General features: G+C 39.9%; 1 protein-coding gene and 1 pseudogene across 1 annotated transcript; one reads left to right on the top strand and one right to left on the bottom strand.

Moving 5' to 3' along the window:
• Positions 1–16,722: 16,722 nt before the first annotated feature.
• Positions 16,723–51,598, bottom strand: LOC131829103 (zinc finger protein 33B-like). The gene is given in 11 exon segments (XM_059170502.1): positions 16,723–19,940; positions 19,942–20,353; positions 20,355–20,721; positions 20,724–21,269; positions 21,272–21,588; positions 21,887–22,159; positions 22,161–22,296; positions 32,712–32,805; positions 33,066–33,215; positions 50,216–50,261; positions 51,490–51,598. Coding segments are annotated over 10 exon segments (2,493 nt in total). The 5' UTR covers positions 50,231–50,261; positions 51,490–51,598; the 3' UTR covers positions 16,723–19,757.
• On the top strand, positions 41,256–41,976 carry LOC131830024 (PRELI domain containing protein 3B-like; annotated as a pseudogene).
• Positions 51,599–72,089: the final 20,491 nt, after the last annotated feature.

Raw genomic sequence — 72,089 nt, 5'->3', positions numbered from 1 at the left:
TTTTGTGTGGACACTAGTTTTAAGCTCTTTTGGGTAAATATAAAGGAGTACAATTACTGATTTTATAATGAGAGTGTGTTTAGTTCTGTGAGAAACTGCCAAGCTGTCTCACACAGTGTCTCCCATTTTGCATTCTGACCCAACAGTGAATGAGAGTTCGGTTGTCCCACATCCTTGCTAGCATTTGGTATTACTAGTGCTTTGGATTTTTTATATTCTACGTGATATGTAATAGTACCTTGTTTAAATTTGCATTTTCCTAATGACATACAATGTTGAGCATCTTTTCAGATCCTTTTTTTTTAAAGATTCTATTTATTTATTAACAGCAAAAGCACACGGAGAGGTAGCAGCCGGCAGTGGGAGAGGGAAAAGCAGGCTTCTCCCTGGGCAGGGGGCCCAGTGTGGGGTTCAATCCCAGGACCTGAGCCAAAGGCAGATGCTTAACCGACTGGACCTCCCAGCCACTGCTCTTTTCACATTTTTAAATTAGGTTTGATTTCTTATTGCTACTAAGACATCCTTATATTATATTTTTCGTTTTAAGTCCTTTACCATGGATGTGTTTTGCAGATATTTTCTCTACTCTGTGACTGGTCTTTTCATTCTCTTAACAGTGTCTTTTACAGAGAAGTTTAATTTTAACAAAGTCCCTCTCATCAGTTTTTCTTTCGTAGATCATGCTTTTGGTTTTATATCTGAAAAATCATTGCCAAATCCAAGGATGTCTACATTTTTTCTTATGTCATCTTTAAGAAGTTTTGCATTTTACATTTAGGTTTTGTGAAAGGTGTGAAAAGTTTGTTTTTATTCTTTTCTTTTCTTTTCTTTTTTTTCTTATCGATGTCCCATTGTTTTTTCTTATCGATGTCCCATTGTGGTTTTGTGGTTCCATTTGTTGAGACTGTCCTTGCCATTGAGTTGCCTTTGCCTGTGTGTGTGGATGTTTTTCTGGGCTCTCCACTCTGTTCCAAACACCTGTCTCTTGCCAACCACCTTCTGTCTTAATCACTATAGCTTTAATAGTAAGTCTTGAGATTGGGTGGTGGCAATCCTCAATTTCCTTTTTTTTTCCCCCCTTTAATATTTTGTTGACTACTCTGGGACTCTTGGTTTTCCAGTTTTCCATCCAGATTTTACAGTCAACATGTTGGTATCCACAAAACAACTTCCTGGCATTTTGATTGGGATTGCTTTGAGTCTGTCGATCAGTTTGGGAAGAACTGACCTCTTAACAGTATTGAGTGTTCTTACCCAAGATTATGGACTTTCCACTTCACATCTTACCTTGCTTGTTATCTTTCATCAGAATTTTATACTTTTTCTCATATAGATCTTGTGCATATTTCGTTAGATCTGCCCCTAAGTATTAATTTTTTTTTGTCTGCTAATGTAAGTGGTCTTGTGTTTTTAACTTCAAATTCCACTTGTACATTGCTGGTATATACGAAAGCAATTGACTTTTTAAATTTTTTTTATTTAAATTCAATTTCGGGGGGCACAAGATGGCAGGGGAGTAGGAGGAGGCACCTTTTCAGCCGGTACCCCAAAGTGAGCTGATTACCTACCAAAGAACTCCGATCACCCATGAAATCAGCCTGAGATCAGAATTATACACGTCTGGATCTCTACAGGGGCAGAAGACGCCAGTAGGCAGGTAAAGCGGAATGGGAACAGCAGACTGATATCGGAAGATAAACAAAAGGGGGAGGGAGCCACCAGAGGCGACCAGTTGGAAAGTAATACCCCAATACGAGCGAGAGTGCCCTGCGTCTGGGGACCAACATTAACTTGGAGACTGGTTGAAAGCACTCCAAAAGAGCAAAGGATCATGGGGGGGGGGGGGGAATTGTGGGAATCAGGGTGGCTAGGGAGAGGGGCTTAAGTCCCCGGTCCCAGTACAGCCTCCCCGGCACTGAGGCAGAAAGAGTGCGGCGGAGAAACCAGCTCTTGGTCCCTAAGCCACCAGCGTGCCCGAGAATGCGTGGGTTCTAGCTCCTGTGAGGGGATTGGAGCCACGCCAGTGGGCAGAACGCACAAGCCCTACCACAAAGCTTGAGATATGCACGCTTGTCCCTCCTGCTCCCCAGAGTTACAAAGGCCCGGCCGGCACTCTTTGACCCGCGCCATTGTTTCAAAGCCTAAGCCACGCACCCCAAACTCTCCCCTGACAGAGGTGTGCAAAAGCCCAGCCTGATGCTTACGAACCAGCGCCCCGTTCTCAGTGCCCGAGACGCGCGCCGCCTCTGAAAGAGGTGTGCGCAAGCCGGGCACTCCCAGCCCAGGCCAGAAGCAAAATCTCAGTGTGCAATCGCTACTTGGAACCTCTCTGGCAGTCGGGAGCTCCCAGACAGCAGCCACTGCCTTGGCTTTGGGTACAAGCAAAAGATCCTGCGCCTCCAGGGTCTGCAACTTGAAACCTGCTCTGCCAGCGGCCAAGGGGGAACTTATTTAGGCTCTGCACCCAGACTGAGACTTCTCTCTGAGAGGGAGATCAGGATGCGGTTTGTTTTCCTCTAAAACTACAAAAACCATCAAAGGTGGTCAAGGGGAGAGGAAAAAAAAAGTGAACAAGCATAAAAACCGCCAGAGAACAAAAGCCTGAAAAAAACCAGTTTCCTGAGAGCCCACCCCCTTGAGGGGGGCAGGAGGACTTAACTCAGGAAACATCATTGACTGACAACCCATGTGACAGGCCCCTCCCCCAGAAAACAAACCAAGAAAGAAAAAAAAAAGACTACAAGAGAACAACCACTACTTCATAGGAAAACTTGTATTGTTCACTTGTTCCCACTATTCCGGTTATTTTTTTTTCACACATAGGTAAATTACATAGGTAATTTTTTTAACCTATTTACCATCACAGCGAGTTGTACAGTACATCAAATTCCATAATACCTTTCTAACCTGAACTTTTTGATACATACACCTATGTTTTTCTTTTGCATTTTTATTTTTTGAATTCCTTTTTTTAAATTTTAGTTTAGTTTAGTCTAGATTATTCCTTTTATTTTTATCCTCTAATATTCATATAGAGTTAAACTTCAAAGTAATCCCCTTTCCCCAATCAATACTACCCCTATAGGTAAACCAATTTTTAATACCCTTTATCTTAGGAAAGTTGAGTCCTTTTACAAAGATATCAAGATACATCCAGGATACATCTCGCACACACTGAGAATTTATAAGAACTCTCCAATCTTCTTCCACCAGTGTTTCTGTGTTTTTTGTGTTTGTCCTCATAGCATATAAATTTTGCACTTGTGGTACTTTTTGATGAGGTTCTTTCTTTATTTGCATATGTATATATTTTTTTCTCTTGTCATATACTTGTATCAGTCTTTTTATCTCTTTTTGTTTGTCTACTTCATAAATCTTACCTTGGGGTCCATCTGGGCTGAACATTCTTTTTCATCTTCCCTTTCTTTCCTGTCTCTCTCTCTTTTTTTTCTTCTTTTCTTTTTTTTCTTTTTCTTTTTCTTTTCTTTTGTCTCTCGTTTGGGTGGGGAATCCTGATTGCTCAGAAGTGTTCCAGGGTGCACCTTGACTGCACCACAGTTGATACATCCAGCTACATCTGTTCAGTCATCTCCCACCAAAAGGACTAGGAGGAGGAATGCCCAACAGAAGAAAAATACAGAGGATGGACCTTCTGCAACAGAGCTAACGGCTATCAACATAGACAATATGTTGGAAAGGGAATTCAGGCTAACAATTATCCAGGCAATAGCTAGGTTGGAGAAAGCCATGGATGACCAAACAGAATTAATTAGGGCCGAACTGAAAGTGACCAGACAGGAGGTTCACAATGTTAGGGCGGAGCTTAAAGCTATCAGGGAGTAGGTTCACAATGCCCTCAATGAGTTCCAATCTAATCTAAACTCTCTCAAAGCTAGGGTAACTGAGACAGAAGATAGAATTAGTGATCTGGAAGACAAACAGATAGAGAGAAAGGATCAGGAGGAAGCCTGGAACAAACAGCTTAGAAACCACGAAAACAGAATCAGGGAAATAAATGATGCCATGAAGCGTTCCAAAGTCAGAATTATTGGAATCCCTGAAGGGGAGGAGAAATAAAGAAGTCTAGAAGATATAGTGGAACAAGTCCTTCATGAAAATTTTCCCAATCTCACGAATGGAACCAGCGTTCATGTACAAGAGGCTGAACGGTCTCCACTCAAGATTCTACATTCCAAAAAAACATCACAAAACCTGATAGTCAAATTGAGGAATTATAATTGTAGGTATAATCTCTTGAAAGCCGCCAGGGCAAAGAGGGTCCTTACTTAAAGAGGGAAGCCCATCAGAATAATGTCAGACCTGTCCACAAAGACCTGGCAAGCCAGAAGAGGCTGGCAAGATATATTCAGGGCACTAAATGAGAAGAGCATGCAGCCAAGAATACTTTATCCAGCAAGACTGACATTCAAAATGAATGGAGAGATAAAGAGTTTTCAAGACCGGCAAGGCTTAAAAGACTATGCAACCACCAAGCCGACACTGCAGGAAATATTCAGGGGGGCTCTATAAAAGAGAAAAAAAATCCCAAGAATAGCATTGAACAGAAATATAGAGACAGTCAAGAGAAATAAAGACTTCAAAGGTAACTCGATGTCAAAAAAAATGTATCTATCAATAATCACTCTCAATGTGAATGGCCTAAATGCACCCATAAAACGGCACAGGATTGCAGATTGGATAAAACGACAGGACCCATCCATATGTTGTCTACAAAAGACCCATTTTGAACCTAAAGATACACGCAGACTGAAAGTGAAGGGATGGAGAAGCATCTTTCATGCCAATGGGCCTCAAAAGAAGGCTGGGGTAATGATTCTCATATCAGATAAATTAGACTTCAAACTAAAGACTGTAGTCAGAGATACAGAAGGACACTACATAATCCTTAAAGGGGCTATCCACCAAGATGATCTAACAATTGTAAATATCTATGCTACCAATATGGGAGCAGCCATATTACTTAAGAAAACTGTTAATTAAGATAAAGAGTCATATTGATATGAATACACTAATTGTAGGAGATCTTAACATGCCTCTCTCAGAATTAGATTATCGAAGCAGAAAATTAATAAAGAAACAAGCATTGAATGACACATTAGACCAGATGGACCTCATAGATATATACAGAACATTCCACCCTAAAACAACAGAATACTCATTCTTCTCAAGTGCACACGGAACTTTCTCCAGAATAGACCACATACTGGGTCACAAATCAGGATTCAACCGATACCAAAAGACTGAGATTATTCCCTGCATATTCTCAGATCACAATTCTTTGAAAATGGAGCTCAATCACAAGGAAAAGTTCAGAAGGAACTCAAACACCTGGAAGCTAAAGACCACCTTGCTTAAGAATGCTTGGATCAACCAGGAGATCAAAGAAGAACTGAAACAATTCATGGAAACCAATGAGAATGAAGACACTTCAGTCCAAAACCTATGGGATACAGCAAAGGCGGTCCTAAGGGAAAAATACATAGCCATCCAAGCATCCCTCAAAAAAATTAAAAAATCCACTACACATCAGCTGTCTCTACACCTTAAAGAACTGGAGAATCAACAACAAATCAAACCAACTCCACACATAAGAAGGGAAATCATCAAGATTAGAGCTGAGATCGATGAGGTAGAAACCAGAGATACAGTAGAATGTATCAATGAAACTAGAAGCTGGTTTTTTGAAAGAATCAATAAGATCGATAAACCATTGGCCACACTAATCCAAAAGAAAAGAGAGAAAGCCCAAATTCATAAAATAATGAATGAAAAGGGAGAGATCACAACTAACACCAAGGAAGTAGAAACAATCATCAGAAGTTATTATCAACAGTTATATGCAAATAAGCTCAGCAACCTAGATGAAATGGATGCATTCCTGGAAAAATATAAACTACTAAAATTGAACCAGGAAGAAATCGACAACCTGAATAGACTGATATCTAATAACGAGGTTGAAGCAGTGATCAAAAACCTCCCAAAAAACAAGAGCCCAGGACCTGACGGATTCCCTAGGGAATTCTACCAAACCTTCAAAGAAGAAATAACACCTATTCTCCTGAACTGTTTCAAAAAATTGAAGAAGAAGGAAAACTTCCAGACCCTTTCTATGAAGCTAGCATTACCCTGATCCCCAAACCAGGCAAAGACCCTACCAAAAAGTAGAATTTTAAACCAATATCACTGATGAATATGGATTCTAAGATTCTCAACAAGACCCAAGCCAACAGGATCCAACAGCACATTAAAAAGATTATCCACCATGATCAGGTGGGATTCATCCCTGGGCTACAAGGATGGTTCAACATTCGCAAATCAATCAATGTGATACAACAAATTAATATGAGAAGAGACAAGAACCGCATGGTCCTCTCAATTGATGCAGAAAAAGCACTGACAAAACCCAGCATCCGTTCCTGATTAAAACAATTCAAAGTATAGGGATAGAGGGAACATTCCTGAACCTCATCAAATCTATCTATGAAAGACCCACAGCAAATATCATCCTCAATGGGGAAAAGCTTGCAGCCTTCCAATTGAGATCAGGAACAAGACAAGGATGCCCACTTTCACCACTCTTGTTAAACATAGTATTAGAAGTCCTAGCAACAGCAATCAGACAACAAAGAGAAATAAAAGGTATCCAAATTGGCAATGAAGAAGTCAAACTCTCTCTCATCGCAGATGACTTGATTCTTTATATGGAAAACCCAAAAGACTCGACCCCCAAGCTACTAGAACTCATACAGCAATTCAGCAACGTGGCAGGATATAATGTCAATGTGCAGAAATCAGTGGATTTCTTATACACTAACAATGAAAATACAGAAAGGGAAATTAGAGAATCGATTCCATTTACTATAGCATCAAGAACCATAAGATACTTGGGAATAAACCAAACCAAAGAGGTAAAGGATCTGTACTTGAGGAACTACAGAACGCTCATGAAAGAAATTGAAAAAGACACAAAAAGATGGAAGACCATTCCATGCTCTTGGATCGGAAGAATAAACATTGTTAAAATGTCTATACCGCCTAGAGCAATCTATACTTTTAATGCCATTCCGATCAAAATTCCACCGGTATTCTTCCAAGAGCTGGAGGAAATAATGCTAAAATTTGTATGGAATCAGAAGAGACCCCGAATCGCTAAGGAAATGTTGAAAACCAAAAATAAAGCTGGGGGCATCATGTTACCTGATTTCAAGCTTTATTACAAAGCTGTGATCATCAAGACAGCATGGTACTGGTATAAAAACAGACACATAGACCAGTGGAACAGAGTAGAGAGCCCAGATATGGACCCTCAACTCTATGGTCAATTAATCTTCAACAAAACAGGAAAAAATATACAGTTGAAAAAAGACAGTCTCTTCAATAAATGGTGCTGGGAAAACTGGACAGCTATATGTAGAAGAATGAAACTCGACCATTCTCTTACACCGTACACAAAGATAAACTCAAAATGGATAAAAGACCTCAATGTGAGACAGGAATCCATCAGAATCCTAGAGGAGAACATAGGCAGTAATCTCTTCTATATCAGCTACAGCAACTTCTTTCAAGATATGTCTCCAAAGGCAAAGAAAACAAAAGCAAAAATAAACTTTTGGGACTTCATCAAAATCAAAAGCTTCTGCACAGCAAAGGAAACAGTCAAAAAAACAAACTGGCAACCCACGGAATGAGAGAAGATATTTGCAAATGACAGTACAGACGAAAGGTTGATATCCAGGATCTATAATGAACTCCTCAAACTCAACACACACGAAACAGGGAAACATATCAAAAAATGGGCAGAAGATATGAACAGACACTTCTCCAATCAAGACATACAAATGGCCCATTCATGCTTTGGTGAGTGCTGTGAAGTGTGTAAACCTGGTGATTCACAGACCTGTACCCCTGGGGATAAAAATATATGTTTATAAAAAATAAAAAATTATATATAAAAAAACAAACAAAAAACAAAACAAAACAAAACAAACAAACAAACAAAAAAAGACATACAAATGGCTATCAGATGTTCATCATCATTAGCCCTCAGGGAGATTCAAATTAAAACCACATTGAGATATCACCTCACACCAGTTAGAATGGCCAAAATTAACAAAAGAGGAAACAAAATGTGTTGGAGAGGATGTGGAGAAAGGGGAACCCTCCTTACACTGTTGATGGGAATGCAAGTTGGTGCAGCCTCTTTGGAGAACAGTGTGGAGATTCCTCAAGAAATTAAAAATAGAGCTTCCCTATGACCCTGCAATTGCACTCCTAGGTATTTACCCCAAGGATACAGATGTTGTGAAAAGAAGGACCATCTGTACCCCAATGTTTATAGCAGCAATGGCCATGGTCGCCAAACTATGGAAAGAACCAAGATGCCCTTCAATGGACGAATGGATAAGGAAAATGTGGTCCATATACACTATGGAGTATTGTGCCTCCATCAGAAAGGATGAATACCCAACTTTTGTAGCAACATCGACGGGACTGGAAGAGACTATGCTGAGTGAAATAAGTCAAGCAGAGAGAGTCAATTATCATATGGTTTCACTTATTTGTGGAGCATAACAAATATCATGGAGGACAAGGGGTGTTAGAGAGGAGAAGGGAGTTGAGGAAAATTGGAAGGGGAGGTGAATCACGAGAGACTATGGACTCTGAAAAACAATCTGAGGGGTTGAAGTGGCGGGGGTGGGAGGTTGGGGTACCAGGTGGTGGGTATTATAGAGTGCACAGATTGCATGGAGCACTGGGTGTGGTGAAAAAACAATGAATACTGTTTTTCTGAAAATAAGTAAATTGAAAAAATTTTAAAAAAATAAATTAAAAAAAATAAAATACAATGAGAGATGTTTCTTGATTTTTAGAGGAATATTAAACCTCGTCCTTTATATTTTTATTTGTCCTCACAGCACTCTTACCACTCAAAGTTAATATTGTACTATGATATTGTACTAAGGGCCTAGACAGGGCAATTAGGCAATAAAATAGAAGAAAAGTGATCCACAGCGGAAATAAAGTGGTAAAACTATCTCTGTCTGCAGATGATGCGACCTTATTATTTAGAAATTTCTTAGGAACCTGACAAAAACATTATAATAAATGATCACAATAAATTTGTAGGGTACATCGGGGCGCCTGGGTGGCTCAGCGGGTTAAAGCCTCTGCCTTCAGCTCAGGTCATGGTCTTGAAAGACCCTCGATCCGCACCCAAGAAGCAGACACCAAGCCTCCACTGGATGCAAGTTGCAAGAGGTTTATTGGTTACACAGGTGCCTGCGGACGCATCAGCCTTTGTGGGCTGAGCGCGCGGGGCTAGGTTGGGGAGCAGATTATATAGGGCAGGGTTGGGGTGGCAGGAAGCGAGCTTACAGAAGCAGATGCTTGGTTATAGGAATCTGATTGGTAAATTTAAATCAAGCATTGTCAGGCACTGGGTTTAAGGCAAGGACACAACGGTTTGTTCTGGTGGGCCTTGGCTCAGCACTCTGGAAAGTCGCAGGTACACTCTATTCCTCATTTGTCTTTTCTCTTGACAGACCGGGTGATCACAGACAATAGACATCCTGGTATGTGTTGCCATCCGGCTATGGGGACGATCAAGCCTTCAGCAAGGGGAGAAGGGGTCTGTGGGGACATCAGGTTACTTAAACAAGCCTTTAGCAAGGGGAGAGGGGTCTTTCAGTCTCAGGGTCCTGGGATAGAGCCCCGCATAGGGCTCTCTGCTCAGCGGGGAGCCCGCTTCCTCCTCTCTCTCTGCCTGTCTCTCTGCCTACTTGTGATCTGTCTGTCAAATAAATAAATAAAATCTTTAAAAAAAATTTGTAGGGTACATGTTCAATAAATTAATATCAAATGAATTTGCATATGTTAGCATTGAGCAATCCAAAAACAAAGTTTTCAGTAATGAATTTAACAGAAAGAGTGTAAGACTTTTTTCCAACTCTACCCTGGATAGTTGTATAATGTTAGATGGAGGAAGTATGACTTTTTTATTGTCCTTATTTGGAGATTAAATATGGAATATGGTATTAGAAACTAAGATCTGGGCACTGCATGTACATACTGCTTCTAAAACATTGGTGCACTTATATCCTTAGCTGACAGAGAAAAAGATATATTTTGTGTATAATGCATTTAATAATGCACTGTGTATATAAACATAAAAGCATATATGCAAGCATATGTATCTATATTCAGTTAAATATGAGTTCACATTGATTTTTCCAACTCTCAGCCATTACTACATGGATCACTCTAGCGTCCTTTTCTTGCCCATTTGTAACGTCTCAATGCAACAGTGTAAACCTAGCTCTTCCCATCTGCTACACATTTACTTAACTGTTCCATCCCAGTATAAATGTATAGCAGTACCATAATTGTTAACCTGTAACCCATGGAAAACAACATTATCAACTAGGGTAAAATGCTTATGTGCAGTTCTTTGTCTTGAGGCTTATAGTCTCCACACATTTCCATAGTTACTTAAATCAGCACACGTCACCCTCCACCTCCTTCAATGAGGTGGTTCCATAATTAGTTTACAATCCATCCTGGCATCCTTGGAACCCCTCAATGGCTTTTTAAATCTGCCTACATTAAGTTTCCTTATTTATACTGTAAAGTCCTACAGGTCTGAACAAATGCATAAAGTCATGCATCTACCATAATGGTATCCTACAGAATAATAGCTTCACCACTGAAAAAAATTCCTGTGAATCATCTGTTCAGCCCTCTCAACCTCCCCTTTACGCCTTCTAAATGTTAGTCTCTATAACTCTGGTTCTTCCAATGTCATATAAAAATGCCTGGGTGGGTTAAGCCTCTGCCTTTGGCTCAGGTCATGGTCTCGGGGTGCTGAGATTGAGCCCCACAATCAGGTTCTCTTCTCAGTAGGGAGCCTGCTTCCCACCCCCCCCCCATGACTGCCTCTCTGCCTGTGATTGCTCTCTCTGTCAAATAAATAAATATAATCTTTAAAAAAATAAAAATAAAAATCAATCATACATCAAATAGCTATTTCAGACTGGCTTCCTTAACTAATATGCATTTAAAATTGCTTCATGACTTTTAGTGGCTTAACATACCATATTTTTAAATCACTAAATAGTATTTCACTGTATGTATATGCCAGTTTTTTTATCCTCTCTTCTACTGAAGGGTATCTTGGTTGCTTTCAATTTGGGACATTATGAATAAAGTTGGTATAAGTATTCATATGCAGGCTTTTGTGTAAATGTTAAGTTTTCAAATAAGTTGAGTAATTACCTAGGAGTGCAGTGCTTGGATTACACCAGACTATGTTTAACTTTGTAAAAACCTGCTAAAGTTTGCAAATATTTTTAACCTCCATTTATAGTAAGAAATACACTTTAATTCATAATCCAATATAAACACAAATATTCATTTGACATTTATCCATTAAATATTTACAATGTGCCATAACCTAGGCACAGTATTTAGAGTACTAACTAAAATAGAGAAAACTCCCAGTTTTGATGGTATTTACATTCTAGTGAGGGAATATAAAGAAAATAAGCAAGACATTTCGTATGCTAAATAAATACCTCTGTAAAAAGTTACAGTAGGAAAGGGAAAAGTTTACAGAAAAGGAAAAACTATGGAGACAAGATAAAACTACAAATCGACACTTCCCTTGTCACCCGGTGTGAAGCTATTTAGCAGCAAATGCTTTATTCCCCCTTTATGGTTATTAGTAAATACCATCATAAACTGTTTGCTTTCTGCTGAGAAGGCCATCAATACACCTTCAGTGTCCTACCTCAGGGGCTTATCGACTCTTCAGCCCTATATCACAGTCTAGTCTACAGACAGCCGGATTGTCTTTATCTTCCACCCAATATCTTGCTGATTCATTATACTGGTGATATAATGCTGGTTGAACCTACTGTGCTAGGGAAGTAATAAATACTCAAGACACATTGGTAAGACACTTGTCTGCTTCAGGGTGGGATCTAATCCCACAGAAAGGCAGGGGAATGCCACCATGGTAAAATTTCTACGGGTCCAGTGTTGTAGTGCATGCCAAAGTATTCCTTCTAAGGTAAAGAATGAGTTGCTCCTCCTACCAATAGGAAAGAGGTACAACCATTATCGGGCCACCTTGGATTTTGAAGACAGTATACACCACATTTGGGCCTGCTATTCCAAGCCATTTACTAAGTGAACAGAGAAGCTACCAATTTTGAGTAGAGTCCAGAACAGGAGACTGTTGTGCAACAGATCCGAGCTGCCAAGCAAACTGCTGTGCCATTTGGGCTGTATTAACCAGGAGATCTAACATTGCTTGAAGTATTGGTAGTGGAGGGTCATGCTTAGAGTTTTTGGCAGGCAATTATATGTGAATCACAGTGCATACCCTTAGGATTCTTTAAGCAAAGCCATGCATCCTCTGTAAACAACTATGCTTTTGAGAAACAGCTTTTGGCATACCTGGTGGGCCACAGTGTTAAGACTGAACACTTAACCCCAGGCTACCAAGTTACCATGTATCCTGAACTGCCCTTCAAGAACTAGGTGTTGTATGATCCACCAAGCCATACAACTGAGTACTCAAGCTGCCCTTCATCATTTAATGAAACAGCATATACAAGATTAGTCTCCAGCAGGTTCTGAAAACTCAAGTATGCCCATGACCTCTACTAACTCCTATATTCTACCCTCTTACTGTCTTCAGTTCACAGCTATAGTCTCATGAGAAGTTTACAACCAGCTGACTGAGAAAGAAAAAGCTCAGGCTCTATGTACTGAGTGCCCAGTATATGACCAACAACTGATGCTCCAGTGGTGTATACAGCAGGGCTGAAGAAGGTAGTTTCTCATGCCAGAAGATCACAGGCAATTAATGGCGATGATGGATGGTCTACAAACTCTAGGAGGCATGAGAGGACATTACTAAGGTCTCTAGAGGGAAGGAAGGGCATTGACAGGAGTGTCTGTTGATTTCAATCTGGATTGATTCTAGAGTCTATTTTTGGAGAAGGTCCTATACAAGTTGAGTCAATTTGAAAGTAACAGCATTAGTGAATTAAGTGAACCTTGTAAGTGGAGAACAAGTCACTTGCAAAACCCCAAAACGACTAAATGATGTATGTGCATTAACATTCTGTGTGCAAAGAACACACAACAGGGAGAATAGTCAATAGCTATTTCTTGATAGTGCCAGGGATGGAGCAGCCCTTGGTTTACCAATACTGAGCCAGATCTTTGCAAATATGTATGGGGAAATGAATTATTCACTTTTGTGATTCTTTTGTATGTGTATGTTGACAATGAATGTGTGAAATAGCTCCTCAGAAGAGGATATCATCAGTATAATGTCATACCTGTGCTCCTAAAGAAATGTGGATGCAGTTAAGATACTGCCTGCAAAGACCATGTGCAGAGGCAGAGGTGCTGAGATATCCCACTGGTAGCCTGAGAAAGGTGTACTGTGCCCCTTCGGAGGTGAAGGCAAATTGTGGCTGAGGCTGTTGAAGAGGGCACTGAACAGAATATAGTACCCAAATCTGTGAGAACAAAATCTGTAGTGGTGGCTATTGGGATAGAAGGAGTAATTTCAGTAAAGTGGTGTTGGGTCCTGAACAGATAGGCCATAGCACCGAGGTTACCACTGTGACGTACCATCAGCATTTCCAGGTTTAAGAAGAGACTATGCTGGACTATTAAATGGAGAAGCAGTAGTGATAATCACTTCTCTGAACAGGACTTTACAATGATTTCAACTAAAGGTGTATGGTACATGAGGGGTCCCCTTTTGTCAAACTGGTTGTTTAAGTGCCCAAAGTTTATATTCACTGGATCAGAACCTACTGTGGGATGGTGCTTTAAGTCAAAGGGTGCTATACCATGGAGAACTTTGGCTACAGTTCTGTTGGTTAAGGTAAAATGAACCTATTTATCCTGAATGTCTCAGATTGTTCAGGTTGTTAAAACAAAGTATCAGAGACCAGGTGGCTTATAAACAACAGAAATTTATTTCTCACAGTTCCGCAGGCTGGGAAGTCCAAGACCAAGGCGCCCTGCAGTATCGGGGTCTGGTGGGGGCCTGCTTCCTGGTTCACAGACAACTGTCTTTCTGGGTTGTCCTCACACAGGCAAAAAGCCAAGGGAGTTCTCTGGAGTCTTATTAGGGCACTACTCCCACTCATGAGAGTTCCATTCTCATAACCAAACCTTATCCAGATACCATCACACTGGGGTTTAGATTTCAACAAGTGAATTTTAAGGAAAACACCAATATTTAGTCTATGGAAATTCTATTTTATATTCAGTAACTCCTCCAAGATTTTAAGTAGTAACATGATTAAATTGAGTGGAATGCCCAGATATAGCCGTAATCTGAGCCCTGTTTTAAGGCCATGGAAATTTGCCAATGGTGCATTTCAGCAGATATTTAAGTCAATTCAGAAAGTAAATAGTAGAGGTACAAAAGCCAATCAATGCCCTTTTGTCTTTGTTGTACAAATTATTTAAGTATGTTCCCCCAGTTGGGCCAATCTGTGGACCTTCATTTCCATCATTTTATGGTCTCCTCTTCCTGTATCCAAGTCCCTCCCCCTTCCTCAATCTTTCTTTTTTTTCCCCCTAAGATTTATTTGACACAGAGAGAGATCACAAGTAGGCAGAGAGGCAGGCAGAGGTGGGGGGGGTGGGGAAGCAGGCCCCCTGCTGAGCAGAGAGCCTGATGCGGGGCTTGATCCCAGGACCATGGGATCATGACCTGTGCAGAAGGCAGAGGCTTTAACCCACTGAGCCACCCAGGCGCCCCCTCATTCTTTCTTGCTGCATCTTTCCTTTTTGTTGTCACTAGACAGACCTCAGGGTTTTTTTCTTTACTCTGATCAAATTTACAAATTTCCTTCCCCAGAGATCCTCCAGGCAGGATCTTCAGGGCCATGGGCCTGCTCCATGGTAATAGTTGCTTCTTACAGATTAAAGATCCTGGGCTTAAGTCACATTCGAATAATCCCCTTTGCTGAGGCACAGAGTGTGTCTTTTCCCCCCCTAAACAAGAGGATGAGAATTTCTTTCCAACACAGGCACAGGGAGAAGACTGGAGCAGCAGGAGTGTGCTTAGCCCATTACTCAGTGGTTGATGGATCATCTTCTGTATGGTTGTCTCTTTTTTTCTACCATGCCCATCATCTTCTCTCTCTCCTTTCTCTCTGTACAAATTCCCTCCGAATATTTTGGACTTCTAGCCATGTAAAGTCACAAGTTTCTGTTTTTGTCACCTGTAGCATGGACCTGGGTGGTCAGAAAGGAAAGCACCAGAGCCCAGCAGTCGACCTCTTTGGCAGTTGTTGCTTCCTCCTGGGAATGCCAGTCAATCTCCAGGGGGTCAGGGTTCACAAACAGTAAGGTCATTTGTCTATAGCCCCGGTCAAAGCCATTAAGCTCCATAATTCCAAGATTAGACCCTTGGGGTAGTGATAAAACAGCAGTGCTGAGCAGAACTTAGGTTCACTGGCTAAAGGTTTTGCATCAGAAGAGCATTTGAGCTACTTTCTCTGGCGATTTGGAAGGGATCTCTTTTCTTATCACCAACTGAGCCACAGGATACCATAAATGTGCACCTCAACACCATCGGGCATCAGATGTGTGCACAACGGCAGCAAGGGAAGGAGTAGCAGAGGAAAGAGGGAAGTGGAGGCTCCTGCCCTTACCTGAGCAACAGCTTCTTAGACAACTGGAATGCCACGGTCATCCTACCGGAGCTGATTGTCTTACCTTTCCAAAATTTCACAAAGGACAGCTGCATGTCATCCCAGCAGTACACAGTAACAAACCATGCTATGCATGCATACCCTGAGCCATCAAGGATAGTCACCAGACTGTGCAGTAACCACAGAGTTCTAGCCAGATCTTTGGTAGGTGGGGTGCAAATGCAGTTAGGGAATAGTGTTGTCACTGCCTTTACAGGAAGGAGCTTCACAGCCACACTGAACCCAAAGAGAAGTCACCTGGGGTATGGCCAATTAACAATTCTCTCTTAGGGACAAGAGCTTTTTAGGGTGGGAAGACACAGTGATACCCCAAAAAGGTGGCACTACAGTGTCGGTCAAAAGGCAGGACTGGAAGCAACTAGCAGCTCTGTCCCAAGGGGCCTTTGTCATATCACAGAACCAGTCAGTCAGTCAAGAACAATTAGTTAATGATAACTAGATGAATTACATCTTAGATGGTGACATTCATCTTGGATGGACCATCCTGTTCATTATGATAAGTGTATTAACTGCCTCCTATTCACTCGGTTGGTGGTGGGATTCCATCTTGGTTTCAGATGCAAAAGAGTCCATTATACTAGGCCTTAATTTCAGGCCACAGTTACTATAATTTAAAATATTCCAAAGACTATAAAAACATCTCAAATGTTCATTAATGTTGATTATATTTTCAGTGCAGAAATCTATGACAAAAACCGTAATATAGAAACAAGATGTTATGAAGAGAGGTAAGAAATTTATGATACTTCCAATAAAGATAATACGACTTTCAAGAGCAGAAAAGCTATAACTGAAAATGGGTTTAGCGGCTGTCAATATGCAATTTCTGAGAATGCATTCTGCTTCCCACCATGGGAAAACTGGTACTGAATAATGTGAATTCTTAATTTTTTAAGTATAGAAGAAAGCAGCTTCACAGATTCATCTACACTACTATATGCAGGCAGGGTTGTTTAATACACTTTATTTTTTAGAGTAGTTTTAGAGTTACAAAAAATTGAGCAGAAAGTACAGAGTTCCTATGTACACCCTTCACTTCTACCCACTGCTACAGTCCCGTATTTGAATTTTGTATTAGTGTGGTACATTTGTTACAACTGGTGAGCCAATATTGATACATTATTACTAACTAAAGTCCACAGTTTACCTCACGGTTTACCCTTTGTGTTTTATACTTTATGGGCATTGACAAGTAAATGACATGTGTCTACTATTATAATATCCTACAGCATTGTTTCACTGTCTTAAAAATCCTCTAAAATCCACCTATTCAAACTTCCCTGCCTTGCCGCGAAACCCTGGCTATCACTCATCTTTTTATTGTCTCCATAAGCTTCTGCTGTTATCAGAATGCACTATAGATGGAAACCAAAGTGTAAAGTCTTTTCAGATTGGCTTTCATTTAGCAACATGTAAGTGAGTTTCCTCCATGTCTTCTATTCCTGAGAGTTCATTTCTTTTTACCACTCACTCAATCACTGTACCTTATAACCTTGTTATAATTGCTTACCAGTGTCAAGGTATTCTATTGTTGACTCCTTGGAATTTTCTACCTACAGAATCATGTCATGTGTGAATATAGACAGTTTTATTATCTCTTCCTTCCAAATCCAAGTTTATTTTCTTTATAATACTATGTTAGCAAAGACTTCCAGAAGGAGGCTGAAAAAGAGTGGTCAAAGGGGCCCCCTTCCTCCTTACATTACCGGAAAAGCATCTATTCTCACCATTAAGTACAATGTTAGCTATAGGGCTGTTGAAGACATGTTTTACTGAGTTAAAGAAATTCCCTGTATTCCTAGTATGCTGAGATTTCTTATTGTGAATGTGGGTTAAGATTTTGTGAAATGCTTTTCTGAACCTATTGGTATGATCATATGGTAATTTCTTCTTTTGCCTGTTGATGTGATGGGTTACCTGAACTGATTATCAAATGTTGAACCAGGACTGCATACCTGAAATAAACCCCACTCGGTCATGGTGTGAAAATGTATACTGTTGGATTCAATTTGCTAATGACTTGTTGAGGATTTCTGCATCTATGTTCCAAGACATAGACTTCTATCTGCAGTTTCCTTTTCTTGTAATGTCTACCTCGTTTTGCTACTACAGCAATGCTGGCTTCAAAGAATGAGTTAAAAAGTAGTTCTGCTTTTACTTTTTGTAAGAGATTGTAGAGAAATGGTATCACTTCTTCCTGAAGTGTTTGGTAGAATTCACTAATGAACACATTTGGGCCTGACACTGATTTGGAAGATCAAGTATTAACTCAATTTCTTTAACAGCTATATGCCTAGTTAGATCTTTTGGTGAGTTTTGGCAGATTGTGTCCTTCAAGGAACTGGTCTATTTAATTTTATCTAGGTTATGAAATTTGTGGACAGAGAGCAGTCCATAGTATTATTATCCTTTTAATGTCCATGGAATCAGTTGTTACGGCTTTCCCTCATTCTCTTCTCAGCACCTTGTATCTTCTCTTTTTCTTATTTAATTTAGCAAAGATGTTTATCAGTTTCATTAACCTTTTCAAATAACTAACTTTTGGTTCTACTGATTTCTGCTCGAAGAAAGTTTATGCTGGATTTAATCAGCTCCTTTTCCTAGTTTCCTAAGATGTAAGCTTAGACTCTTTGTGCAAGTTAAGACCATTTGTTTCTGTAACCTGGTTTGTGTAATCTCACTGATGGTGTAATTTATTATACCACCTTTATACCCTGTCAGTCAATAAATGCCTCACTCCAGCCCCACCCGCTCCAGTCTCAACCCACCTTCTCACAGAGCCAAAAATCTCCAACGGCTCAGATCTGTCTCTGGCTACACTGGCCTCTGCCTTAGAGGGCAGCTACTTGCAGAGGGTTTGTATAAAATTTGGGCTGAGGACTAGAGGACTCACATATGTATACTCAAGGTACTCCTGGTTTGGCATGAACCATGAGTGAATGGGGAAAATGAGACTAGGAACTAGATATCCCTCTACACTAAATACATTCTACTTGCCACTTCGCTATTTTGATTTATACATTCTAAAGTGTTACAAATGAGCTCTGTGGGCCTCCTTTTACAAACTGCTCAGCCCTTACACACATGAGCGATGTGCCTGATATGGTAACAACTGCCAAATTAGGAGTGGCTGTTCTGTGTTCACAACTAGATTAAGTTTCATGATGCATATGAAGCACATATAGTTTATATAAGGTACCGTATGTGGAAATGCAAATCCTGCACACTTGAGGGATGCTTCACATAAGGATTTAAGGCTGTGGCCCTAATTACTCAGTTTATTTCTGCTTTTAAAAAGCTTCATAGTCACATGATTGCCAGAATGAGGGCTGCAGTACGATTAACACGAGGGAACTTCTCGTGATGAAATCATGATTCCCTTGTAATTCTAATGCAACAGAAACTCCAGATTCCTTTTCGATTTTGTAAGCTGTGTTGATGGTTACTCAAACTATTAAGTGATAAAATTTCACAGAACTACACGTACACGCAAACTGCATGTAAAAACTGAAGTGAGAATAAGGACTGTATGTGACTTAGTACTGTGGTACCATCAACTCCCTCTGCTTGACAATATACAATGGTTGTGGAAATCAGCCACAGAGGAAGCCTGCTGGAGGGCACGTGAGAATTCTATGTACGACTGCAACTTCTTGTGATTCTATTTTTTCATTTTATTTATTAGTTAGTTAGTTAGTTTTTAAAGCTTTACATGGCACAATATACTTCTATAAATTACAATTTCTTATGTTTCCCAAAGATAAATATGGCATCAAAACCCAAAACTCAACTTCTAATGTTGTGTTACTTCTAAAAATAATCTTCAAGCTATATACCCCCAAATTGAAAGGTTTCTCTTTAATATAAATTCTGACATAACCTAGTTTGTATTTTTGCTAAAAAAGCAAACAAAGATACTTTTACAAAATAAAAAAATCTGTCACACTTTATACCAGTATTTTCTTGGTAACATTCAATGGAATGTTACTTAACAAGACTGTCCTGCATTTGTCGCAGTCTACTTTGGAGTAAAATAAGGCCAGTTTGTGTGGAAGAAGGTTCCCGAACATTCAGGATGTCAACAGAGCTTCTGCCGGTGTGAATTCTTGTGTAATGGCTGCTGAAGTGCAGCTCGACACTCCTAACATCCACTTCAATTGTAAGATTTTTCTCCTGTGTGTGTTCTCTGATGTACAATGAGGTTTGACTTCTGAGAGAAGGTTTTTTCACATGTGTTACATTCATAAGGCTTCTCCACTGTGTGTGATCTCTGATGTTTAGCAAGGTCTGACTTACGGTAAAAAATTTTCCCACATTCATTACACTGACAAGATCTCTCTCCTGGGTGAGCTCTGTGAGGTACTGTGAGGGATGATTTGTGACTGAAGGATTTCCCACATTCATTACATTCATAGGGTTTCTCCCCTGTGTGTTTTCTGTGATGTAAAATAAGTCCTGACTTCACACAGAACGATTCCCCACATTCATTACATTTATAGGGCTTTTCTTCTGTATGAGTTCTCTGGTGGACAATTAAGGTGGACTTATGATAGAAAGCCTTTCCATATTCATTAAACTCAAGGTTTCTCACCTATCTGAATTCTCTGGTGCTGTGTGAGCTGAGACTTCTGACAGAAGGTTTTCGCACATTTGTTACATTCGTAGGGCTTCTCCCCTGTGTGTGTTCTATTATGTTTAGTTAGGTATGATTTACTATAGAAGATTTTCCCACATTCATGACATTCAAAGTGTTTCTCCCCTGTATGTGTCCTATAATGTTGAGAGAGGGTAGACTTATGGCTGAAGAATTTCCCACATTCAGGACATGCAAAAGGCTTCTCCCCTGTGTGAGTTCTCTGATGTACTGTGAGGTCAGACTTCAAGCAGGTTTTCCCACATTCAAATCATTCATAAGGTTTCAACCCTGTATGAATTATCTGATGCCGGTGAGAACTGACTTGTAGTAGAATGTTTTCCCACATGCATTACATTCATAGGGTTTATCCCCTATGTGAGTTCTTGGATGTTGTCTAAGGTGTGACTTCTGACAGAAAGATTTCCCACAGTCAGGACATTTGAAGGGTTTTTCACCTGTATGAGTTCTCTGATGTATTGTAAGGTGTGAATCCATACAGAAGGAATTCCCGCATTCATAGCATTCATAGGCTTTCAGTCCTGTGTGTGTTCTCTGGTGTTTAGTGAGGTCTGACTTCTGATAAAAAGTTTTCCCACATGCATTACACTGATAGGGTTTCTCACCTGGATGTGTTCTCTGGTGTAATGTGAGGGATGACTTGTGGCTGAAGGCTTTCCCACATTCACTGCACACATAAGGCTTCTCTCCTGTGTGTGAGCTCTGATGTTTAGTGAGGTTTGACTTCTCCCAAAAAGTTTTTCCACATTCATTACACTGAAAGCGTTTCTTTCCTGTGTGTATCCTCTGATGTCAAATGAGGTGGGATTTCTCCCAAAACGCTTTCCCACATTCATTACAAAGTGTTTTTCTCCTTTATGAGGTTTCTGAAGTTGTGAAAGGCATAAATTCCTCCCGAAATCATTCCCACTTTGATTACATTCATAGTATTTCATATGTGCCCCATGATGTTTCAAAAGGGTAGACTTTATACATAAGGATTTTCCACAATCACTAAATCCACAGTGATTTTCCTCTGAGGAATTTATCCGATGGACTAAGAAGGAGTTATCAAAGAAGGTTCTCCCATATTCATTACACTCACAATCATTACCTTCTGCAATCTCTCTCTTGTACGTACTAAATATTGCCTTTTCAAGGAAGGTTTCTTGATAAATATTGCCCTCGACCCGCAAGGACGACAAGAAGCCTGGTTCAGTATTAATGCTTCATTCCCCTTTATTTCGTCAACTTCCTTAGCTTATATGCGGCAGGGTGACCAATAAGGGGCCAAGCAATAGGGAGAGCCAATGAGAGTCTTGTTACTATGCTGATTAGATTTGAAACAGCCAATGACTATATCCCCCTTTAGGCAGGCTTCACCAGAAAGTTCGTTGTTTACTTGCAGTGCATCTTGCTGGCAGTGAGCCAAGCGCCATCTTGTAATGGCGGGGACTTTCCCTCCGACAGGTAAATATTATAATCAAAATTTTGCTCTAACATTTGAATCTTCTCAGGATGAATAGGGTCCTCATCATGACTCAACATTTTCCCATTTTTAAAAAATTCACTCTTCTCTCTAGTATGAGTTTTCTCACGTTTAATACAGAGTAGCAATTTTCCACAGGCATTAAATTCATCAGTCTTTTTTCCTAAACAGTTTTTCTTATTGATAAACAATTCTGAAATACAGCTGAAATTCACTCCATGTGAGTCCCACTGACAGAGGGTTCTTCTGGAAGGAAGACTTTGTGTCCAAGTTAAGTGGTTTTTCTACTACATTACCTTGTTCTTTAGTTAGTGTTTTATTATTGATGAATGCAACTTCCCACACATGTTTAGGCTGGTTTTGGTGGCTTCTTTCTTTCTTGTGATCAGTTTTCCAGATTTCTAAAAATAAGAAAAATTAACCTTACATTGAAATATTAACACATTTTTTATGGAATGCAATATATATACAAATGCCCTATATTATAGCTGACTTGGATTTCTTTTTTAGTCTCCAGAGAAGAAAATAATTTTAAGCACATTTTTTTTCTATTCTTGAGTTTAATATGAACCACAGAAATAAAAACAAGAAACAAAAGCCTGGCACAGTACAAAAAGGGAGCAGAAACTGCCTATTACAACGTGAACATCTGCATTCCAATGTCTAAAAAATAACAGCACCTGTTAAAATCTGAATGTCTCCATCTCCCCTCTAAACAAATGTATGGATCAATATAAGGAGAGCAAATAAAATTACCTCCAACAACCCATGCCTTTGGAATAACTAGGAGATACAAAGTACTACTAAATTCAAATCACCACTAAGGAAAGAAACATTTAAATACAGAAGAAACTGATAATGAGCCCACATCCTTTGAAAGAGTCAGCTACATACTGTAGCAACCACACATAAAGAAGAGACAGGGAACTCAGAGATGATTAAATGTAAACAGAATCATTCCCAGAAAGGGGAAGTCTCACTATGAGTGGGGCAATACTGAGATGACATCTCAGTTCTGATACATGACAATTCAGACCACTGGGAACTCCAAGAGTATATGGGAACTAAGGACACAAGGCTTAGTGATCTAGGTGAGGAATAATATTGTAAAAAGGACAATGTGACCTTGGAATAGACTTAAATTACAAGGAGCCAGATATGAACTGAATTTCCCCTCTCCCAAATTCATATGCTGCAGCCCTAATTCCCAAGGTGACTGTATCTGGAGACAGTGCCTTTAAGAGGCAATTAAGGTTGAATTAGGTCATCAGCGTGTTGGGCTAATCTGATAGGAGCAGCACCCTTATTAGAAGTTGAAGAGGCACCAACTTCCTTGCTCCCACCATGTGCACACACAAAAAAGTGATGTGAGGCTACAGCAAGAAGGTGCTGTCTGCAAGCTGAAGAGATAGGGCTCACCAGAAACCAACCCTGCTGGCACCTTCACCTTGGCTTTACAAACTCCAGAAGTGTGAGAAAACAAATTTCTGTTATTTAAGTCACCCAGTCTGTGGTGTTTTGTTGTAGTAGTCCAGGCAGACTGACAGAGAGCCCAGAGAGAAAAGAGACTTCACTGGAATTTTAATAAATAGCATTGAAAAAGGCTCAGTGATGACAGAGCAGAAAAATATTACAATAAAACTAAAGAAAGAAGAAATGGATCACAAGGAAGACCCCGGCTAAAGAAGGTAGTCTGCAAAATAAGTAAAAATTTTAAAATAAAATTATATGCATATATGTAGGATTATAGTTTCTATAGAGGAAAAACCCTAGAAAAGAGAAAATTAAACCCAAAAGAAGTAAGAGAAGTAAGGAATAAACCCAAACACAGTAAGAGAAGTAAGGAATAAAGATCATATGGAAAATAATGAAAACAATGAAATACTATACACATACTTCATTTCCAATATAAAAATTTCCTATATGTTGATTTCCTACAAATTCTGTTTTCATGAACATTCAGCTTAAAATAGTTTCTAATTTACCCTTCAAATTCTTCTCTGAACCATCAAGTTATGTAAAAGTGTGCCATTAAGTTTCTAACTATTTAGGAATTTCTGTTATTGATTTTTAATTCGGCTAGATCTAACTCTACTCTGGTAAGAAAAAGTATTTTATATGACTTGACTCCTTTTAAATTAATTGAGATTTGTTTTAGATCTTAGAATGCGATCTACCTTGGTTTACGTTCATGTGTTCCTGAAAAGAATGTGTATTCCACTGGTTTATTTGTGTGTAGGGGTGGGGGATATTTTATAAATGTCAATTAAGTCAATTTGGTTACTCAGTGTTCTTCTATTTATCAGGAGAGAGATATTGAAACAGACTGTAACTGTGCGTCTTTTTCTCACTCAAGTTCCATCAGGTTTTCCTTTCTAACACTTTGAAAAGCTTATCTGTCATCCTAGTAACACTAGGCGCCCCCAAGGCAGAGGCCTCTGACAAGAGTCATTAGAGATGTACACTGTGGATGGGAAGGACTTTACATAATCCAACCCAGTCATTAAACAAATAAATAAGCAAGGAAAAATAACAACAGACCCTTTCAGAGAAAGAAGGAATCAGTATAAGGCTAGGTACAAAATATCTAAAATATCCCTTTTGTCCAAACAAAAAAAAAAAAAAAAAAGGAAAGAAAAAGAAAAAGAAGAAGGAAAGAAAGAAAGAAAGAAAGCTTTGTCTTATGATTCATAAGACAAAGAGGAAAATTTCACATATATGGGGGAAGGAGCAGGCAACTAACTGCCCATGAAAGAGTCCAGATATCAGACTTAGCACTTCTCAAAGCAGCTTTTACAAACACACCCAAAAGGCAACCATGTTCAAGGAAGGAAAGGAAGGTAATGATGGCACCCTCATCACATAGAGAACATCAAAAAACTGAAAAGAATGAAACAAAAATTCTCAATTTGAAAATTATAATATCTGCATTGTAAATTCGTTAGACAAGAATTATAAATTCGTTGATTCAAGCTTATAGAAGATGAATTAGTAAACTTGAAGATACACAATAGATATCATTTACACAAAAGAAATAATAATGAATAAAACCAAAGAAAGCCTCAAACAAATGAAAGACAGTGCTACCTGCACCAACATATTCATAATGGGAATATCAAAAGAACAGAAGGAAGAGTGAGAAGAGAAAAATCATTCAACAGAATGATGGCAAAACCCTGGAAACTTAAGATAAAAATAATATGCAAATTCAAGAAGATAAACTCCACGTGAGATAAACAGAAATCCATGCCAAGATGCATCACAGTAAAAATACTAAAAAAGAATCACAAAAAAGAAAATTTAAGTATCAAGAGAAATACAACTCATCACATATAAGGAACTCCAGTGAGACTGATACCTGACATTTCTGTGTGTTATTTTTTAAATTTTCCTTTGGGATGTCTTTCATTCATGCTTTACTTACATGTGTCTTGTTTAATTCTGAAATGTTTAGGTATTTTTCTATTGCCTTTTTTTTTTAACCTGACAAATAATTTTATTTGATGTTGTGCTTAATTCTGAACATTAAAAGAAAAATGTTAACTTCTATGCCCACTGAGAGATGAACACTTATAAACAAATTAGTTCAAACACAAAATAGATATATTCAATCATTGCCTCCCTGCAATAAAATTTTTATAATATCTAATATATGTTTCTATTTTTTACATCTTTACTTAGAAATTATATCACTGTTATATATGTATACATATAATTATAGTACATAAAACTCACAAATTATCATTTTATATATATACATACATTATATATACATACACATATATGTAATGTTATTATCTAGAAGCAAACTTCTTAGGAGACGTAGGTTACAAAAACGAACTGACCTGTTGAGTAAAGGACAGGCAGGGCCAAGTAGGGAGAGATAGGTAGGGGTCTATGGAATCGGGCTTACAGAAATCCCAAAACTGTGGAGGTGTAAGGAAACCAGAGATAAGGGAACACACCAGACCCCTTGGCCCTAGCTGAGGGCGAAACCTGTCTGAAGTTGGGAGTGGGGCTGGGGGGGTGTCTTTTTTTTTTTTTTTTTAATGACAGTCACCTGTGACCAACAAAGAATAAACAGACCCTAAAAAAAAGTAGCCATGGGGCGCCTGGGTGGCTCAGTGGGTTAAGCCGCTGCCTTCGGCTCAGGTCATGATCTCAGGGTCCTGGGATCGAGTCCCGCATCGGGCTCTCTGCTCAGCGGGGAGCCTGCTTCCTCCTCTCTCTCTCTGCCTGCCTCTCTGCCTACTTGTGATCTCCCTCTGTCAAATAAATAAATAAAATCTTTAAAAAAAAAAAAACAAAAAAACAAAAAAACAAAACAAAAAAAAAAGTAGCCATTAAAGATGTTATCACCAGTCCTTACTCAAACCAAGACATCACAAGAATGTTAAGGCCACAAGCTCCCTGGTCAGTTCTAAATAAAAGACCGTCCCCTGGGGATAAAAATATATGTTTTTTTTTTAATTACATTTATTTATTTTCAGCATAACAGTATTCATTATTTTTGCACCACACCCAGTGCTCCATGCAATCTGTGCCCTCTATAATACCCACCACCTGGTACCCCAACCTCCCACCCCCCCACCACTTCATTCCCCTCAGATTGTTTTTCAGAGTCCATAGTCTCTCATGGTTCACCTCCCCTTCCAATTTCCCCCATCTCCCTTCTCCTCTCCAACTCCCCATGTCCTCCATGATATTTGTTATGCTCCACAAGTAAGTGAAACCATATGATAATTGACTCTCTCTGCTTGACTTATTTCACTCAGCATAATCTTTTCCAGTAACATCCATGTTGCTACAAAAGTTGGATATTCATCCTTTCTGATGGAGGCATAATACTCCATAGTGTATATGCACCACATCTTCCTTATCCATTCATCTGTTGAAGGGCAGAAAGATTCCCTTCTTTTTTATTTCTTTATATAAACATATATTTTTATCCCCAGGGGTACAGGTTTGTGAATCACCAGGTTTACACACTTCACAGCACTCACCAAAGCACATACCCTCCCCAGTGTCCATAATCCCACCCCCTTCTCCCAAATCCCCTCCCCCCAGCAACGCTCAGTTTGTTTTGTGAGATTAAGAGTCACTTATGGTTTGTCTCCCTCCCATCCCATCTTGTTTCATTTATTCTTCTCCTACCCACTTAAGCCCCTATGTTGCATCACCACTTCCTCATATCAGGGAGATCATATGATAGTTGTCTTTCTCCGCTTGACTTATTTCGCTAAGCATGATACGCTCTAGTTCCATCCATGTTGTCGCAAATGGCAAGATTTCATTTCTTTTGATGGCTGCATAGTATTCCATTGTGTATATATACCACATCCTCTTGATCCATTCATCTTTTGATGGACATCTAGGTTCTTTCCATAGTTTGGCTATTGTGGACATTGCTGCTATAAACATTCGGGTGCACGTGCCCCTTTGGATCACCCCGTTTGTATCTTTAGGGTAAATACCCAATAGTGCAATTGCTGGGTCATAGGGCAGTTCTATTTTCAACATTTTGAGGAACCTCCATGCTGTTTTCCAGAGTGGCTGCACCGCTTGCATTCCCACCAACAGTGTAGGAGGGTTCCCCTTTCTCCGCATCCTCACCAGCATCTGTCATTTCCTGACTTGTTGATTTCAGCCATTCTGACTGGTGTGAGGTGATATCTCATTGTGATTTTGATTTGTATTTCCCTGATGCCGAGTGATATGGAGCACTTTTTCATGTGTCTGTTGGCCATCTGGATGTCTTCTTTGCAGAAATGTCTGCTCATGTCCTCTGCCCATTTCTTGATTGGATTATTTGTTCTTTGGGTGTTGAGTTTGCTAAGTTCTTTATAGATTCTGGACACTAGTCCTTTATCTGATATGTCGTTTGCAAATATCTTCTCCCATTCTGTCAGTTGTCTTTTGATTTTGTTAACTGTTTCCTTTGCTGTGCAAAAGCTTTTGATCTTGATGAAATCCCAGTAGTTCATTTTTTCCCTTGCTTCCCTTGCCTTTGGCGTTGTTCCTAGGAAGATGTTGCTGCGGCTGAGGTCGAAGAGGTTGCTGCCTGTGTTCTCCTCAAGGATTTTGATGGATTCCTTTCACACATTGAGGTCCTTGATCCATTTTGAGTCTATTTTTGTGTGTGGTGTAAGGAAATGGTCCAATTTCATTTTTCTGCATGTGGCTGTCCAATTTTCCCAGCAAAGAGAGAGTCTTTTGCCTTTTTTTAAGATTTTATTTATTTATTTCACAGATACAGATCACAAGTAGGCAGAGAGAGAGAGGAAGGGAAGCATACTCCCCGCTGTAGAGAGAGCCTGACTCCGGGCTCAATCCCAGGACCCTGAGATCATGCCCTGAGCCGAAGGCAGAGGCTTTAACCCACTGAGCCACCCGGGTGCCCTCTACTGCCTTTCTATTATTGATTTGCAGTTTGATTTCCTTATGCTACGAGAACATAGCACAATTTTGGTTCTGCTAAATTTACTAAGGTTTGTTTATGGCATAGGATATGTTGCATCTTACTGAGTGCTCCACAGGCACTTGAGAAGAATGCATATCCTGCTGCTTCTAGGTACTATCTACAAATGTTCATTCAATCCCTCTGGTTAATGGTACCATTCAGTTCTTCTACATCTGCCATTAATTTATATCTGCTGTCTGAAAGTTCTACCAATTGCTGAGAGTAAGGTGCTGAATTCCCCAAATAAAATTGAAAATTTGTTTATTTCTCCTTTCAGCTCAATCAGTTTTGATGTGTGTACTATGAGGTTCTTTCTGTTGTTTGGTGGGGTCACATTTTGGATCACAGTCTTTTTCATTGGAATACTGCTTTTTCTCCAATAATTTCCTTTGCTCTCAAGACTAATTTATCTAATATTAATGGAGTCAGTCTTGTTTTTTTTTTTCATTAATGTTTGCATAGTGTATTTTCCTCTTTCTCATTTTTTAAGAGATTTTATGTATTAATTTAACAGGGAGAGACAAAAAGAGAGGGAACCTAAGCAGGAGGAGTGAAAGAGGGAGAAGCAGACTTCCCGACAAGCAGGGAGCCTGATGCAGGGTTGGATCCCAGGATCCTGGGATTATGACCTGAAGGCAGACGCTTAATGACTGAGCCACCCAGGTACCCCAGTGTATCTTTTTCTATTTCCCATCAAACTCACTATGTTGTATTTGAAATGAATTTCTTTGTAGATAACATATTTCTTCCTTTTGTTTTTTGTTTTATCCAGTCTGCCAGTCTATACCTGAATTGGTGTGTTTTTTAAATTTTTTTAAAGATTTTATTTACTTATTTGAGAGAGAGCATGAGAGAGGAGAAGTTCAGTGGGAAAGGTAGACTCCCCATGGAGCCTGGAACCCAATGTGGGACTCCATCCCGGTACTGCGGGATCACGACCTGAGCCAAAAGCAGTTGCTTAACCAATTGAGCTGCTCAGGTGCCCTGAATTGGTGTGTTTAGATCATTTACATTTACAGTAGACACTGCTATATCAATGTTTAAGTCTGTTGTTTTATTTTTCTATTGTTTTCTCAGTTTCTCATTCATCTGTTCCTAATTTATTTTCTTCCTGGTTACTTGAACATCTTCTTAAAAGATTCCGTCTTCATTTACTTACAGTATTTCTAGGTAAAATGTACATATATAATTTATTACAGTCTTCCTGGATCAACATTTTACCACTTCAAGGAAATATAACACTTTAATTCCAATTAAATTCCTGTATTCTATCTTGTAAATACATCATATCCTCCACACGCAGAGCATCAAATCATGATATTCTAAATTTTCTATCAACAATCAAATATGATTTCATAAACTCCTTAGATGGGAACTCTATTATATTTACCCTTATTTTTTGCCACTTCCAATGTTCTTTCTTTTTTGAAGCTCCACGGTTTCTTGTGTTATTTCCTTTCTATTTAAAGAACTTCCTCTAGCCATTTTTAAAAGATAAGTTTGCTAACAACATTTTCTTTTTTTTTTTTCCATTGTAGGATACCTTCAGTTATCCTTTCATGAATGTATTTTCACAAGCCACAGTTCTGTTTTGTTTGAAAGTTCTTTTCTTTCAGTACTTGGAAAAAAAAATGGATTATTGCCTTCTAGCCTCCATGGTTTCAGATGATGAATTCACTATCATTTCCAAAAATTACTCTCATAATTTTTTTCTCTTTTGGTTTCAGAAATTTAATCATGACATGCCATTGGTATGAATATCTTTTTTGCCAAATTTGGGAAGTTTTCGTCATTATTCCTTTAAATACTTCAAGTGCCATCATCTCTTCCCTTTTTAGTTCTTTTTTTTTCTTTTTAAAGTTTTTTTTTAATTTATTTGAGACAGAGACAGAGAGAACATAAGCACGGGGAGAGGGGCAGAGGGAGAAGAAGGGTAAGAAGCAGACTCCCCACTTAACAGGGAGCCCAAAGCAGGACTTGATCCCAGGACCCTGGGATCATGACTTGAGCCAAAGGCAAACACTTAACCAACTGAGCCACCCAGGTGCCCCAATACAAATGTTAATTCTTCAGTTATTCCAAATACAGAGAAAATCCAGCCTCTTCTCATTACCTCCATTCCTCTCCAATTTTGACTAAATGACCATAATCACCCTTCAGGAAAACTTAAAAGGTTCCACTAGTGAACTCTCTTAAGTGCTTACGTTCTTTCCAACATTTTCTCTACAGAGGTGAGAGAGATCTTATAAATCAGACATTGTTTGTTTCCCAAAATACACTAGTAAGAATAAAATTAAAAACTTCAGTAAGACTTATGATATTCTTCTTTTGGACCACAGCTGCCTGACACCATTTCCTGCGCCACTTCCCATCAAACATTCCCCTTGGCCATTGTGACTATTTTTCCTGTTTCCCAAGAAACACCAAACACATTCCTCCTCATTGGCTTAGTAGCTGCTATTATCCCTTCTGTGAAGAAGCAGGATCCTCACAGTTCACACAATCATCTCATTCAAATTCCGCTTTAAAAAAAAAAAAAAAAAGCTTTTATTTATTTATTTGACAGAGAGAGAGAGAGAGATCGAAAGTAGGCAGAGAGGCAGGCAGAGAGGAGGAAGCAGGCTCCTCGCTGAGCAGAGAGCCAAAGTAGACCCAAGCCGAAGGCAGAGGCTTAACCCACTGAGCCACCCAGGTGCCCCGAGATGTTTATTTTCCTTTGGGATTATGGAGGGGAAAAATCAAATTCTGCTTTGATGGAGATCTCCTTAAGGTTTTCCCTAAGACTCTTAAGAGTAGCACAGTCAACTTAACTTTGCTCTAATTCTAGGAAAATTTTTACCACTACAGGGCTTTAATACACATAAGTATATGATTTTAGTGTCACCTTTTAAATTTACATTTGACAAAAAACTGCATAAATTTTCAGTGTACAATCTGTTAATTTGATACATTTTTATGCTGTGTAATTGCCACTGTACCAATAATTAGCAACCCTGTTATGTTACATCATTACCATTTCTTATTAGTAATTAGAAAAACTAAGTTCTAATGTCTCAGTTTGATTACTGTAACAAAATACTGTTTTCATTATATGATATATAACATCTCTAGGGCTTATTTATTTATCTTTTTTTTAAAATGGTATTCATTCACTTGACAGAGATACAGCAGTAGAGGGAACACAAGCAGGGAAAGTAGAAGTGGGAGAAGCAGGCTTCCCACTGAGCGGAGAGCCCAATGCGGGGCTCGATCCCAGCCAAAGGCAGATGCTTAATAACTGAGCCACCCAGGCAACCCTCTAGGGCTTATTTACTACTTGTTATACTTTTTATACACTTAAAATCTCTTCTATCTCTCCCTCTCCTCTGGGTAACCACCACATTACTCATGTTTATAACAAATTCAGCTTTTCTAGATTCCAGACACAAGTGACAACATGCAGTACTTGCCTTTCTCTGTCAGACTTATCTCACTTGATATAAAGGTTCACCCGTTTTGCAAGTGGCAGAATGTCCTTTTCTCATGGCTGAATAGTATTCTATTACTCACACATACCTATCTTATTTAGATATTCATCCACTGACAGGAACCTAAGGTCATTTCCGTATCTGGCTATTGTGAATCATACTGTGATAAACACCAGCATGCATATTCTCTCTTTCACAGCCTGTTTTCATTTCCTCTGGTGTCTTCCCAAGTGGAACTACTGGATCATACAAGATAGTTCTATATTTTACTTTCTGAGCAATCTCTATACCATTTTCTATTGTAGCTGATCCAATTTACAACACAGTCAGCAGTGCACAAGCGTTCCTTTTTCTCCGCATCCTTCCCAGAACTAGTTATCCCTTCTCTTCTTGGTACTAGCCATTCTAAATGGTGTGATGTATGGTTCCGATTTGCATTTCCCTGATGCTTAGTAATGCTGACCATCTTTTCATGTATTTGTTGGCTGTACTGCTATTTGTATAAGCTCATTGACACATAGATAATAGCAATTACTCAAAAATTATTTGAGTCAAAAAATGAGCATATGAAAGAATGCCTGATGACAGTAAGGCAGGCAACTGAAACTGCTTTGGGAAACAAAGGAATGAAAAAAACAACAGTAAAAATAAAGTAGGCAAGGACTGGTTTTTTGACAGATGTAAGAATGGTAAATACTAAAAAAGTGAATCAAAAAAAAATTTTATTTTAAGAGTGGTTTCAGGAGATTTGTTAAAAAAACAGTATTCCCAGTCAGTTCCCAGGGTTAAGACATCTAAAGAGATATTCTTGAAATTGTCAACCTCTGGGTTAATCATGGGAAAATACTAAATGCCCTGATGTTCATCTGTGCAGAGTCCATTAACTCACCTGGGAAGCTCTGGCTTGGGAATTCTTCCTCCAGTATCCATGGCTCCTCTCCTCGCTCTAGCCTGAAGACCACTTCTGGTTTGGTAACACAATACTTTGTGTTCAGGATTCAGACCAGAAGGCCTGGCTTGCAGGGTCTCTGAAAGAGCAGCAAGCTTCTGGAGCTGCTCAATGAAGATGCTATTGAACATTTCACTGGAGAGGTAAACACAAATATCTTCCTGGTACCCAAAAGAGATCAATCAACACTGATTACTCAGTTCCAATATTAAAAATCATCCAACTCTACAGTGTCTATATGCTTCACAGTTAAAAGAATGAGAACATGCTACTTAGAATTACAAAAAAACAGACCTTACCCACTGAGACAAGGTTACTGTAGTTCTCCAGCATCATGTCTCTAGACAGGGACCTCTGAGCTGAATCCAGGTGCTACCACTCTTCCTGGGTGAAGCCCACAGTCACATCCTTAAATGACACTGACCCCTGGAATTTCTGTTCAATCTGAAATGTTCAGAATTGGGTAACATGGTAAAAGCTGTATGGGAACCAATCCTCACCAGGATTACCAAATAGTTTGCAAAACATTTGACTTTATACTTTGTGGGAAGATGAGAAACCATAATGGAAATACTATGCCATTGCTTAAGGTATTATTCATGCAAAAAATGATCAAATTGCACACTGTATCTGGAACCATTCTAGTTCTTAGAAATGCTAAATTATTAAAATTGTTCTTGGATTCAAGTAGCAATAATATGGTAAGAAAACACAGAGTAGTATGTTACAATTGCTAAGGTGAGAGTACATAGCAGACAGACTAAAATAAATGAGGAAGAAAATTAGTTCTATTTTGAGCTTCACTGAAGAACAGCTACGGGACAAACAGTCATGCTGTGTTGTTCATGCAACTCCATGGTACATGCGAAGGCAGGGCTCCTCTGCATCTCTAGCACATTTGGGAAATGAGCAGAGGGCAAACAGCACAGGAAATGTTGAGAAGCAGCTGGAGCTGAGAACAGAAAGGGCCACGAAGAAAGCAAGCCACGGAATGGATTACAGAGTAGTTTCACACCAAGTCTCCAACATATGTGATCACCACCAACCTTAGAGAGTATTTTTGAGTACTACACAAGTTTGTATTTATGAATTATGGAAATAAGTTATCAATATATTTTGTGACAAGCTTTATTCTTCTTCAACTTTAAAAAGTAAAGAGACAGCTTAATATTGTATTAATTTATTAATATTTATTAATATTTTATTCACTGCAGTACACATTCCAGTTTCTAAGTCTTCAATTTTGAGCCCATAATTAGGATGTGTAGAAAATAAGAAGGGAAGATTTTGGAACTGTTCCACTTGAAATACCTGTAGAACACAGAGAAGATACCAACTGGATTGTTTGGGATGTCATCTAGAGTGCATGCCTCTACTTTACGACTCACTGTTTCAAAGAAAGGGGAGCCAGAGAAGAGATCTGAGAGTATATAAAAATTATGTGACTAGGTTTTTATTTATAGACCAATTCTCCCAAAAAAGTAAAGGGAAAGCTAAAGGACAAAGAACACTGCTTAGATAAACTACTACCGTAAAAGCTGTGAAACAAATAGGGAATTGAAAAGTGGACAGAGAGTGAGAGAACATGGCCACCAATCATGGGCAGAAAGAAATTTCCTCAGAGCATATGCCCAAATAGCTGCATAAACACAAGTATCACAAAATAAGCAAGGAAAAAAATAAACTGGACACTGTATTTTAACAAGATACATCTTAAATGTGAAACATAATACTGTAGGTCTAGAATGAAAATAAAGATTTGACAAACATAATAATTTGGTAGCATTTGATATCACCAACAATGAATCAGAAAGCTCTCAGAGAAGTAAGAGACTGACAATAATCAAGAACGCAAGGTGTGAAAAAATCACTTTGTAAATGGAAAACAGAAGAACAGGCCATGAAGGAATTTTCTGAAGGTGGAAATAAAAATAAGAATGGTTTTAAAAACTAAGAGATGACAATATGATCATCTGAGTATATACTCAAAACCGTAATTAAAAAACAAAACAAAACAAAAAACAACTAGTGACAAACTAAAAATTTCCCTAGTGTGATAATGGACTTTCATATATACCTACAGCAAATATTACACTTAATGGTGAAATATACAAGTGTTCAATTTAGGGGAACCTGGGTGGATGGGTCTGTTAAGCATTTGACTCTTGATTTTGGCTCATGTCATGATCTCAGGTCGTGAGATCAAGGCCCGCATCAGGCTCCATGCTGAATGGGGAGTCCACTGGAGATTCTCTTTCTCCCTTTTCCTCTGCCCATCCCCTAATCATGCATGTGCTTATGTGTGTAGTCTCCTTCTCTCTTAAGAAAAAAAAAAAAAGGAAAGAAACATGCTGAGGAATTCTGACCTCCGTATATGAAAAAATTAATGTTATTCTGACTCTTGGTTTTAGCTTAATGATATCCTTGAGACTTCTTTAGATTAACAATTTGTCATTGTCAACTCTGTGATTTTTGTAAATTTGTTGAAGTATGAACATACTTAAAAATAACACAAAAGTGAACCTGGGAGTACAAAGGCTCCATGTAGTTTCACACAGTGAACACATGCATAAAACTAGCATTTAGATCAAGAAATAAAACATTAGTGAAACTGAGAAGCTCCTTCATATCCCATCTAGTACCTACCACCTACCCCGAACCTAACTCTCACATGATAACCACAATGACATACACACCGGGATGTCTGAAATGAAAAACTTAAGAAAATACCAAATAGAGATAACTGGCAAAAATGTGAAAACAACTGGAACATTCATACCTTGCCAGTGGGAGGATAAGCAAGTACATATACCTTGGGGAAATATTAAGGAATTTCTATTTAAAGCTATTGTATTAATTCCTCTCCTAGTTATATACCCTTTGTCAACCAAAGGGTCTATAGGAAATATTCAGAGAAGTTTGATTTATTAGCCAAAACCTGGAAACAGTCCAAAAGCCCATCAACAGAATGGAGAAATAAAACTGCAGTATGGCTATTAGCGGAATACATAACGAAGATAAAAGAAAAACTGATACACTCGGCAAAATGGATGAATCTCACATATACGATACTGAGTGGAATCCAGATATACAAGCAACACTAATCAATGATAAGAGATGTCAAAGTAAGATGAACCTCAAGTACCAGAGAAACTTCTTGGGTACTGGGTGGCAATTACACAAGGGTGTGTGTGCATGCGTGTGCACACATACACACACATATAAAAATTCATCAAGCTTGACACTTAAGTTATATACAGCTTACCTCAATTAACAGACAAAAAAATACTTTTTGGAACTTATAATACACAGTAAGTTCCTGGCATAAAACTGATGATATACTATTCATAAAACCAATAGACTAAAACAAAAGCTTCTGAAATACAATAGCAAAACCAAGGCACGTATTTAGAAGTGATGTGGAAATGCAATATCATTCTGACATTCTTTTCTAGTTTGGATGAAAGGGAAGAAATGGACAATCAGAAGAACCTGATGATAAAACATTACTCAATAAAGATGTGTTAACAGAGAAATATAGACTATTATAACAGTAATGTCTTCATAATCAAAACTAGAAACCAACAATTTATCAAATTAGGAAAATAAAAAAGGAAAGTAAATTTGACCAGCAGTGCAACGAGAAACTGAGTGTATGACAAAAATTAAAACGACATAGAACACACAAAACATTAATGATGTTATACTAGGATATACAGTAAACAAGACTGTAAAACAAAAAACCTAAACTATAAAATGGTATATGAATGTGCTAAATTTCTTACCAATGGGTGACATAACTGATTTGAAAACAAAACCAATTATTTGCAATATCAAAAAAATTTGAAAACAAAATAAAGGGCAAGTATCAAATATACTTCAAAAAATATATATGCAAAATAGGGGCACCTGGGTGACTCAATCACTTAAGCATCTGCCTTGGGATCAGGTCATGATCTCAGGGTCCTGGGATCAAGCCCCATGTTGGGTTCCCTGCTCAGTAGGGTCTGCTTCTTCCTCTCCCTTTGCCCTTCCCCCACTCCTCTTTCACTCTCAAATGAATAAAAATACTTTAAAAAATAGATAAGCAAAATTAAAGTGGTTTAACGTAATTCACAGCAGATAAGGTAACACTGAGGGCTAAAAGAATGAAATGAGCAATGATGATTCTTCAAGAAGAGAAAGAAATCATTTATCTTTTTTGGCACCAAATATCTGAAAAGACAATCACTTAAAGAAAATACAACTATAGGGGTGCCTGGGTGGCTCAGTTGGTTAAGCGTCGGCTTGGGTCATGATTCCAGGGTCCTAGGATCGAGCCCCACATTGGGCTCCCTGCTCAGTGGGGAACCTGCTTCTCCCTCTCCCTCTGCTGCTCCCCCTGCTTGCACTCTCTCTGTGAAATCAATAAATTAAAAAAAAAAAGAAAATACAACTATAAATACGAGGACACTTTTTAAAAATATTTATTTAACAGAGCAAGAGAGAGAGAGAGATCACAAGTAGGCAGAGAGGAGATCACAAGTAGGCAGAGAGGCAGGCATAGAAAGGGGAAGCAGGCTCCCTGCTGAGCAGAGAGCCTGATGTGGGGCTTGATCCCAAGACCGTGGAATCATGACCTGAGCTGAAGGCAGAGGCTTAACCCTCTAAGTCACCCAGGCACCCCACGAGGACACTTTTAAGACACAGTCATATATCTATGAAAATATAGGAGATACACTCAGATCTCCATGAAATATATTTTGTTTTCCTGAAGAAAATATTGTATATGATATCCCAAAAGAAACCAATGCTTTGGGCTGAAACATTAAGGAACTACCAAAATAGATTTAGAGAAAGGTAGAAAATCAGTGTATAGTCCAATAACCAAAAATAGGACTTAAAAATATTTAAAAATCAATTGAAGATCTTGAAGATCTACCATGGGAAAAAAAACAATCTCATATATTTTTCAGGATTAAAATCTAGCCAACACTAAGTGACAACCCATGCTTATTTATTTATTTATTTATTTATATTAAAAGATTTATTTATCCGAGAGAGAGAGCACACACGGGCAGGTGAAGGGGCAGAGGGAGAAGCAGACTTCCTGTTGAGCAGGGAGCCCAATGAAGGGCTCGATCTCAGGACCCCGAGATCAGGAACTGAGCCAAAAGCAAACGCTTAACTGATGGAGCCACTAGGCAACCCTCAACAACCCATATAATTTAAACATTCTATACCATAAAAAATATCTGTGGAACATTATAAATTTAGTAACAAAATATTGTTCAAAAACAATTCCTATTTAGGGGCACCTGGGTGGCTCAGTGGGTTAAGCCACTGCCTTCGGCTCAGGTCATGATCTCAGGGTCCTGGTATCGAGTCCCGCATCGGGATCTCTACTCAGCAGGGAGCCTGCTTCCTCCTCTCTCTCTCTCTGCCTGACTCTCTGCCTACTTGTGATCTCTCTCTCTGTCAAATAAATAAATAAAATCTTTTAAAAAAAAACAATTCCTATTTAATTTTGATACATATATTCTAAATAAAACACTTGCAAACTCAATTCATAACAGTCTATTAAGAGTAATTCAGGAAAAAAAAAAAAGCAAAAAGTAATTCAGCATGTCCATGCAGAACTCTCCAGGTTCCAAACAGGTTCAGAAAAGCAGGTTATTTTATTTATAGCATATATTCCAAACACTTAAAACAGTCCATGAAAGGTGTTCCAAAAATATTTGCCGAATGAATGGTCTAGTGTATTTCTTCTAAAAATTTAAGCTTAGGACACAGGGAGCTCCAGATATTGGAATTATCTGACATATTTAATGACTATGGTTAAAATGACAAAGAAAAAGACTTGTTGAATCACCATATTGTATGCCTGAAACTAACATAACATTGTGTGTCAACTATAATTTTTAAAAAAATGATAAAGGGAAGGGGAGCCTGGGTGGCTCAGTGGGTTAAAGCCTCTGCCTTAGACTCAGGTCATGATCCCAGGGTCCTGGGATCGAGCCCCACATCAGGCTCTCTGCTCAGCAGGGAGTTTGCTTCTCCCTCTCTCTGCCTGCCTCTCTGCCTACTTGTGATCTCTATCAAATAAATAAATAAAATCTTTTTAAAAAATGATAAAGGGAAAAAGATGGACAGATTGAGAGTTTCCAAAAGAGATATAAAAACTATGAGAAAGACTGAATATAAATGGCAAACCTTAAAAGCAGTCAGAGAGAAATGAAACAGTAATTACCTTCAGGGAAAATGTAGTCCCAAACTGCAAAATATATTTACATACATACACACACACACTTTTCAGATCCACACATACTCTGTACTTAAATTGACCAGTGTGGGACACAAAGCAGATTTCCACAACTTCAAAGATTTGATATCATACAGAGAACATTCTTTTTACAGTGTCTAATATATCAGTAAGAAAAAGATTAACCAGAAAACATCACAACGTTTACAGATTAAGATACATGTGTTGCTATATTTATTTAAGAAATATATTTCTAAATAGAGATTACAGGTTATTTATTTATTTATTATTTGAGAGAGAGAACACACGCATGTGCCTGCAAGTGGGTGGGGAGGGACAGAGGGAGAATATCAAGCAGACTCCCTACTGAGCATGCAGCCCTCCATACAGCGCAATCCTACAACCCCAAGACCACGACCTGAGCCAAGACCAAGAGTTGGACACTTAACTGACTGAAACATTCTTGTACCCCTAGATTAGAGAATATTTTTAAGTGAATTATCAAAACACAACATACCAAAACCTGTAAGACACATCTAAGAAGTTATGCTTTAAAAAAAATCCTTAATAGTATATATTAGAAAAGTTAAAAGAATCAGTATCTACCTTTTTTTAAAGCAAAAGAGGAAGTTACAGCTAATATATGCACAAAGACATGTTACAGATCAGACATTAACAAATTTTAAAAATCTGCATATAGTATAAAGAGAGAGGACAAAACCAAGTTTGTACCTTGACAATTCTTTGCCAAAGTTGATCAAGTTATAAAGAAGAAAGGTTCACTCTCCAATATCTGGCATGAAAACAACATCTCTATACAGTTTCTGTGGTCTATGAAAATATAGTGAAGAAATTAAGGGCCAATAATTTTGAAAATGTGGGGGGAAAGTTTACTTTCAAGAAAGAAACTACTTATCAAAACTTACTTTTTAAAAAAGAAAATCTAGGGTCACCTGGGTAGCTCAGTTGGTTGAGTGTCTGACTTTTCTTTAAATATTTTATTTATTTACTTATTTGACAGACACAGATCTCAAGTAGGCAGAGAGGCAGGCAGAGGTTGTGGGAGTGGGTAGGGAGCAGACTCCCTGCTGAGCAGAGAGCCAGATGTGGGGCTTGATCCCAGGACCCTGGGATCATGACCTGAGCTGAAGGAAGAGGCTTAACCCACTGAGCCACTCAGGTGCCCCGAGTGTTTGACTCTTGATCCTGGCTCAAGTCTCAGTCGAAGGGTCATGAATTTGAGCCCTGTGCTGGGCTCCACTGTGGACATGTAGTCTACAAAAAACAGGTAGAAAGAAAGAAACAAAGAAAGGAAAGGAAAGGAAAGGAAATAAAATCTAATGCCACATGTCTGTTAAGGAAATTGCATCTATAATTTAAACTCTTACTATGTGGGTGCCTAGCTGGCTCAATTGATGGAACACTTGACTCTCAATCTCAAGGTTGTGAGTTCAAGCCCAAGTTGGGAAAGAGCTTCCTTAACAAAAGAGAGACAGGAAGAAAGAAATCTTCCCATGAAGGCAACTCCAGTCACAGATGTCCTCACATATGAATGAAAAACCTAAGAAGCAGCAACAAACTAAAAGATCCTATAGAGAAAGCAAGAGGAAATACTCCAAATTCATGTTATATATTCAACATGTTCCTGATATTAAATACTAAATCGTAACAAGAACATATTCTGCCCCCTCTCTACCCCAAAACACTTACTGGTCTGTCTTTCTCATGAAGGACACAAATATAAAAATCCAAAACAAAGTAAAGCCAGGAATATATAGAAAGAATACCATGGCCCAGCTCAGTTTCAAGAATATCTAGTTTGTTTTACATTTAAAAATTAATGTAATTTACCAACTAAGAAAATAGAGGAGATAAATCACATGATTTCAATAGATGTTCAAAACCACTGAATAAAATTTAATAGACACTCACAAAAACAAGAAAAACTTTAGATAAGAAGGGATAGAAGGGGACATCCTTGGTGTGGTAAGAAATGAGAAATAAGGGGCGCCTGGGTGGCGGAGCTGGTTAGGCTTCTGACTCCTGGTTTCGGCTAAGGTCATGATCTCGGGGTTGTGGGATCAGATCCACGTTGGGGTCTGTGCTCAGTGGTTCTGCTTGAGATTCTTTCCCTCCTTCCATCCTCTCACTCATGTTCTTTCTGTCTCTCAGATAAATAAAATAAATCTTTAAAAGAAAGAATAAAAGTGAACACCAGGGACATTGTGCAAGTGGCCGGCACCATGAAGATCTGGACTTCAGACCACGTCTTTGACCACCCATTGGAAACTATTACAGCTGCAACGCAGGAAGACCCAAATGTGGTTGGAGGTGATGTACTGGACAGACATACAGATCACTCTGGAAAGCTGTACAGCCAAAGACTTCTCAGCACAGAGTGGGGGCTGCCTTCCATTGTGAAATCTCATATTGCAGCAAAAACTAACACATTTGTGCAAGAACACTCTGTACTTGATCCTGCAGAGAAAACGATGGAACTTAAATCTACTAATATTTCACTTACAAATACGGTTTCTGCAGTTTATACACAAAGCACACCTTCAGGACCCAGAAAAAAATATTTTGACTCAAGAAGCTGTGATCACTATGGAAGGAGTCAGTCTTAGCAGTTACCTTGAAGGACTGACGGCAAGCATGGTATCTTTAAATGCCAATAAAGGCCAGGAAACAATGGAATGGGTAATATATCAATTAAATGCTGAGACTGAAGACTTGGCAGCTTCGGCAAGAGGGAGCATGAAGACACCAAATGCAGTGGCAGGGTTTGTAAGAGAAATGAGGATGAAAGCTGTTACACGATACACCCGCTCCCCACATCTCTGCAAGCTGGCAATATACTTGTTATTTAAAAATCAGAAATATATTTTAGGTAGGATATTTTTTAATAAGCTGAAGAAAAGCTGTATGATTTTTTATCAAAACAAAGAGGTGGCAGATTTCTAAATAAAAGGGATCATCCGAAAGTAGTATTGTATGAAATGTCCATCTAATTCCTGAGGATTCTAGCAGTTATGTGAAAATTTAGCAATTTCTGAAAAGGACCTAGAAAATCATATTGGCATATTACATCTCTTTTAATGTAGAACTGTAAAGCTTTACATGCATTAGTACTCTTCCCGGCTTTGGACTAACCCCAGAACAAAGCTGAGCCACCTAAATACATATAATTATCTTGCTACAGTAAACCTAAAGAGTTTGCATTAGGAAATCCTTAAAAAAAGAGAGAGAGAGAGAGAGTAATTATAGGGGCAACTAGGTGGCTCAGTTGGTTAGGCATCAGTCTTTGGCTCAGATCATGATCTCAGGGTCCTTGGTTCAAGCCCCACATCAGGTTCCCCACTGAGCAGGAAGTCTGCTTCTCCCTCTGCCTTTGCCTCTTCCCCCTGCTTGTGTGAACACTCATTTGCACTCTCTAAGTAAAATCTTTAAAAAAGGAAAAATTTTACAGTTTTAAAAGATATTGATTTGTATAAAATAACTTACTCTGTTATAAAGCACCATTAAAAACCACAGTGTTTTGATTTGTATTTCCCTGATGCCAAGTGATATGGAGCACTTTTTCATGTGTCTGTTCGCCATCTGGATGTCTTCTTTGCAGAAATGTCTGTTCATGTCTTCTGCCCATTTCTTGATTGGATTATTTGTTCTTTGGGTGTTGAGTTTGCTAAGTTCTTTATAGATTCTGGACACTAGTCCTTTATCTGATATGTCGTTTGCAAATATCTTCTCCCATTCTGTCAGTTGTCTTTTGATTTTGTTAACTGTTTCCTTTGCTGTGCAAAAGCTTTTGATCTTGATGAAATCCCAGTAGTTCATTTTTTCCCTTGCTTCCCTTGCCTTTTGCGTTGTTCCTAGGAAGATGTTGCTGCGGCAGAGGTTGAAGAGGTTGCTGCCCGTGTTCTCCTCAAGGATTTTGATGGATTCCTTTCGTACATTGAGATCCTTCATCCATTTTGAGTCTATTTTTGTGTGTGGTGTAAGGAAATGGTCCAATTTCATTTTTCTGCATGTGGCTGTCCAATTTTCCCAGCACCATTTATTGAAAAGGCTGTCTTTTTTCCATTGGACATTCTTTCCTGCTTTGTCGAAGATTAGTTGACCATAGATTTGAGGGTCTATTTCTGGGCTCTCTATTCTGTTCCATTGATCTATGTGTCTGTTTTTGTGCCAGTACCATGCTGTCTTGATGATGACAGCTTTGTAATAGAGCTTGAAGTCCGGAATTGTGATGCCACCAACGTTGGCTTTCTTTTTCAATATCCCTTTGGCTATTCGAGGTCTTTTCTGGTTCCATATAAATTTTAGAATTATTTGTTCCATTTCTTTGAAAAAGATGGATGGTACTTTGATAGGAATTGCATTAAATGTGTAGATTGCTTTAGGTAGCATAGACATTTTCACAATATTTATTCTTCCAATCCAGGAGCATGGAACATTTTTCCATTTCTTTGTGTCTTCCTCAATTTCTTTCATGAGTACTTTATAGTTTTCTGAGTATAGATTCTGTGTCTCTTTGGTTAGGTTTATTCCTAGGTATCTTATGGTTTTGGATGCAATTGTAAATGGGATTGACTCCTTAATATCTCTTTCTTCTGTCTTGCTGTTGGTGTAGAGAAATGCAACTGATTTCTGTGCATTGATTTTATATCCTGACACTTTACTGAATTCCTGTATAAGTTCTAGCAGTTTTGGAGTGGAGTCTTTTGGGTTTTCCACATATAGTATCATATCATCTGCGAAGAGTGATAATTTGACTTCTTCTTTGCCGATTTGGATGCCTTTAATTTCCTTTTGTTGTCTGATTGCTGAGGCTAGGACCTCTAGTACGATGTTGAATAGCAGTGGTGATAATGGACATCCCTGCCGTGTTCCTGACCTTAGCGGAAAAGCTTTCAGTTTTTCTCCATTGAGAATGATATTTGCGGTGGGTTTTTCATAGATGGCTTTGATGATATTGAGGTATGTGCCCTCTATCCCTACACTTTGAAGAGTTTTGATCAGGAAGGGATGTTGTACTTTGTCAAATGCTTTTTCAGCATCTATTGAGAGTATCATATGGTTCTTGTTCTTTCTTTTATTGATGTGTTGTATTACATTGACTGATTTGCAGATGTTGAACCAACCTTGCAGCCCTGGAATAAATCCCACTTGGTCGTGGTGAATAATCTTTTTAATGTACTGTTGAATCCTATTGGCTAGTATTTTGTTGAGTATTTTTGCATCTGTGTTCATCAAGGATATCGGTCTATAGCTCTCTTTTTTGGTGGGATCCTTGTCTGGTTTTGGGATCAAGGTGATGCTGGCTTCATAAAATGAGTTTGGAAGTTTTCCTTCCATTTCTATTTTTTGGAACAGTTTTAGGAGAATAGGAATTAGTTCTTCTTTAAATGTTTGGTAGAATTCCCCCGGGAAGCCGTCTGGCCCTGGGCTTTTGTTTGTTTGGAGATTTTTAATGACTGTTTCAATCTCCTTACTGGTTATGGGTCTGTTCAGGCTTTCTATTTCTTCCTGGTTCAGTTGTGGTAGTTTATATGTTTGTAGGAATGCATCCATTTCTTCCAGATTGTCAAATTTATTGCCGTAGAGTTGCTCATAGTATGTTCTTATAATAGTTTGTATTTCTTTGGTGTTAGTTGTGATCTCTCCTCTTTCATTCATGATTTTATTTATTTGGGTCCTTTCTCTTTTCTTTTTGATAAGTCGGGCCAGGGGTTTATCAATTTTATTAATTCTTTCAAATGAGATATCACCTCACACCAGTCAGAATGGCTAAAATCAACAAGTCAGGAAATGACAGATGCTGGCGAGGATGCGGAGAAAGGGGAACCCTCCTACACTGTTGGTGGGAATGCAAGCTGGTGCAGCCACTCTGGAAAACAGCATGGAGGTTCCTCAAAATGTTGAAAATAGAACTGCCCTATGACCCAGCAATTGCACTATTGGGTATTTACCCTAAAGATACAAATGTAGTGATCCAAAGGGACACATGCACCCGAATGTTTATAGCAGCAATGTCCACAATAGCCAAACTATGGAAAGAACCTAGATGTCCATCAACAGATGAATGGATCAAGAAGATGTGGTATATATACACAATGGAATACTATGCAGCCATCAAAAGAAATGAAATCTTGCCATTTGCAACAACATGGATGGAACTAGAGCGTATCATGCTTAGCGAAATAAGTCAAGCAGAGAAAGACAACTATCATATGATCTCCCTGATATGAGGAAGTGGTGATGCAACATGGAGGCTTAAGTGGGTAGAAGAAGAATAAATGAAACAAGATGGGATTGGGAGGGAGACAAACCATAAGTGACTCTTAATCTCACAAAACAAACTGAGGGTTGCCGGGGGGAGGGGGTTTGGGAGAAGGGGGTGGGATTATGGACATTGGGGAGGGTATGTGATTTGGTGAGTGCTGTGAAGTGTGTAAACCTGGTGATTCACAGACCTGTACCCCTGGGGATAAAAATATATGTTTATAAAAAATAAAAAATTAAAAAAAAAAAAAAAAAACCACAGTGTTTTGTTTGGTACTTAAATGACATTTTTGGAGTGAAAATTATTATTAAAGTAATACATAACTCCAATAACAACAACAACAAAGAATTTTATTGTATTAAAGAGTACTTTACTAATTTTCTACAGTTTTGTAACTTAGGAAAGGATTTGTCCTTTATGACTTAGTATGCTATAAAGTGGGCTTAAGATGTTATCTGAAAAATAAAGTCAACCTGGAACTTTGCAGCACTCCAAAGAGCGAAGAGCTGTTCACATCGTTTAGCATTTCACATTTCAATAACTTATAAACTGTCAGGTGTCAAAGCCATGGTTCTCTAATTGCTAAAGCATAACATGCCAGGTTATTTGGATATAATTACTTTTTGAAGTAACTGTGACTACAAAACATCTTTTTTATGCGATCGGGAGGGAAACAAACCATAAGAGACTCTTAATCTTACAAAACAAACTGAGGGTTGCGGGGGGCAGTTAGGGAAAGGGTGTTTGGGTTACAGACACTGGGGAAGGTATGTGCTATGATGAGTGCTGTGAAGTGTGTAAACCTGGCGATTCACAGACCTGTACCCCTGGGGCTAATAATACATTCTATGATAATAAAAAATTTAAAATTTAAAAAAAAAACATCTTTTTTACATGAAGAACTCCACGTTATTGAAATTACTCAATCACTGTCTTCTGAAGCATATATCCCAGGCACTTAGTGTTTTTAATAATATGGTGCAACTGCAGGAGGGTGGGTCCTAGGAGGGGGAGTGATAATGAGAAAAAAAGTACTGATCTAAACTAAGCCCTACATGAATTGCTTTGGAGTTTTTATTTACAGGAAATCCCTAAGGAGCAGCTGCAATCTGAAAAACAATCCAGTAAACAAATTTTGTTTTAAATTTTGTAGCAATTATTAACCACTAAATACCTTTGATATTTGCAATTGTTACACAGAGTACTATAGTTAGAAGGTAATTAGCTCTTGTCCTGGATTACGTAATGCTTGATGTGATAAACTCATCAGATTTCCTATAAAAGAAACTAGTTGATATATGTTTATAACTACAGAAACAGTATACCAAACTATTTAAAAGTGCGTGTTTTCCTACTTAAAATATTGTTTAGCTTAAGACTTCTTAGGATATTGGTAAAACGAAGTTAAATCCAAAGAGTTTTTTATGTTTTAAGATTTACTTACTTATTTTATTTTTTAAAATATTTTATTTATTTATTTGACAAAGAGAGATCACAAATAGGCAGAAAGGCAGGCAGAGAGAGAAAGAGGAGGAAGCAGGCTCCCTGCTGAGCAGAGAGCCCGATGTGGGCCTCAATCCCAGGACCCCGAGATCATGACCTGAGCAGGAGGCAGAGGCCTAACCCACTGAGCTACCCAGGCACCCCAAATCTTTTTTTTTTTTTTTAAAGGGAAAAAAACAGAGTGAAAATCAATAAAACCAAAAGCTGGCTCCATGAAGAATAAAATACTATCTGTGATAAATATTAGTCCAAACAAATTAGAAAAGCCACTAGGAATAATAAGGAACAAATTAAATATTTTTTCCAAATTTTTATTTAAATTCTAGTCAGCTAACATATGGTGCAATACTGGTTTCAGGAGCAGAATTCAGTGATTCATCACTTGCATACAAAACCCAGTGCTCATCACAAGTGCCTTCTTTAATACCATCACCCATATAGTCTATCCCCACCACCTCCCTCCACCAGCCCTGTCTGTCCTGTCCTTAAGAGTCTCTTATGGCTTGTTTCCCTCTCCTTTCCCTCCTCCCATATATTCATCTCTTTTGTTTCTTAAATTATACATATGAGTGAAATCAAATTAAATGTTTTTTAAGTGACAAGGTTATGGAAAAATATACTGACAAACAGAATTACAGTTATCATCAAAAGAGTAACACTCTTTGACCAAGTAGGGCTTCTTTTAAAAAAATAAAGATTAGTTTTTAAGAAATATGGAAATATAATAGATCTAAAAGGAAAAATTATATCATCATTCCCATTAAATGTTAAGAAAGCATTTGGAAAAATTATTCTAATTTTCAATAAAATAAGACTCCAAGGATACTTTGTGAACATGACAAAAAAAAACCCAGTCCAAAGTCAGCAACGTGCATAATGGAGAAGAAACACGGCAGGCATTCCCACTCACGTGTATCGTGTTAGTCCTTTTATTGTTCTGCTTATTTTTTAGAGATGCTCAAATATAAAATCAGATCCCTTATCACATTATACTAAAAAAAATTCTAGATTAAGGTACTAAATATTTTTTAAAAGTCTTATTAGAAAAAAGAAAGAAAACAGAAAAATGTCATCAGGCCCCCAGGGTCAGGAAAACAATAATAAAAAATAGAAGAGGCAAAAGGGTTGTATCACAATGTAAAATTTCCAGAAATAATACTACTATATTAAAAGACAAAGCATATGGAGAGAAGAAAATTGATAAAAATTATCATGAAAGATTACCACCTAGGGGCGCCTGGGTGGCTCAGTGGGTTAAAGCCTCTGCCTTCGGCTCAGGTCATGATCCCAGGGTCCTGGGAATGAGCCTCACCATGGGGCTCTCTGCTCAGCAGGGAGCCTGCTTTCCCCTCTCTCATTGCCTGGCTGCCTCTCTGCCCATTTGTGATCTCTGTCAAATAAATAAAAAAAAATCTTAAAAAAAAAAAAAGATTACCACCTAAAATACATAAGAATTCTTATAAAACTCCATAGCCTGAAAGAACTTAAAAAGCTAGATTTATGAAAGTCAAAAAAATTCAACAACCAGAAAAATGGAAATTAAAGTTTTCACCCCTTAGTGTACAAATACTTTTTATATCTGGAGAGAAGAGAGGGAAAGTAGTCTTCTTTTTTTTTTTTCCATTTGTATATATTTATTTTATTAATTTTTTAATTTTTTATAAACATATATTTTTATCCCCAGGGGTACAGGTCTGTGAATCACCAGGTTTGCACACTTCACAGCACTCACCAAAGCACATACCCTCCCCAATGTCCATAAGGGGTGGGAAAGTAGTCTTCTAATGAATAAGTTTACCTAGAAAAATTAGAAATGCTCATATCCTGTAACTCAAAAGCAGTAATTCTTAAACCTGATGTGTATGAGCATCATATGCACACCTTGTTAAAAAATATGGACTGCTGGGGTGCCTGGGTGGCTCTGTGGGTTAAAGCCTCTGCCTTCAGCTCAGGTCATAATCCCAGGGTCCTGGGATGGAGCCCTGCCATCAGGCTCTCTGCTCAGCGGGGAGCCTGCTTCCTTCTCTTTCTGCCTGCATCTCTGCCTATTTGTGATCTCTGTCTGTCAAATAAATAAATAAAATCTTTAAAAAATAATTCTTGCCCCCAAATTTTTCTTCCAGAAGGTCTGGGAACATACATAAAAATCTGCATTTCTAACAAGTTTCAAGGTGTTACTGCCATTTCTGGTCAAAGAACCTAACTTTGAGAAGCACTGCTCCAGAGTCTGGAGACACACTTGCATCTATGCAGAGAGAACAAGTATATTCACAGCAGCATTTATATTAATGAAAAGTGGAAATTACCTAAATGCCTATCAATAAAATATCGTATTTAGAATATAGTGTACTATACAGTGTGAAAAATAGAGCATTAAAAGGGCTAAACTACATGTGAATAGATCCCAAATTACTGGTCAATTGAGGGGGAAAATGTCCATTGCATATACATGAAGATAATTTATACATTTCTAGAAGTATTCAAAACAATGAACAGTACTATTCAACTCTCTATCTTTTCAATGTTTGTGTATTGATATGATGATAAAGCTAGTAGACAAAGGATAAAAAATTGGAACCGAACCACATGGCTCAATGAGGAAGACTCCACGAGCGAGCCATCAGAAGACTGATACTAGAAGACTTGATCCAGGAGCTGCAGTAGAGTAATGCAGCAGTTCTTCGAGGAAAGCAATTACAATTAAATCTTTGGCCACCTTTACCTGGGTAGATCCCAATAGCAGAGGAGAAAGACCAGGACAGAATTCTATGGGAAGAATTTGACTGGGAAGCTCAGACATACTTACCAGAGAATTTACCTCTGAACCACTGCTGTGCAACTTAAATACATAAGCTGGCTAAAGTCCTCAGGGAGAGTTTTTCTAACAGGCATGCAGGCCATTCATTCCTATGAACATACCAGCTTTTATAGCAGGACCAAATAAGACCATTATAAATGCACTACTTTAACTATCTCCTGGACCCTATTACTCTCAGTGAGGAATGGCTTTAGGCACTCCTTTCAGGGCTGTCACTGGAAGGTTACCCACTATGTGTCCCCATGTTAAGACCAAAAATTATACCTTTCAAGAACTTTTTGTGTTTAAAAAAAAAAAAAAGAAAGAAAGAAAGGGTCTGTCTGTATCCAAATACAGTGTCTTCCTTTTTCCGTGGTTATCAGAAACAGCAGAGACGTATTTGTGGATTACCTTAGAAACTCTAAGATACATAATGATCAGTATGTATCTATAAGCCAACCTGGCCTTGCTCCTGATGTTACTTTATATTTTTCTGTAAAGTTAGATTTTTATCAATTACTAATTTTCCCCATCTTAACATATGGACTCCTACAAATCTCACAAAGTCCACTATTAAAAAAAAAAAAAAAAAGGTGGGGAATGAACAAATAACTTACCTGGGACTTGTTCATTTTCCGCTGTCTTGGATAAATGCAGACAACTCTGAAAATGCAGACAACTCTGGGTTACAAGAGGGAAGGGGTCATGGAAGATCTGGCGTGCCTAGCAGCTCCAGAATCCTCCTGCCCTAGAAACTACACACATCCAACAGACAGGAAGAACGTCAGTACCTCCGACCTTCGGATGCTGAAACACCCCTTATATAACATGACTCTGATATTATCATGTAGTAGCTCCCGGACATAACGTTTTTCACTGGGTAAATGCAAATATTTGCTCCCTGAGGATTTAACAGTTTAAACCTCCCCTGATGCTCACACACACAAAAATTTTTAAATAAACCAGTTCAGACCAAACAATACACCCAGTGAAATAACATTAACTCTTCACCAAAACTATTCAAAAAATACTCCGACTAACCCGTTTATCAATTTCCCTACTGTTACTAAACCCTTGGTTAGTGATTTCGCAGAAAGCTATAAAAAGCTGTGCTTTAAGGAAAGGTCTAGGTTTCAATTTCTGTATGTTTGTTGCCATTTTTCAAAAGGACCTTTTAAATGTAATTTGCTTTTCCTTGCGTGTAAAAGCAGACAGTTCTCTCTCACGAGTCAGAAGACACGACTTTCAGTCTTCGCCACTAACAAGGTGATTCTGAACAAGTCGCTAACTTTCAAGAGGGGAATTATTTTTTATTTTTATTTTTATTTATTTTTTTGGGGGGGCAGTTTAATAAGACAAAAGCAGAGAATTCTTGAAGACGCTTCGTGAACGCCAGGGCAAGTCAGGACTGATTAACAGCGCACATCGGGATGCAGTGATGGGCACGGCTATTGAGCAGCTCAGCCTCCAGGAAGAATAAAGGGAGAGCCGAGGGAACGGGTCTCCCCGAGGCCAGGCGTTAACCGCACAGCCCGGGTGGGCGCGCCCCGCTTCCCCGACCACCGCACGTAAGCACCCACCGCGCACGCGAAGACGTCCTCCCCACGGCGCCGTCCCCCACCCAAGGGTTCCGCACACCCACTGTGCACGCGCACAAGCCCTCTTCCTCTGGCCTCCAAAAAGGGGCTCCACGAACAGCCCCGCACGCTCCGCGCAGGGGCCGATCACGTGGGGTCTCCAACCCCTAGTCTTGATGCGGAGGTCCCCATCCTGCCGTGGGCGGGCCGCAGATTTCCTCCACACTACTGGGCACAGACCCCCTACGCCAGAGCCGCGACCCCGGGCAGCGCGGCGCCACACCTCGGCCTTTGTCCAGCTGTCCCGGGCTCACCTGTCGCTTCCTCGTTGGGAGGGACTGGCCCCGGAAAAGCGCGGATGTTCAGCGGCGCAGGAATCACCTCCCACGTGAGACCTGAATAGAACGGGGAAAGGAGCGGTGGAAGAACAGAGGCAGAGGGCGGAACTAGGCATGCGCAGAAACAGGCATGCTCAGAACCTGGCAGTCCGGGCAATCAATGCTACCAATTGAACTACCTTTCCCCGCTACCCCTGGTGCGAGATTGGCTGAGAGTGCAATCTTCTATCGAGCCCGAGAAAGTTTGGGGCGCTTGAGATAGCTCTCCAAGCAGTCAGAGCCCGTCAGGGACTCCCCACAGCTTACAGATTACAGCTGAGTTCTCTGCAAGTGTGCAATTTAGAGCTGTCAGGGAACGGGAACCTGCATGTAACCTTCACTTTTTCAAATGCTAGGAAGTAGATTCCACCAATACAGTAAAAGAATGCTTATGGGCGCCTGGGTGGCTCAGTGGGTTAAAGCCTCTCTGCCTTCCGCTCAGGTCATGGTCTCAGGGTCCTGAGATCCAGCCCCACATCGGGCTCTCTGCTTGGCAGGGAGCCTGCTTCCCCCACCCTCTCTGTCTGCCTCTCTACTCGTGATGTCTGTCTGTCAAATAAATAAATAAAATATTTTTTTAAAACCCCATAAAAGAATGCTTAAAAAAATTGTATCTGACACCATCAGCGATTCTCTCAGAAAATGAAAAGCCAGGGGACAAGGGTGAGGTCAAGAAAACTAGTTCATCAAAAGTCATGAAAGCAAGAAACGAAAATTGTAGATAAATCATAAAACAGTCCAAAAATAAATATATTCATTTACATAAACATATTCTTTCCTCTGCGACATTAAGGTTATTGAATAAATGAAAGATCCCTTTCAGAGAATCAATATTCTTTGAAAACATTCCACTATGAATCTCATAAACTTATATACATCTTTTTCTCTTTGATTTTTGTATACCTTAAGTGTACCTCACAAAAGCACTCTCAACTTCATCTGGAATAAGTAAAAATCCAAAGGAACAGAAAACATTTCAAAAAGAATTCCTAATAAGTATCAATGCGCATAATTTTACTCGACTAAAGATAGTTTGCCATCTACTTCATGGAAACAAAGCCATGATTAGGTGTATGTTTTGAATGTAGTGTAATAAATGTAGCACTTCAAAGTACTGAGGAAACAATGGAATATTCCAAACAGCAATCCCTTCCTAACAATTTGGTGTAAAGTTATGTACATAGATCATACATGGTACAGTTCACATGGATTCAAGATTTAACATAAAACACTAAGTTAATAAAAATAGAGGTGACACGTTGTGTCACCAAAATTAGAAACCATAAATTAAGTATCTGATACATTAGAAAAATAACAACTCAGTTCTATTTTTCTTAAAAGCTAAAAACAAATAAACCAGGAAAGTCTATTCTTACTATTTGAAAGAAAAGATGTATTAATTTAAAGAGAGATCTTTAAATCAACAGAAAGAAAATTTTATAATAGGGTACAGAACTAAGCACTAATATAATGAATGACAATATATAAAGTGAAAATGAATGGATATAAAAGTCCATTATCAGAATTGAAAAAATGCAAATGCTTAAATAAAAACATGTAAGATATCATTGAGATTTAATTTTTTAAAATTTTTGTACACAAAAATTCATTCTGTAGTTTTATTAATTTTGGCAAAGACATAAGTCTGTGTAACCACCACCACAGTCAAAATACAGAACTGTTTCATCACAGCCCCCAAAATTCCTTCATGCTACCCTTTTGAAATCAAACTTCCTCACCACTCTTCTCCTTTGGCAGCTACTATCTCTTCTTCATGCCTACAGTTTGCCTTTTCTGGAAAGTCACATACATAGAATCTTACCATGTGTAATCTTATGAATCTGTTATCTTTTACTTAGTACAATACATTTAAGATTCATCAATGTTGTTTTGTGTACCAATACACTTTTGGCTTTTATTTCCCAGGTCCTACTCCATGGTATGAATTCACCACACTTCACTTATTTCTTCCCCAGCCAAGCGACCTGAACTTCCAATCTGGGGAAATTATGAATAAGTAAAATTCCATTTTGAAGTATAAGACTCATATTTTTTTTTAAAGAGTAATACAGAGTTAGGGTGTGTGCTTGAGAAAATACATATTCCTACTCACTTTTACTGAGGGTTTAATTCACTGGAGGGTAAACTCACTGGAGGTTCATTTTTATCAAATTCTGAAGGAATTTAAAAGATTTATTTATTCGTTTATCTATTTATTTATTTATTTGACAGACATAGATCACAAGTAGGCAGAGAGGCAGGCGGGGGGGGGGGGGGGGGAAGCAGGCTCCCCGCCCAAGCAGAGCGCCGGATCCCAGCACCCTGGGATCATGACCTGAACTGAAGGCAGAGGCTTTAACCCACAGAGCCACGTAGGCGCCCATAAAGCAGGTATTTTAAAGGCAAAAGTGAACATCGGGGTAACAGGGATAATGGCAGATGGCAGCTACCACCCCAGGGTAACATGATGGAAGAAGTCAAAGAATCCAAACTTAGCCCTCAAGAGAGGATTCCACACCTGAAGCAGGGGAGGTGCCTGGGGCATGTTATCGTACATAGGGAGAGAAGAACCCAGCAGAACTGGAATGCAGACCTTCAGAGGGGGGCCATCCAGTTCCTGCAGGCCTGTCAGAAATGTATGGTGGGGGAGGATAATGCCTCTGAGGGGGGGCCTGCTCAGCTGGTGCTGCCTGTCAGAGAGGGATCAATATGGCTAAAAGAAGCTGGGATTAGATACTAGTGTTGGTGGCACAACTTTGTGAATATATTTGAAACCACTGAATTTTCTGCTCTTAAGGGAGTGAATTTAAAGACTTGTGAATTATATCTCAATTTTTAAATAATTCAATAAAAGAAGCTGTAGTGTACCACTAGTGACCAAGGTGAAGAGCCACTGCTGGGGTGCTGTTAAGGAACCATTCTGCAAACAGGAAGAAGGAAGTTGGTCCTCCAGTAACCCTGTCCTCCAAACTCCCTGTAGGATCTCCTAGGGAAAAGCCTAACAGGCATCAGGGTAAGTATAAAATGTGGTTTACACAGTCCAAGCACCAATATCCCAATGCACAGTAGAGAATTCTACATTTAGTGCAACTAAGTTATAACAACATAGCTATAACTAAGAGGATTCTGTAAAACTTAATTTATAAAAGCAAATACTAGAAACAAAATGTCCTTTTAGTTTGTGTAAGTAAAATAAAATTAAGACCATATAGTGCAATGCTAAGATGCTATGATGTTCAACAAAAAGAAACTGGTAATGCAGAGGTGTACTAACTTACACAGGGGGGTTGATTACAAAATACCTTGAAATTAAGAATTTGGTTTATATAAGAATATTTAAGACAAGATCACATTAAAAAAAACATAGAGAGGTGTGCTTGGCTTATTTTGGCTGCTTGGCAGGCAACTCTTGATACCAGAATCATCCAGTTTGAGCCCCACACTGGGCATAAAGACTATGTAAAGCAAAAGTGGAAAACAAAAATGTTCTAGAGAGTGACATCAATATGATGCTGTAGTATAAGACGTTGGTTCCTCCTTTTTCTCTCTCTTTTTAAAAACTAATTTGACATCCATCCCTGAACAAAAATGCCTTGGTGGTAGTTGTAGAACCCAACACTATACGCTAAGAGACCCAGAATGAGTCTCCTCTACCTGTGTACAATTATTAATAGGCAGGCAGACCTTGTTAAGAACTGAAGAACCAGCAGAGCCAGCAAACCTGCCTCAGTCCCTTTTGCCTTGGGAAAAAAACTTGAAGAGTGATCACTTAGGACAGATGGGTGGCAAAGAAAATATACAAATACATTCATAAACAAACACACACACCAATATTATTCAGCCACGAAAAGGGAAATCTTTAATTTGCAATATTGGCTACACATTGAGGGCATTATGCAAATGAGGTAAGTCAGACAGTAACAGAAAAATGTTGTATGATCTCACTTATATGTGGAATCTTTAAACAGAAACAAAAACAACCAAAATCATAGTACAGATGAGGGGTTGCCGGAGGCAGGGTGTGGGGAGTGGGTATAAAGGGCAAAGGGGCTGAAAGGGTATAAACTGCCAGTTACAAGATAAATAAGGCTGGGGAACATAATGTCTGGCATGGTAATCATAGTTAACAATACTGCATTGTCTTTTGAAAGGTATGAAGAGAGTAGATCTTGAGTGGATCTTGAACCTGGATAAAGGTTCTGTGCCAAATGAATTTTTCCTACAGACTCAGGTCCCAGCACAATGAACAGGAATCCAACCTGGAAGATAAAACTCTCTTACCTGAGCTTTCTCTCTCTCTCTCTTGAGTTAAATCACACAGACAGAACCTCCCAACAGAGATTACCTTGCATTTCTGTGATCAGAATTTGTTATTTATCTCCCAAGAAGTGGTCAAAACCTGCAGGATGTCACCATTATCAGAAGCCATCAAAGACTATGATCCCAGGTTCAGAAGGGAGGACCTGCTGGAGCTGCAGGACATGACACCAGCAGTCTGTGTGAGATATGTCACTTGACTGAAGGGACAGCTCCTCAATCCTCCTGGTCTTTCACAACCTTGACACTTTGATGAATAGTTCCTGATTACTTTGTAGAATGTCCCCCATTATGTTTGCCTGATGTTTTTTCGTGATTGGGATGATGTATGTGTGGGACAATATACCACTTGAGAGATGTGTGCTTGTCAGAGAATCCTATCAGGGATTTCATCATGTTGCCATGTCATATAACAAGATATGTTAATCACTCTGTTAAAGTTATGTCTGCCAGAGGCTGTAAAGTTACTATGTTTCCCATTGTAAACCTAACTAATATCTCAATATGAGCATCTGTCTGCAGTAATCATTGGTGTGGTTTGCCTTATGATGGCTTTCTTTTTTTTTTTTAAAGATTTTATTTATTAATTTGACAGAGAGAAATCACAAGTAGACGGAGAGGCAGCCAGAGAGAGAGAGAGAGAGAAGCAGGCTCTCTGCTGAGCAGAGAGCCCGATGCAGGACTCGATCCCAGGACTCTGAGATCATGACCTGAGCCGAAGGCAGCGGCTTAACCCACTGAGCCACCCAGGCGCCCCCTATGATGGCTTTCTTATTTCCTTCATTTAGATGACTTTTAAAGATTTTTAAGAAACATTTTCAATTTTAATTTGTAATGTAAAAGAAGCCCAAATCATTAAATCACCCATAAAACCTCTTATGCACTTGCTCCATATCACTGGGCATCAGGGAAATACAAATCAAAATCACAATGAGGTATTACCTCACACCAGTCAGAATGGCTAAAATCAACAAGTCAGGAAATGACAGATGCTGGCGAGGATGTGGAGAAAAGGGAACCCTCCTACACTGTTGGTGGGAATGCAAGCTGGTGCAGCCACTCTGGAAAATAGCATGGAGGTTCCTCAAAATGTTGAAGATAGAACTGCCCTATGACCCAGCAATAGCACTACTGGGTATTTACCCTAAAGATACAAACGTAGTGATCCAAAGGGGCACGTGCACCCGAATGTTTATAGCAGCAATGTCCACAATAGCCAAACTATGGAAAGAACCTAGATGTCCATCAACAGATGAATGGATCAAGAAGATGTGGTATATATATACAATGGAATACTATGCAGCCATCAAAAGAAATGAAATCTTGCCATTTGCAACAACATGGATGGAACTAGAGCATATCATGCTTAGCGAAATAAGTCAAGCGGAGAAAGACAACTATCATATGATCTCCCTGATATGAGGAAGTGGTGATGCAACATGGGGGCTTAAGTGGGTAGAAGAAGAATCAATGAAACAAGGTGGAATTGGGAGGGAGACAAACCATAAGTGACTCTTAATCTCACAAAACAAACTGAGGGTTGCTGGGGGGAGGGGGGTTGGGAGAAGGGGGTGGGATTATGGACATTGGGGAGGGTGTGTGCTTTGGTGAGTGCTGTGAAGTGTGTAAACCTGGTGATTCACAGACCTGTACCCCTGGGGATAAAAATATATGTTTATAAAAAATAAAAAATTTTTAAAAAAGACTTAAAAAAAAACCTTTTATACACTTATGTAAGAGTGGGGCTCATTCACAGGATACCAACAATTATTAAATTTAGGCTTACTAGTTAAAATATCATTACCACATGGCAACCAGAGGCACAGTTTCATTTGGGAAGTTAGTTTTAACATTTTATAATAATTATTAATAATTAATTAATAATAATTGATAATCCAGAAATTGTATTATTTTAACATTTCTAATAATAAATACCAGACTTCATGAATGTTGATATATTATTTAAAATTGGCATAACAAAAATAATCTTAGACATGGTATCCTTATTATATATTCTTTCTATGTACATATATGTGGATTTTAAATATACAGGAAAGGAATATGTTAAAGGTTACACACTGTACTAAAAGCAATGGTTATAGCAAAGAAGACTACTGATATATAAGGGGAGTCCAGAGAAACTAATTATTTAATGGTTTATTTTGAAATAATCTCAAACTTTAGGAAAGTTGCAAGAACAGTGCAAAAAATTCCCATATCCCCCATTCCTACATTCTCCAAGTGTTAACATTTCCCTGCATTTGTTTCATATCTGTCTGATCAACTATTCTATCAGCATTATTCTCTTCCTGAGTATATTAGTTAGAGCTGCAAACGTCATACACCACATTTCCGAAGGGCTCCACTAGGCATGCTCCTAAAGCAAAGACACTTTCTTACAGAACCACCAACCAAATAAGCAAGTCAGAAAATCAACCTTGACAGAACACCATTGTCAAATCCACAAACCCCATTCCAATCTCAACAATTGTCTCAACAAAGTCTTTCCTTTCTAGTCCTGGATCCCAGCAGTCTGTATCTGTCCTGTTGTTTCTTCATTATCAGACTTAGGTCATGCTTTCTCGGTAGTCACTGCAGAAAAGATGGACCAGTCAGTACCATGTCAGGGGCCACACAGTGCTGATGACCATGGTGTCATTAGCCTGGATCATCTTGTCATTTTGGTATCTGCCAGGATTCCCTGCCATTATAGCACCATTAAGTCCTTTGAAATTGCTAATTGTGGAGATATATATTCTCAGATTATGCCAATAACCTGTTCCTCATCCACTCACCAATCTAAGTATCTATTAATAATCTCACCTGAATCAATCACTATGATGGTTACCAAATACTGGTTTTCCATTTCCATTATTCCTCATACATTTACTAGTAAGGAAGAAATTTCCCTTCTCCCCACTTTTTTCTGTATCAATATGGATTCATAGCTTTCCATTTTATAATGCAGGTTATATTCCAAAGTTACTATTCATTTTTATGATCAAGTTGTTCCATATTTGGCCAATAGTGCATGTATATTTACAAAATGATCAGTTCCTACCAATACCTCCAATTCTGATTCAACAACTCAGGGTTCTGTTCAGTCTTCTGCCTTTCTATATTTATAAATACTTTCAACAGGAAGAAACTTGGCTCCTCTTTTCAATACATTCGTCTTCCCCTCAATGTGATCCATCTCCAACCATGCCAATAATTTCCTCTACAATCTCCTTAGCCGCCAACTCCCAGTGTCCCATGTATCTGTGATAGGAACGGTTGTATTACTCTGCTCCTCTGTGTGGACATTCTCTCTTCAGAGACCTCAAGAGAGGTCTTGACCTCACTGACCTCCAATGGGACTGCTGTCCCTGTGCTGGGAAGGGAAGGGAAAAGAAAGGAATAGATGTAATTTTTAAAAAGAACCCACTCCAGTATTATCTGTAAAGTAGAAATATTAAAAATGAAGAAATAACACACTATAGATTGTTTATGTCCCATATCAGCTGTTCCCTCTAAAACAAATCATGTGGCAAAACTAATTCCAATGTATTAATATTTAGAGGTGGGGCCTTTGGAGAATGATTAGGTCATGAGAGTAGAACCCTCAACGAATGGGATTAGTGCCCCTATATAAGAAACCCCAGGGGTGCCTGGGTATCTCAGTGGGTTATAGCCTCTGCCTTCGGCTCAGGTCATAATCCCAGGGTCCTGGGATTGAGCCCCACATTGGGCTCTTTTCTCAGTGGGGAGCCTGCTTCCTCCTCTCTCTTCCTGCCTCTCTGCCTACTTGTGATCACTGTCCAATAAATAAATAAAATCTTTAAAAAAGAAAAAACCTGAGAGATCCCTTACCAGGTCTGCCTTGTGAGAACACAGGAACAAAAGGGGCTTCTATGAACCAGGATGTAGGCCCTCAGCAGACACAAATTCTGCCAGTGCCATGATCTTAGACTTCCCAGAATCCAGAAGTGGGAGAAATAAATATCTGTTGCTTATAAATCACCTAGTCTATGGGCTTTGTCATAGCAGCCTGAATGAACTAAGATATACAATTATACAACATGGGTCTAGAATTTTTGGTCACCTTAAGGATTCTAGGAGGTTTCCATCCTTAGCTCCTACATTCCACAGGCTTCTGACAGTGGTTTCTCCTCCCTGATTCACATTCTCATTGTCATTACTACAGTCATTCATTCACTGGATCACTATGAGTTAAATTTGACTATTTCTAGCTCAAGACCTGACACAAAGTAAGTGTTCAGTAACATATGTTTAGTCACTATACAGAGGGCCCAGAGAGGGACAGTTACCTTAAATAACCCATCCACTCCCTTCATCCACACAGGACATTCACAACGCCTCTTCCTCCCAATACAATGGCTGGTGCCAGCCCAGGAACAAAATGCTTGAGCCCAGAGACCACCAACACAGGAGTAAACATGGGTACCAGTCACAGCTGCCAATGCCCTCCAATTTCCTTTACTTTTTTTTTTTTTAAGATTTTGTTTATTTATTTGACAGAGATCACAAGTAGGCAGAGAGGCAGGCAGAGAGAGAGAGAGAGAGAGGAGGAAGCAGGCTCCCCACTGAGCAGAGAGCCTGATGTGGGGCTCAATCCCAGGACCCTGGGATCATGACCTGAGCTGAAGGCAGAGGCTTTAACCCACTGAGCCACCCAGGTGCCCCTCCCTTTACTTTTTTTAAAAAGTGACCCAAAGACCCATGTGTGAGGAATAACACATGGAAGAGATATGAGTTCTAAGTACACAGTAAACAGCTCAGAGTCCAGGCTCTTCTGCTCAGGATACGTGAGCTTCCTCTAGAGAAGCCTCTTAGAACCAGTTTAATTTTTAACCAAGCCTAAAATTAACCAATTTTAACTTATAGCTTAACATTATTAACAAAGTTAAAGAAACAAAGATTAGGTGAATTATCTATCAAGCACAAATTATATTATTCTTTGAAAATAATCTTAAACTTAGGAAAAGTTTGCAACAGTAGTGCAAATAACCTTTTATTCTCCAAATTACTGAGAGCACATTGTCGACATGCTCCAGATACTTTAGTAACAAGCATATATACACATTTCAAACATCAAAATCAGGAAACTAACACTAACACCTACCACCTAATCCTTGTACACCATTCACTTTTCACCCATTCTTTGAATCATTTCCTTTACAGCCAAATGATTAATCCAGGATCACACTCTGTGATTTCATCTCTCTTCAGTCTTCAACCTGGAACACTTTCTCAGTTTTCTTGACTTGCATGAACTTGACATGTTTGGAGATTATGAGCCACTATTTTAAAGAGTGCACCTCACTGTGAGTTTGTTTGATGGTCCCTCCTGCTTAGACCCAGGTTAGACACTTTTGGCTGTATTCTCATTGTCTCCTATTAGATGGCACATAAATTCAATACTACTGAGTAACACCAAACATCAGTATTATTCATGTTAATTTCAATCACTTGACTAGGTTGGGCCCGCCGCCTTTTTCTACTGTAACCACACTTAGGTTTTACTGGCTGTCATGCTGGCCAACAGCATTCCCTTGAGGGCTACAAGGATGGAGGAGGGCAAAGAGACATGCTTCTTCCCATTTGTCTCCTGTGGGCTACCTATCAGCATCCTGAGCCATCAGCACCTTAGCAATACTGTATCATGCCAGTCATGCACAGGGTCTTCTGAGAGCAGCAGCTAAATTCAATTTGTGGTTTTGGTAACATGTGGATACTGGTGTCATCATGCCCCATCAGAGAAACCAGTGCCAGCAAGCCAGCACTCTCTCCTCAGCCAGTATGGGCCCTAATCCCATGAGGCGCCTGCTCTGGACTCAGACACCCACATCAGTGGAACATTTTCCTTTCAGAGGCCTGCACTTCAGCTCTGAGGGATCCTCCCATTCCCTCCATTTGACCAGTCTAGAGCTGGTAGCTTCTGCTGGCAGTTGCTACTTTAGTGGTACACTTGACTTTTATTCTTCCCTTTCAGATTCCTGCCATCTTCATAATATGCAGTGGTTTTTTTACCCTTTCAAATCCCTAGTTAACAACTGTACATCAAGTTAACAATGCTCTCTATCATATTGTTTTTGTTCAAATCGCTGCTATGTTTTCTGTCTTCTGACAACCCTGATATGTCTCACTGGAACTGAATCTCAGGAAGAGGAGAACTTTTGTTTTATTTACTGCTGTACAATGCCCTCTACTTAGTAAGTGACTAATAAATACTGATCGGATCAACAAACGTTTGTATTTACAGTCACTAAAACCTTATTTCTCACTGTGGGTTGAGGATTCAGCTCTACTCTGTATGAAATACTCAATGTCCAAAATAGTATTGTTCATAATTGTGAAAAATTAGAAACAAGAGGCCTTTCAACAGAATTAAGTTATTTTAATAGAATGGAATATAAGATGCTAAAAAGTAGTCAGAGCTACATATATAAACATGGATGTAACCCAAAACCATTTTGCCATTTTTTTAAGATTTTATTTATTTATTTGACAGACAGATCACAAGTAGGCAGAGAGGCAGGCCGAGACAGGGGAGAAAGCAGGCTTCCTGCGGAGCAGAGAGCCCGATGCGGGGCTTCATCCCAGGACCCTGGGATCATGACCTGAGCTGAAGGCAGAGGCTTTAACCCACTGAGCCACCCAGGTGCCCCCATTTTGCTGGTTTTAATAAAGGAATAGTGCTCAGGATAGGGCACAAAGCGTGACATGACAAAATGTTACTAGAACCACTGGAATTCACAAGGAGTTTATACACAGCAGCAAAAAGCAGAAAGTGAAGAACAGTGAAATCATCAGTGTGGGGTAGTAGGGTGGTGTCCTATGGTAGGCCCATCCACATTGTGTACCACCAGTAGAATAGTGGGGACAGGAATACAGGGCCTAAAAATGTGACAGCCACACCAAAGGATACGTCTGTATATAATAAAAATGTGCTTTCAAATCGGTGAAATAGGGGTGAATGAATCAAAAGGTGAAAGATCAATTGGCTATTCATTTGGAAAAAACCAAAACACCACACCCTTCTTACCATACACTTTTCCTTGTCAGTGTGTTTACAAATGTAACCGTTCTTAGTTCCAGTGCTCTCAGGCATCTGGACTCCCAGCTTCTTCTTGCGTGTCTCCTCTGCACCAGACTTATTTCTCTTCTGAACTTTGCCCCTTGGAGGTTGATGTCTATGACTTTCCAGCTGAGAGCCTCTTTGCTTTATGATTTTGCCTTCTCATCCAAAGGTCCTGCTTTCAGAACCATATTCATAAGAGTAAAATATACTCACAAATTAAATAACAAACCTCACTCCACAGGAACAGTCTTCTACAAGCATGTATATATAACCTCTGCTACAGTAGTAAGAGTTCTTCAGTGTGGTGGTTCCATTTGTATTTATATTTTAAATGGTTTGATGAAGTAGTTAGGAAGGAAAGGAATATTTCAGTGTTCTGGCTCTTTTTTAGCTGCCTTAAAGATTTCTTTTTTTTTCACAGGTTTTTTATTTTTTTTTTTTAAGTTTATTTGTTGAGGAAACTTTATAGCCAGCACAGGGCTTGAACTCACAACCCTGAAATCAAGAGTTGCACAGTCTTCCAACTGAGCCAGGCAGGTGCCTCACTTTGTCATTGATTTTAAATGGTTTTACTTAAAAAGACCAAGTGAAAGACCCCTCTCCCCTTGCTGAAGGCTTGATTAAGTAACCTATTGTCCCCATAGCCAGATGGCAACCCATACCAGGATGTCTATAGTCAACTGGCCTGTCAAAAGGGAAGACAAATGAGGAGCAGAGTGACCTGGGACTTTCCAGAGTGCTGAGCCAAGGCCCACCAGAACAAACCGTTGTGTCCTTGCCTTAAACCCAGTGCCTGACAATGCTTGATTTAAGTTAACCAATCAGATCCCTGTAACCATGCATCTCCTTCTGTAAGCTTGCTTCCCACCACCCCAACCCTTGCCCTATATAATCTGCTCCCCAACTTAGCCCGGCGCACTCAGTCCACAAAGGCTGATGCGTCCGCAGGCGCCTGTGTAACCAATAAACCTCTTGCAACTTGCATCCAGTGGAGGCTTGGTGTCTGCTTCTTGGGTGCGGATCGAGGGTCTTTCACAAGGTCTGGTGTTTTGTCTTGTTTTGTTATTTTCATTTTGACTCACCAAATACCTCTGGGTTAATATTTTTTCATTAGTTCTGGAAAGTCCTTGGCCAGTATTTCTTTAAACGTTGTGAGTTTTGCTTCTGCTTTATTGTTTCTTCTCTCCGTTGAGATTCCAATTACACATCCCGTAGAAAGTTTGAACATGTTCTACATGTCTCTTATAATTTTATTTTGCCCCATGCTTATTTTCTTGCCTACTTACTTTGGATATTTTCTATTGATTTGTCTTCAGGTGCAACAATCCTGTCCAATCTATTCTTATTTTCATCCACTGATATCATAATTTAAGATACTGTATGGTTTCAGTTCTAGAATGCTTATTTGACTTTCATACATTCCAATTCTCTGATCCATCTTCTCCATCTGTCTCTTGAATACATCAGTCAGTTATTTAAAAGCCCTTGTCTGCCACTGCTAACAGCTAGGTCATCTGTGATTCTGTTTCTTTTTTTTTTTTTCTTTTTTTAAAAGATTTATTTTATTTATTTATTTGACAGACAAAGATCACAAGTCAGTGAGAGGCAGGCAGAGAGTGAGAGGAGGAAGCAGGCTCCCCGCAGAGCAGAGAGCCCGATGCGGGGCTCGATCCCAGGATCCTGGGATCATGACCCGAGCCGAAGGCAGCGGCTTAATCCACTGAGCCACCCAGGCGCCCCTGTGATTCTGTTTCTATCAGCCCTTGTCTGCCACTGCTAACAGCTAGGTCATCTGTGATTCTGTTTCTATCATCCCTTGTCTCTCTTGTTTAGCAGCTCCATCATCTTGCCTCTTTGCATGGCTCTATGCTGAGAGTGTTCCAGTTACATCCTTAGAGGACCCAGGGATGTTCCCCACTATTGGAGGGGTTCTTCTATGTCAGAGGATGTGTGGGGGCTGGTTCCCCACATCAAGTTTTGGGAAAACACCAAAATAAAGCCTGCTGCCAACCCAGAAAATATTTCCCCAATTTTTTTGTAAAAAGCAAGAGAATAGTTTTGTTATTGAGTAAGCATTAAACTGATATTGTATAACCATTAGACAATCCACTAAAGATATTGCAAAGGCAGAATAGAATCCCACCCTTTCCCACAACCAGGGATACTCATCCTTGTACATTGTCCTAACTATCAAAAAGAAAATTAGAACTTGCGGTGTCTTTTTCACAAACAGGAAGTTACCACTTGGAGCTAAGGGTTGAAACTTGAACCCCCCTGAAACAGAAAGATGGGGTGTCCTACTCCTTGGTGTTTGTATTTTGAAGAGATACCTCCAAGATCTTCAAGAAGGACATTCTTGGGATGCCAAGAGTCCCAATTTAGCTTTTGCACACCTTGTAGAGGTGGACAGAGCACTTACAACTTCAAATTTCCTAAACAAAATGATACAGAGACATTAGGAGGACAGAGTTCTCCTTCCTTTATGCACCAGGGAACATCTTACATTTCCTTTTTTTTTTTTTCTCAGATGGGTATTTAGCCTTACACCAGTCAGAGTTACACTCGATCAGAACTGGGTGGCAGTTTGGGTAAACATCAGTGAGATTCAGTGTACCTTCAGTTCCCCTCTAGTCCTTTTAGTTGAGAACCCATGGTGGATCTGGTTGGGTTGAGAAGATCCACTTCCTTTTTCCACCTTCCTTTGAGCCAAAAAGACAACAGCTTCAAAATCTCTCAAAAGTCTTCAGTGAAGAAATCGCTTCAACACTCTCCCCACTCAATGTCTCTAAATTTGTCACTCTAATCTCATGCAAATGTCCATATTAGAGGTCTCCCACCAAATGCAGCAGAAACCTTCAGGCTAAGGTCAAGTGTAGACCATCAGTGTCTAATTTCTCCTCCCCGTAGAGGTCTCATCTCAGGCACCTACTGCCACAGGTCTTTCTTTCCTGAAGACCCTGAGCCTATAGGAGATCTTACTCTGCTTTTCAGAAGCTTTGGCATCACAGGCTCCTTCCACACAAAATTCAGCAGATGTCTTCTGAAGAAAACCACTCTGTGTCTCATGTTCAGGAAGCCTCCCGTGGTCTGACTCTGGATGAGTGCCAGAGCTCTGCTGGTTTCTTTTGTCTCCAGAGGTAGGTAGTTGTTGGCCTTGGCCAACTCCTGTTTCTCAGCCAGTGCCCGGAGCTGGCAGACATGAATTTGGGGGAGGGGGGAACAGCCAGCTCTTGGGGTGCCTGGAATGGCCATCTCCTGTTAGGAATGGCATTTCAGCCAGCCCTTGTGGCTCCCATGACCCTCCAGTAATATTCCCAATACAATCTCTGCAGTGCATGCCTTTGTTGTAAGGGGGATGGTTCTGTGCCTACAGGGATTGGGTGGGGCAAAAGGTTCCCTCTGGACCACTCTCTGAGGCTTTGCTTCTGGGATGAAACCCTGAGCCTGTGCTCTTATTAAAATAAGTAGATAAGTAAGGGATCCACATTTCTCCACAGTTTGTAGCAACCAATTCTTAAAAATCACAAACTAATCCTAAGTCCTCCTTTTTTTTTTTTTATTTTAAATGCCCATGTGCCTTTCTATTTTGTTTCACTTTCTTGACCTCTGATATTTTTTCTCAAATGACGGAACCTCTGTCCCAGGCATGGAGGCATCATTTCACCAGTCTGCCCGCATTGGCTTCCTCTTAGCTTTTTGGTCCGAGATGTTCCTGGTTACAAGTTATTCAGTTATTAGTATCTTCTGATGAGGTGTGAAGAAAGCAGAATTGCTTTTTTTTTTAACCTTATTTATTTATTTGAGATAAAGGGAGAGAAAGCAAGTAGGGGAGGGACAGAGGGAGAGGAAGAGGCAGAATCTCAAGCAGATGCCACACTGAGCACAGAGCCCAACTCGGGGCTTGATCTCACCACCCTGAAATCACGACCTGAACTGAAACCAGAGTCGGACACTTAACCCACTGACCCTCCCAGGCCCCAAAGCAGGATTGCTTTCTTTTATAGCAAAAGAAACAAATGATTTTATGTGAGTGATGACTCCTTAATTTATATGGCTTGTTACATTTGTATTCTAAATTTACAGGGAATGCATATTCAGTGCATGGCATATAACAGCTTAGAAAGTTTAATATTTAATTAATGAGTTAGAATCATACGGGTGGATTAAATGAAGAACAGATCTCAAGTCTCTCTCTCTCTCTCTCTCACACACACACACACACACCCACACACAAACACACTGAAGTAAAAAGAAAACAATACGTGGTGCATAAGTCAGAAGTCAATTTTGGGCGAACCTGTCCCCTTTTGAATTCATTTATTGATTGATTTGTCTACAGATATGTCAATATTGATCACTCTTAGAGTAAGCACTCCAAGGACCACTGACCAGGGGCTGTTCAGTACACTATCTGGTGGAGAAAGTGGTTAGTAGACACTTGTAGATGGATTTGAAAGATGACAGACATTCTCTTTATATAGTGCTGGGCAACTAAAAATCATATTATTTGAGGGGGAGATAGCAGGTTGTTAACAGCAAAATATGAGATGCTCACCTCTCTGACCTCTCTATTAGTGTGAGAGCAAGAATGGTGTGGCCAAAAATAGTTTATGTGCTCAATGTATCATAGACATCACTTGGTAAACCACTGGTCAACTTAACAGCAAGCATCATAAATAACAGAAACTGGGATCAATAATACCAATATCTTGCTGTCTACTGGAATAGGCATATTATTATTTCTTATGTTTTGAGGTCTAAAAAAAATTAGTAGTCTTTGTATTTACTGCAAGAAAGATCGTAAAACCTTGAGCATAGGGGTACACGACATCTTTCGTGCTCCTCACTTGAACTGGCAGCAGCTGCAAGGCCACCTGCTCACCGAGGAACGGTCCTGGCTGGAACCAGGGAGCCAGCCACAGGGCATGAGGGAACCGAGTCGAGTCTACATTGCAGCACTTGCACAAAAGATGGGCTGTGTCCCCACGGACTAGCTCCCTTACCCTTTGTGCTCTCGTGTGACACCAGCACCCTTTCCATCCACTGTTTTTTGGCCAGAACTGCCTGCAGGCCTGGCCCCTGTGAGGGGTGGCGGACGTGTCTGTCCCTACTGACAAGTAAAACGTACTCAGTTCAGGACACGAATACTGACTCGGGAAAACCTACCACGTGGAATCTGGAGTCTGAGGATAGGGTCCAAGTTTCAGTCCTGCGCATGGCCGGTGCTGGTACCTTGACCACGGTGGTGTCCACTGAATGGGACTGGGAGCCAGAAGACCTGGGGCTCTTCTCTCAGGCCTGCCCCACATCACTGGGTATCAGCCGGCTTTCACTTGGTCATGGTGGGCTGAGCCCAGGCAGCCTCGCTCCTTCCCTCCTGCCTTCTTTGCAGCACAGATGCTCACAGACACCCACCCAGCAAACGGTGGTGGTCGGGGGGTAACACTCTCCGGCCAACAGAAGGGGAAAGAACCATTACATGCAAGAGCATGGGAGACCCAGAGACCAGCAGAGGGGGCTTCTCCGGGCTTTCAGTGCTGGGAGCAGAGGCGAGACAGGCAATGGATAGCAAGGGGACTCAGAGTGTCATAAATGGTGAGCAGCAGGGAGAAACATAGAGGAGAGGGGAGAGAGTGCCCAGGAGAAGGCTGCTGTCTCCTTCCAAGGAAGCCTTCTCGACAAGGGGATGCTCGAGCTGAGGTCCTGGGTGGTGAGGGAGGCAGCTGCTCACACAACTGGGAAGCCTACTTCTGGCAAAGGGAGAGCAGGTGCAAAGGCCCAAAGGCAGGGCATGTCAGCTATGTGTGAGCAGCAGAAATTGGCAGTGGCTGAAGAGTGAGACTGGGGAAGATGGTGGGAGATGAGATCTGAGCGGAGCTAGGTCATGCTGCACCTTGCAGGCCACTGGGCAACTTTTGCCTTTACTCCGAGTAGACAGGGCACCATGGGTGGGTTTGAGCCAAGGAACCATGAGAACATGTGGAGCATTTATTAGGGCTTTGTCCCTGTGTTTTAGCACAGGGCTCAGAAGACCCTTGGAATCGTCAGAGTAATGAGAGTAGCTTCTGCTTTCCAGTGCCAGGATGGGGGATGACAGCCAGGAGACCACCCATGTGGCTAAAGGGCTGGAATTTTCTGCCCCCCTTCCTGACTTCCTGGGAGGGGAGACTATGTTGATCATCTTGTGCTCCTCCAGGTCTTACAAGCCCTCCCGTCCAGGCAGCAATGAGGCATACATGCTGAGAGTGCTAAGGGGTCCTTGTGGAGAATAAGGACAGGCAAGGAGAGGAGATCCAGCCACCAGGGGGACAGGCCAGGACAAGGCAGCTGAGCCTGGAACACAGAACGTGCTCTTGCATGAGATTATCAAGAAGCAATCCGGTATTACAGAACAATTTCAGTGAGCCTGTCGCTGTGTGTCTGTATGGCCAAGGGCCAAGAGATGTTTGGCTTCATCATCTAGGTAACAGGGAGCCAGGGGAGGCTTTCAGATTGAAAGGAGACATAGCAGAACCATGGCTCACACATCTCACGGTACAGTGTGGTAAGGACCGAGGTGCCGTGGGATGTGGGTAAGAAACAAAAGGCAGGACCACCAGAGGAGAGAGGGCAAAAGCGGCCTGGGGATTAAACCCAGGGAACCAGGAGGCTGGGCCAGCAGCCTCAGCCAGGAGCACTGGAGGAAGAAGAGATGTCATTTGGGTCACATTCCAGAGAGTGGATGCCACACCCAGGAGGTGGAACAAGACCGAGTGTCTAGTTTAGGCAGGAAATAGTCTTTTTAATTTTCAAAATCAAACATCCAGTCTCCTGTGGAGAAATGTGCTAGCATTTCCACTTTATATTTAATTTGCAGTATCTCGGCTCACTAGAACTTTCCATGCCTTCATTAAATTACATCAGAATAAATGAGTTGAGAGCTTGGATCATTTTCCCATTCAAGGTCCTATATGCAATCATCCTCTGTTGTCTTACATTGTTGCTTTTTTACCTATATCACTTCTTCAACATTGCATATCTCATTACCCTGCATCTAGGAACTTTTTTTTTTCATTGATGGCAGGTATTCCAGAAGGGAGAGTCTAACTGATTAGATGATTAGATGACCTCGAGGTCTGAATTTTCTGTGTCTCTATGCTCTGAGCACTTTTCTTCCCTTCATGAAAGAGAATTCAACCTTCACATTTTGCTATAGCTCCCACTGCATTGAGCAGGGAATGGTTTTGCCACCTTGCCCCTCTCTCTCTTTTACTCTCTCTCTCTCTCCCCATTTCTCTCTTTCCCTCAGGCTTTCCAGGACAATTTGGTCTTTCCCTCAGGGGTCAGAAAGCAAGTAGGGTCAAATCACATTTCCCTATATCCTCCTTCCATCAAAGACCACTGGTGACCAGGAAGGCCAGTTGGGAAAGTGGGGTGCATGGGGATACATAAATTCCTTTACTGGCTTCATTTTGTAAGTTAATAAAGGTTACCAATGTCTAGGGTTGTAAATACAGCTTCTGTCCTAATCCTGAAACAGTGAACTCTGTCCAGAAGTCCTTCAGCAGGGGAGTGAGTTCACAAACTGTGCTGCATCCATACAATGGAACATGACCCATTAACAGAAGGAACACCTGACCCAGGCAAAAATGTGGATGACTCAGCAATGCATTTCACTGTGAAGAAGCCTGGCCTGAAATGATCTCCAGTCTCTGAGTCCATCTGTAACATCCTGGAAAGGGGAAGCAGAAGGGATGGAGCACAGATCCATTACTGTCAGGGCTTGCTGGTGCCCGGAGGGTTCCATGACAGAAGCAAAGCATGATGGAAGTTTTGCGACAAAGGAAATGGCTTTGCTGGTGGGTATGTGACTGTGCACCTTGGTCAAAACCCATGGAGTGCATACCATAATGGGTGCTGTTACAAAAGCTCACTCTTCACAGATACCTGTTAATAGGGGAATCAGCCAGGAGGTGTGTTAAACCACCAGCTTTAGCCAAGGACATTAGCTCTGTCCTAAATGAATAACATAATCACTCAAGCTCCTTGGGAGAATGAGGTCCTTACCCTCCATTCTGGAGAATTCAATCCCTCCACAAATTCCACTTGTGCAGGAAGGAAAGCACCTCAGCACGAAGCCAGCACTAAGCTGCCAGCTCATAAATTTGGGGAAGAACCCTTAGAATCCTTCCATTCACCTCCTGCTTCCAGGTTTGCACTTTGGCTCGTCCCTAAGTGAAGTCTCTTCCAAAGAAGAATCGGGAAAGTTTCTCTACAGCAGAATATGTAGTTTTCACCCTCGGGATCAGCACACATCTGTGTAATGAGAGAACAGAAATGGGGCCAGCCTGGGCAGGAGATTCCATCTCTGGTTTTGGGAAGCAACCCTTTCCAAAGCTCAGGACAGCAAGAGATGAACGAGGCATTTCTCTGATGGAATCACTTGTGAAATGTCGGGGTTCTGCTTGAGCCTTCATCTATCACCTCCATTCCAGCCCACCCCCAAGGAAAACCACAGGGACCCCCAGTGTCTGTGGGAGTCAACCTGAAAATCACTGACTAAGGCAAGAGGGGATGGAGGAAGGAGGAGGGATACCCCATTCTAGTTCTGTGCATGGTCACAGTTGTGGCCATTGATATGCATAAGCAGTTGTGTTGCTCCCTACTTAAAGGGGTTCACATGATTCCCTGCATTTCACTGCACTTTTTGCCCTGCCCCTATTTTGGTGACTCTCCTTGTCTAACACTCCCAGTGCACTGGGAATGTCTATGATATTGGGCATCATGTAGAAGAACTTTCATGTTCCAGGTCTTTGCTAGCTGTTCTGACTTTATGCATCTGCTGACACCAGGTTCCTAGAATGCCCTCCTGTGCTTGTCTGTTTTTCAAGCTCAAGTTCATGCTGCAGCTCAAGGGCTTCTGCTGGGGTCCTCACTTGCCCTCAGGCACCCACACTTGTAACTGCCTGAAGTCCTACTTAACAGACCAGTTTTAATGGGAGTAATGAGTAGACTCAGCCAGGGGAGTCTTAAATTCCATTGGACGTGTTCTCCTTAGAAAATCCTTTCAAACCTTTGTTTAGGAATTAAAAAGCAGAGAGTGAGAGTATTTAACAATTGCATACAAGTCTGAGATAAGTGGGCCCCTTTCCTCCCC

The sequence above is a fragment of the Mustela lutreola genome, chromosome 4 (genome assembly GCF_030435805.1).
Source record: "Mustela lutreola isolate mMusLut2 chromosome 4, mMusLut2.pri, whole genome shotgun sequence".
Taxonomy (NCBI): domain Eukaryota; kingdom Metazoa; phylum Chordata; class Mammalia; order Carnivora; family Mustelidae; genus Mustela; species Mustela lutreola.
The sequence above is the reverse complement of the archived record's forward strand: the minus strand, read 5'-3'. Positions and strand labels throughout refer to the sequence as shown.